This window comes from Esox lucius, chromosome 17 (assembly GCF_011004845.1).
Source record: "Esox lucius isolate fEsoLuc1 chromosome 17, fEsoLuc1.pri, whole genome shotgun sequence".
In the NCBI taxonomy this organism is placed as follows: domain Eukaryota; kingdom Metazoa; phylum Chordata; class Actinopteri; order Esociformes; family Esocidae; genus Esox; species Esox lucius.
The window spans coordinates 16,077,841-16,149,929 of NC_047585.1; the positions used below are offsets into that span (position 1 = coordinate 16,077,841).

The 72,089-nt window shown below is 42.2% G+C and overlaps 1 protein-coding gene across 1 annotated transcript; it reads left to right on the top strand.

The window, feature by feature from the left end:
* Positions 1 to 1,442: 1,442 nt before the first annotated feature.
* cntn3b (contactin 3b) lies at positions 1,443 to 44,083 on the top strand. Its single transcript, XM_013138410.3, has 23 exons — positions 1,443 to 1,775; positions 10,983 to 11,118; positions 13,958 to 14,093; positions 19,053 to 19,228; positions 21,999 to 22,097; positions 24,929 to 25,132; positions 25,988 to 26,090; positions 26,440 to 26,624; positions 27,763 to 27,899; positions 28,440 to 28,569; positions 29,172 to 29,322; positions 29,857 to 29,984; positions 30,547 to 30,722; positions 32,832 to 32,949; positions 34,935 to 35,093; positions 35,207 to 35,356; positions 35,925 to 35,995; positions 36,400 to 36,634; positions 37,018 to 37,127; positions 38,517 to 38,703; positions 38,856 to 38,968; positions 39,943 to 40,108; positions 40,663 to 44,083. The coding sequence occupies exons 2-23, from the start codon at positions 11,064 to 11,066 to the stop codon at positions 40,767 to 40,769; spliced, it is 3,096 nt and encodes a 1,031-aa protein (XP_012993864.2). The 5' UTR covers positions 1,443 to 1,775; positions 10,983 to 11,063; the 3' UTR covers positions 40,770 to 44,083.
* The last annotated feature ends 28,006 nt before the right edge of the window (positions 44,084 to 72,089 follow it).

Consider the following 72,089-nt stretch of genomic DNA (forward strand, 5'->3'; position numbering starts at 1 on the left):
TTCTATGAACCAAGATGGATTTGTATGTTATTATTTCAAAGTTTCTCATGCGACACCATTGACCCCTAGTTTGGGAAATGCTGGGGTAAGAGCTGCCAAGATAGTGCCTTGGAATTGACCACCCTGTTTTTACCAACCCGCTGCGCCCTTTCACAAACATAGCGCATCTCTTACAAAGTCTGCACTCTTGCTCTGACAGGAGGTTAAAAGATACCCCACCCGTAGGCCTTTAAAGCCCATTGAAGCTGTGTCCAACTAAATAGAACTGTACACTCATACCACAATGCTGACCTTAGTTCATCAACATTCCCTCCAGCACAATCTTCATTGTAGCATCTTTGTGAACTTCATGCTCTTACATTCAGTTCTGTTACAGTTTCTTTCAGTAAAACAGTTGTTTTTTGAAGAACATGCAAGTCTAGCAATTCTTATCCATTGGGCTGAGTAAAAATTTAGCCGTTTTACAGATAATATCATTACATTCTGCAACATTGGGTTTTAAGGGTGAGGAAAATGGTTGTCTTTCCTGCAATTCTATACAAAAAAGAACAATGTGCAGTATAAAAGCTAATCTACATCTTGTCATGGAGGTGAAAGAAAATTGTGCAACTGGTTTCTAATGTCCTACTTTCTTGCAATTTTACAAACAAGTTGAAAGTATAGCCAATGATTGATTTCATTAAATGGTGAAGCACTCAGTGACAGTTTCCTCAATTTTCCGCATTTTGGCGATTCTGTAGTTCTCTATGCTGTGATCATAGCTGAAATAAAAACAGAACATATCCAACGGTAGGGAGAGCTGTTTTGTCACAGGTAGCTTTTTCACTGACTCTAGATACCTATTGCACATGAAGTGTTGTCTTCTCATGAAGTGTTATCCTGCCCAGTTGGAGGGATGACCTGTTTATTGGTTGCATGCAGGCTGGATTAGTACAGTTTTATAAATCGTTCAGAGATGTGATTCATTTTTGTAGACTCTTGCTTATTGACCTAATTGTAATTAAATGTAAACGAATAGCCCTAGGCTACTGCCGAATGCATTAGCATATTGACCTGTTGTCATTGAATAATAAAGCAATAAAAATAATAATAATAACCTCCCTCTGAAAATATCCCACCAGTGTCAATATGCTCATAGCATTCCTTATGCAATTACACGAGGTGTTAACCTACATAAATTACCAGTCGCAAACAAATGAAACAGCTGTATCTTCCTACATTTTGATGGCTGTTAATATTCCAAATGGCCAACGCATTTCCTATGAATTTCCGTGTGCCATGTTACATAAAGTAAAATACTTCAGGTCATCAATTTGGCTGTGGAAGCGGGGAGCATGTAAAGAGAGTGTTGAGCTGCCGAATGGTGGTGCATTTCGCGCGTGTTTTCACGTGTCACAAGTGGGCGCTTCACTCACTGCCTCTGCTGCACAGCCGCTGGAACACGGGGATGCGCATAATGTAAATCTCAGCTCAGAGGTCTCTCTCGCACGCTCTCTCTCAGTCTTCTAGGCTGGCAGCATTTCTGGACTGTCTTAGTTCTTTAAAGACAATACTAAAGCACCCATGAGTGAGTAGTTTGCGGCGTATCCCGACGTCGGAGCTGGAGCTCTGTGCATGACTCCTGAGCTAATTGCGTGGGTGCTTCGGGGATTACAGCGAAGAGCATCTCCTTCAAGCCAAGAGGAGATACATAGCCTACTTGCGGGATTCTTTACCAGAAGTGTGGTGCTGCAATTCTGTGGACCGTCGTTTACTTTCGTTGGGATCTTGAATGGGTGAGACTACACTCATGCGAATATGTTTCTTCCTTAGAAATAGCATAGAGAATCGATAAATACCACCGATCATGTACGGTTCATTTGGACAGTGAAATAAATGAAATAGACTAGAAAATATAGAAAATAGACTATTTTCTATGATCATTCAATTCCATCAACAGAAAAAAACTGCATTCTGTTTAATTACTCGGTAAGTTATTCGTTTACGATGACTTGAAATATCCTACAAAATAGCTACTATGTCTCATATTGTGGTTATATCACGACGGAGTGTATCAATTTAACAATCCTACATTGCCTGTAGCATAATATGTTTAGATGAGCTTAGAAGCTTTTTTTTTTATATTGTATGTATAGAAAATTGGCAGTGTGAAATATATATATATATATATATATATATATATATATATATATATATATATATATTATAAGTGTAAATGTTATTGCAACTAGTCAACCATGCAAGCCACACGGTGCCGGTTGTCCAAAAGCACAGGGATATCTTTTGCCCATTTCACCTACATGTATGGGCTTCGAAACATTGAAACAACACACTGATTCAAGCACTTACTTAACTCTCAATCTTGAGCAGAAAAAAAGCAATTTCCCCTACTAGAAAAAAAAGAACTGTGTGAAGGGATAACCAGCAGACATTTAGGGAGATAATGGTTGTGCATGATCATCTCATGCATAATGCTGATATTGTACTCCGCCAGGAGCTTGAATGGCTGCTCCAGGCTACTGGGAGTTATCTTGCTTCTCAGGCTCTATTTCCTCATCTAGGGCACAAGTCCACATGGGGCTTCTTTGCTGTGCTTTGTGCAGTCAGGGATGGCAGGCTAGTCATATAGATCTGACTGCAGAAAGCCAAATGCCAAGGATGATGGTTGCAATAGAGCCTCTTTTTCCTCATAAATTCAGTTTAATGCACCTGGTGATGGCTTTTTTTCTCTCCAGATATTCCATTTGAATCTAAAAAAGCAGAAACATATTTCGACCCCTCCAAGTGGGATCTTTTATTTATAGGTTGATTAATTTGTCACCCAAAATGTTATCACCTTGTCTTTTATTGTCCCCTTACATCATCAGTAAATGAGGGAATTACACAAATAGGCATGTAATAAATCACACATTTAGTCAAAACACATATTTCATACTAAGAGGTGTTTGTATTTTTTTCATTTTTTTGAGAGATCTCTTTCTACTTCATCCATATCCACTTTCTATGAACATTCACTCTGAGTGAAACATTTCTGTGGTACTCAGTCTACAAATGTGCAGATTGAGCTCATTTGACACTCTTGTAGGGTCTACAGTGACCACCAGTGTGGATGACATAGTCAATTTGAATGGTAGTGCCATCAGATGTTTTTGCTCTAGATTCAGTACAACAATGGCTATTAACTCAGTTCTTAATGCATGAAAAATGAGACTCCCAAATTGGCATGATACACTGATTGGAAGGTTAATGTATGTATTGGAAATGTTGTTTTATTTTTCATTTGGTGGCTGCCACACAAAAATCTGGCGTGGCTCTATATCAAATAGTCATATTATCAGCACTCCTGTGCTAGATCTAGTGCTTTAATCACTTTCTTCATTTTTTTGTTTTGTTTTTTTACTTTTGAGTCCCCACGTCTGCCGAGTGGCACAATGCAAGTAAACATTTTCACATTTACATGATAGAGGTTTTATGAGATGCTCTCATCCAGAGTGACTTACAGTACACATTTCCTCGACTTTTCATATTGGCACCACGTGATAACCTAACCCACAACCCTGTCATTGCACACACCATGCTCTAGCAACTTAGCAGCAAGGGATCATACAATAAATACAACAAAATGTATGATTGTTCCCACATCCACATTAACATCCTGTTAAATTGTGTTTCTTTGTAGTTAACTAGTTATGACATTTAGTACATGGGGTCAGAATTGACCTCCTTTTGGTGTGTTTAGGGTTAAACTGTGATTAGTCATCCAACATAATTCAATTATACTTTTAATTATGTTGCTGGCACTGTTGTATTTTTTTCAGTTAGGCAGCCCACTTTCCTCTGAAAGTGTCAAATGATGGTCTACATCCCCAATGGTAACCTCAGAGGGACCTCTAAGATTAAAATCATCGTACCTTTGTTCTATTTCTTTTTAATCTCTGGTGGAAGTTCCTACAAAATTGGACCAATTATGGAAGACTTAAGTGCCAGCTGAATCAAAATTAATTTACTTTAGATTAATACATAGATTCACAGCACATTCGAAACACTTCTGGCTTGACCATTTTGGAGCCCTCGTAAAAGACAGAGCACATGCTCACCCAATACGCATCTTCAAAGTATGTGCTGTTCATTGGGGAATGGGATCGCTCTCTCCTCTATTCATGTTTATTTATAGATTTCTCTAGCATGCTTTGCTCCTCATTTTGTGGCTAACAAGCACAGCCAAATGAGAGGTGAAAACATTGTAAGCAGCTAGGCTGCTAAATTATTCCAGAACACCGCAATATATCCCTGACATCTCATGCTATAGAGTAAAGGCTTGTTACCCTTTTGTTTTAGCTCAATTGGTTATGACAGCCCTTTTGAGGAACACAGGAGTGTCAGTCTTGTTGCAATAAGCGCATTTCTGTTTGGTAGAATATAGGAGGTTTGAATGCCATGCTGTAAGTGGTTGCACCAATCCAAATATCTAGCTCCGGTCCAGAGAGCATCTGTCTCCATCCCACAATTCCAACCCAGTGACGTACGCGTGGCTACTAGGATGGGGTTTTGGGGATATGCCACCACGATGATGGGGTTTTGGGGATATGCCACCACGATGATGGGGTTGTGGAACGGATCAGTGCTCCCTGTCTCCCTCTCTGTTAAGTGCACTTACTCTTCTGGCCCTATGGTTTGCAGCAGCTGTGGGATTCATTGATGCATTGGCCCCTTGGTTAACATTGGAGGGGATCACTGGAGCATTCATGTTGTCTTTTCAACAGCGAGGCCTTCCAGGAATTCTCCTGTTTTTCTTTAAGAACCTTCAATATTCGGGTCATTTGTTTCCCGACCTGATAATTATTACTCAACTCACCTTTTTATTTTCTAAAGATGTTTTTGGGTTGTTAAACACAAAGTCTCACTCTGTGAAAACAATGTCTACTGATAATCTATTTTCCCCACGAACACCCGCTACTTAACAAATAACTTTGGGGCGTTGTTTGTGTTTATAAATGCAATATAATCTTTATAATTTATTTTACATTTGGAGTTTTGATCTTCCTTTCCTGTATTCCGATTACCATTTATTTGCTTTACTATACAGTAGTCTATAGAATATTACTGATTTATAGTTACTATGTTTCTCTGAGTGACAGAAGTAATAACGTTTCCCTTGTCTTTATGCTCACTCCATTCCGTGTCAGTGTGTGCTGTGAATTTCTGGTCTTAGTCAAAGCCAGTTTGTCAGTCCCAATCACATTTAATGTTATGCATGCATGTATGTCACAATGTACCAATCGAACGCCTTTATAAAATGACTCAAGGTTTTGTGTTGTGTGATGCATTTCCCTGGCAGCCACACTCGAAGCAGCCGTCAGATTCATCTCGGGAGAGGTATTCCTCTGTATGTGTAAAACCCTTTTTTCACTGGATTGAAATGTTAAAAGTTGCCAAAGTGAAAGGAATGGACTAGAAATGTTCTACGTCTGTACACTTAATTAGACCCGGACGAACAACATTCTGGTGCTCAGCTTATAGCATTGTACTTACATTGAGAAACATTTGCAAATTATTTCGTTGCAATTGTTCCATTTTCTAAGGCTTGAATACAGAACGTTGATATAATAACCTGGCGCAATGCAACATGTATTCATCCTCAGTGAAATCTACTCAGCAGCCGGATTGTTGGATACACTAAATAGTGAGGCACAGAGATGATGATGATGATGATGATGATGATGATGATATGCTCATTATTTTTCTTTGGTAAATCAAAGCTCATGGTGGACCTTAAACTCAAATCTTTTTTCTTGTCGACACTGGCCTTAAAGATTTACTAGCAGAGGCCAATAATAGATATTACAGTAATTACACTTTATATATCCTTCCTTGAATAAAGATAAATGAGGTTTTAGGTGCTGTGGTTGTGGGGAATGGATTGCCTATGATTTGTTTTTCTATCTACCTGTGTTACTCTCTTTTTGAGATCTATGGGTCTGTACTTGCTGGTCAATTTGTTTGCCATGGGTCTTGTTGTATCTGACAATAGCTCATCCTCTCGATCATGTCGTGATGGAACCTCTCTCCTTTTTCGCCCGCCCTTATTAGATTCTTTGCAATTATACATTCCCTCGGGGGAAAACGGATGCCTTTACCCACCTCTCCTATCAATTATGCGGCAAACAACAGCCCCTTTAACCAAGAAGTCATCTCGTTTACTGTGGGATACGTTTAGCCAACGACTTCCATTAGGCTTAGCTATTGTGGAGGTGAAACTGTGATGCCTCATTACATTTGGCAGAGTAATCTCGTATTCATAATTTCTCCTCACGCTAGTGGATAATGATATCCAGCCACCCTTACTATTACAGTACATGGTCAGATAGAAGACACACTGTTATTTTAATGCATAGCTATTTCCAATACAAGCTCTTCTTTTACACCCGGGGGAGATATTTTGTTTGACACGTTGACCACCTAGCTTGACTTATCTCACAAGCTAAACATCCAGAATATGGGTTTGCCAAAATAAAATCTGCATCTGGAAAAATGTACTGGAGGTATACATTCTAATTACAGTCTGTTCTCTGTGGGTTCCTGAATAAGAATGGGAAGGATAGGATGAGATGACTTGGATTGAGCAGAGCAGACTCTCAGCGCATGGCCGTTAACACTGCTGTCTATCTGAGGCATTTGGCACCCATTTTTAACCAGTACCATCTCAAAGCGTGTAATCCAATGTGACATGATTCACAGTGGCAAAATGCCCCCTAAAACTTGAAAGACACAAGAAAATCCACTCTGAGACAAACTGCCACGCAATTATGGTATATGTCATTAAGAACAATTACTGGCACCAGGATCATGGTGCTAAGGCAGTACTGGCTGGAATATTATTTAGTTTATAGTTGGCTGCAGGAGGCTAATGCTTTTGGCTCCTCGCAGCATGTGAATCATAACCATGGCTATGTAATAGCAGCTGTATTTCCCCCCCTCAAACTACACACAGACACACACACACACACACAGTTACGTAATTATAGCTATTTGACCTCACAAACAATTGCATGTCTTGGTTTGTATATAAAAAAGTAACCCTTATATGCCATTTTCATTAGGAATGCTAATGTTTGTAGCCAACCGGGATTATCCACAAATGTTTAAAGAGCTAGGAACGTGGAGATGGGTTCTGGTTCCTAATCCCTTGAGGCATGTCAGTTAGCACGAGTAACAGTTTGGGAAATAATGCTTTTACCATTGGAATAATGCTGGAAATGTATAACAATACAAACCACTTCCAGATCAGTATTTTTTTAAGGGCCATTATATTTTTTGTCAGACAATATTATGTATCATGCATTGTGAATTCAGTTCAAAGACTTTGCAAGCATGGCACAGGCTCGATGGGGGAAAAAAAACTCTCTAGGTACTTGCTGTGGAACCAGGATTTCAAAGCTTCTGAAAGGGAATTATTGAAAACCTTAGTAACCCTATGCTATAGAGACATATCGTACAGATCTAAGCTAAGAGAAATGAAAGAGTGACTTAATGTAATGACTTAAATGGATTATAAAGTACAGTGAAAAAATCAAAATCCCACCTCTGCAAAATTGTTTTATCTATAATGGGAGTGTAATCCTTTTGGCGGCATGTCAAAGGGTGTACAGAAGACCAGTCATGTTTTGAAATGAAAGCGTATTCTTTACAACTTAATTAGTTGGATGACCACCTAACATTATGGATACTTGGGCACGTCTGCCGGATGCCGGAACGCATGGTTCTACACGTACGTGTTCGGGGTGCGCGATCCCGTTAATGAAAACCAGTTTACATTGGATGACATTTCTTCTGCAAAAATTAAGCATGCATATGCACAGGCATATGTGACAAATTGTGCCTATACAACCATAGCCAGAAAACAACATATTATAATAAGATTAAACTTTGTTTTCATACTTTTAGTCATGTTTTACCTGAATCATGTAAGCAGCCAATATCAATGAGGGGTGTCTCGTGTATCTCCGGAGCACGCAGGCTCATATGGCCTTGAAGGATCGGATGGAAGCGTAGCCTCTGCCCTGCATGCTATCAGTTTAGAGGGCACAAAGCTCATTGCCAACTGGACACCCTTTTCCTTCTCATAAATATATAATGCGTTCGGAGCACTGTATGGTGCTCTTTTATCCTGTGACAGAAGACAGTATGATATTATAGCTATATGGTAGCTTAAGACAGTAGCCACCTATCTGAAATGAAAATGATCAGTTAAACCTCAGGGTGAATCGAAGGCAGTTATTGGACTGACAAAGAGTTCATTTAGACTTGAGGTATGTCAAGATTATAGACACATGTTTGATGCTTGAGAAGCACAGATTTGACATTTTGGAGAGAATCATTTATTGCAAGAGCATTTGCCTTATCAAATAGCCATATCAAATAGCCAAAGATATACATAATAAATAGATAGGTACCAATATCCATAGCCCATTATCAGTATTTTGACAACTAAACCCACTATAAGAACCGTTTGCCTAGGTATTGCATTTAAGAAATGTGATGAGTGCTGTATAACAAACAGCCTTTATAATGAAGCATTTGAGGTCTGACACTCAAATACACTTCCTACAGGGTGAGTACCCAAAAACAGAGGACACAAGCTTTGCTATCACTAGTCACTTGAGTTAGTTTACCTCATGATTGTTTGGAAAGCGGACCGTTGTGAACAGACCATTTGTATGCCTGCTGAATAATTCCAACATGGGCGTGTGAGTAGCCTAACTAAATCTCTAAACAAGACTGTGTGCCTGTTATAACTGAACACAGTAAGAAATGGTTTCAGAACCATGGACAGCTACACAAACCGTCACGGAGAAGCACGCACCTCACCTTGATCCGGGCTTGCGAGCTGAGGTTTGCCTTGTTTAGAATTTTTAAATGAATAGAAAATAGTGGATGACTTAGAAGCATTGCTCCATCTGGAGAGAATAGAGAGACCCAAATTAAACTAAACTGACGGTCATAGAGCCAAACGTGTCCGATATCAAACTCCTGCACCTGAATAGATGAGGGCCTAAATCATCAGACTGCCAACAAAACAGTGCTGAGAGCTCCATGCAGAATCGTTACTCATTAATATTACTTTTTGCAAGCCTGCAAAAAACACCCAAATCCCAATGAATAACGTAAATGAACTGCACGTTGGCAGCTTAATAAACCGTTGGTCTTACCTCATGCTACTGGGGTGGTCATAAAACTCCACCAAAGGTGTCCATGTGACACAGATGAAGGCCTTAGTTGGGGTGTTTGTGTGGGTCTGATGAGTCCAGAAGGTCACGGTGAACATCCATAAGGGTCTAAGTGTTCTTAGTGCTGCACATCATCCGTAGGCAGCCAAGGGTGGATGATGTCATCTCTGAAGTTTCTTGGGCTGTTTTTTGTGGGTAAAGTTGGGCCTGAGTTGAAGCAATATCTGGAACAGTGCTGCAGGAGGTATGTGTCTGTAATGTACCTTTGCCAATTCTATCCTACTGGGAAAAAATCTGAAAGCATTAGTAATGGATTGTTTGTTATTGAAATACACTTTCTGCAACTTTACTATTTGTGTGGATACAAAGACCATTTAAAACTGCCCATGCTATTAATTCAGAAACAGAAGACAGTGACAACAGATATTATATCTAACCTACATTACTTATTCATGTTTAAACAAACTTAAGAAACACAAACTCACGAGCTGATACTATAAGAATATGGGTTATTTGTTTAAATTTGTCGATCTAAGGACTAACAGTCCATAAATGGAATGGATGTCTGGTTATGAGTAAAATTGTTGTGGTAAGTTTATATTACCAGGCATTCAGCAGTGGAAGTGAAGTGGCTACATAGCGTTAACTGAACCAGCTAGCTACCCCTGTTCAATTTCCAATTTTGCTGTTATTTTAACGAAATGTGCTTGTGGTCGAACCTTCTGTATGTCTGCCTCTAAAGCAATGGAAGGCTAAACAGCCCAATTGAGAGGAGCGAAAGTTCCAATTACCACGTTTTTTGCCCTATTCCCACATGGCAATTCACCGAAAATGTTGCGTCCCCACTTGATTTAGCCAGAGAGGAAGCAAGCAGTTTTGCTCACTTGCATGGTTGATCACATGGTTGTATCATCCATGTTGCTTTACATTCTGTAGAGTATGTGCAGAAACGCACGTTTAAAGGAAGTTCCATGCCATTAACAACATCCAAAAAATATTCCTATATTTTTTTGTATATAACTTTGACAGCTCTAGTTTCCACCAATGAAAACAGGTTTCCACGGCTCTGGGCCGAGCATCGGCAAAAATATATAATCCAATGTATTTTCCCAGGTTTACACTGTATAAAAAGATGAATCCTTTACAGTACAGAAGGCAATATATAGGTACAGTATTCTGATAACTGAATTTAGGTTGTCTGCCAGATCCTATTAATAGAAGGGGAAAGTAGATTTTAAGGTCAATAGCTTCAAACCCCCTCTGTTCTCTAATGTACCAGATTTGTGCCTGTTGCTTAGTTTGACCTAAAAATTATAAAATAAAAAACAAAAAATGGTTTAGTAATTACATTAAAAAAAGCTCACTTAATTCACTGTGTCACTTTCCAACTTATTGTCTAAATTCTTTGTATGTTCAATTTCCAAGTTCTTACACTCAATGTGTCAACATTTGAATTGTCCTTTACAGTTAGTCATTATGGAGTCATCAAAGGGCACATAGTGTTTTTGATAAAGTGATTAATCAACCATTGCTTAATGGCTTAAATTATGTGGATTTGTTGTCATTAGTTGGTGGATTGAATTTACATTTTCACTGTTTTTGAAAAAGTAGTTTGTCTTCTAAATTTGCTGAAGAATTAAGTACATGAATTGTGCAAAGCTTGCAATTCTATAATTACATTTTGATGTTAAATGTTTGTCAAATTTGGCTCTAAATATGTTACTTTAATTATTTCTCTAATTACTTTCCCCTCAGATTAAGATTCTCCTATTCAAGAGAGACCATTCCATTCACAAGCAATTGGATGAGCGTCTTATTTGCCCTTGGCAACTGAAGATGATGTTACTATGGAAACAACTTGTGCTGCTATCAATCATTGGTTGCCTTGCAGGTGAGATGTTTTACTACACCTTTTATTCAGGAAAAGGTATTTACTAGGATAATTCCTCACTTTTCAATATGATAGAGGGGTGATTGTTGTTAAAATGTACATTTTTCCTACTACTAACAATGTTGCTCGCGCAGTTTTAGTTGGCCTAATTTCTCTCTTTGTTACGAACCCAAACTGTTCTACCTTTTTTGGCAAGGATACTGGAAACCTCTCAATGGAGTAGTAATAGTTAGAAGTTGACTGTCTGACACTATGTTGTCTCTTTGGTCTTACATGGAGAGATCTGATGCTGTTGCCTACAAGTGCTTTGTGCATTCTCTGTGCTGTGAACTGAAATGAACCATACTGTGCACTGACTACACAATTCAACAGAATCAGTATTGCATTACATTGCATGGCAGGCAGATTCCATGCCTAGATATAATCTTCTCTTTTGCTGTTGATAAGAAACTAATAGAGACACCCACATTGTATTTCCAACTGGCCATATTATATTTCATACTGACAAGGTTATGTTGATTAAAATGTTTTTTTTTCATATGTTACTTCCATTGTTGCTCTGCTGCCATCCCTTAAAGTTGCGTTTCCTGCCTGTAAGTTCAATGTAGTACCAGATATTCTTGTTTAGATTGTACCTTCCAAGACTGACTTAGGTTGCTTACTACATTGGTGTGTTAAGTACAGTATAACTACACCAGTTACATGTTGAGAGATTCCATTTTGTGTGATTTCATTATTATTTTGACACAGGCATGACCAAATAGGCGATTCTTCTTTCTCGGTTTTCCTTTCAGCAAGCTAGGTAGCTAAATGGATAATATATAAATTGCAGCCACAAGTCAGCCATAGTAAAATATAATCTGAATTGGATGGATGGATTAAAGAAGTTGGCGAGTTCCTTTTTTTGTGTCCAGGCCTGTTAAGACCATTAGAATGCTTGACAATGAGGGAACCGTGGTTGGCTGGGGCAACACAGGAATGCTAAATGATTCTGCCTATGATGTTAGTGGTCTCTACCATTCATTTTGAAGCAAGGGCAAAGCAGGGTTGTAAAATTCAACCGTATCATGCAATTTCCCCGTTTATAAAATGGTCGTTGTTTTCACACTTATTGACCAGTTTGAAATGAAGTACTTGACAAATTATCCAATAGATTATGATTATTTGTTGGTAGAAAAGTGTTAATGAAACTCCCTGTTTCATTTAGCTTCATGGCAGTGCAGTCGAGTGTAACATACTGTGAAAGCTGTCTGTCTATCACAACTTGGAACGGAGGAAGGCCAGGTGTTAATAAACATTGACAGGCTGTTGGGCGGTGACAGAGATTCGAAATTAAACCCATCCCTTAAATGAAACGTGGGCTATAAAGAACATGGACGTCATCTCATAGGAAAAGACGGCAATTTTACAGAATCCTCAGGAGTGGGACAATCAGATTTGCCACCTCAAGGCCAAATATATCATACTTTAAGTAAAGCGGCGAGCTATTGACGTAAATTGTACAACATTGTGGGTGAGCTTCGGACATCGTCTTTCAGGTTGAAAAAGTGCATTTCTACTGGTGTGGGGTTTTAAGTAGCCAACTGCATCATCTCCAGGGACATATTCCATTCCCATTCCAGTGTCAGTGATCATTATCAGGATCCTTGGGATGGAACTGCTTCTTCATTTTAGTACAAGCCTCTCGCCCCACTGGTTCGTTATGCCCTTGTGGTCACCTAAGATTGGGACAGAAATCCATACACACACTTGATTTCTCTCTTTCTCTCCATTTATCCCATTCTTTTGCGCTCTTTCTTTACTGAAAGACATTCACAGCGAAGAGGATCGTCATCAGCGAATGATATGGCTAATTCCAACCGATGATATTCAGATTGTTTCCGAGCAGCTCATTGTGTAATTCACACCTATTTCTCAAGGGGACTCTGTAAAATAGTTTCTGGGAAACGCAGTCAGACTGCATGTAGAAAGTTCCCAGTGATATTTAAATACTTCAACCTTTGTGCTGTCGGTGTTACATGTCAAAATCATGCTGAAAGCCTTTGTTCTGTTTGAAGATGGAAAAGTAAAGGAATGTATTTAGATAGATTGATGCAGCAGGGCTTGAAGGCGTCACACTCGGGCGGACAAAAACTCGAAACAAATGTTATGTTATTGGCTACTTTTGATGGTCAGCTCTTTGTCGCCTGATTCAGCATCCCAGAAACATAATGACATATGACACATAACACGTACGCTGTTCATCTTTGTTTTCATCTTCATGAGGCTAAACAGTCAACACAAAAGTGTCAAAAACAAAATGGCTTAGGCGAGGTCTACCAGTTATATAAACCGTATTTCGAGGTTGGTACAATGGTAATACTCAGAAACATGGGAGAGATTAGAATCGTTTTTGGATTCACGTGGGAGGATTCAAGTATGCCACTGAGGTTTCACCGTCACCATGCTTTTTGGAGGGTTTAGATTGGTGCCAGCATTGAATAGTTATGCCAACACTGACATTCTTTTTTGTGGATAAGCTATTATGATTATTTGGGTTAGTAGGACATGTTTTCATCGTATAATGAGTTTCTTATCTCTATTCCAAATCCAACATTTGAATTGCTGTACGTATCTCTCTCATACTGTATTTACCATGCTGCAATAAAAAAAAAAAAAGAAGTGTCATTACTTTTTCCCACCCCATTTGGCAGTCCCTGACGTGTCAGGATTGACACCTGCTCACCCCCTACCTATTGTTTTACAGACTAATTTGTCAATTCCTTGTTAGATGAACTAATATGCCACACGTTGTTGAAGGCCTGAGAAACACATGCTGTGTTCCTTATATAACCTCCAGCATATGCACAAGATGTCCTATTCCAAGGGCCAAGATGGAGGACAGAGCCCAGTGACCTCATTCTTCCCATCAACTCCCCTGACCAGGAAGCCACCATTCGATGTGAGGCGGAGGGGAACCCCGCCCCACGGTACAGGTAATGGATCCCATATACCTATGTTATCATTACACGATTGAATGTGGGACTAACTTTAGCTGCCATTTAGCAAGGTTTAACCAGATCTCCAGTCTATCTCTCTCAAGGCAATCAAACTGGATACTGATAGCATTGGTTCGTATTGATTTGGCTGCGAGAGATAAGCATTGGGCCGGCCATAATTGCAGGAGATACTGTAACAACCAAGAAACAAGATTAACCAGACAGTTAACCAGACAAAGAAACATATTCACAGGGGCTGCTCATTCCAACACCCCCCCCGGATGCTGTAAAATATAATGTACGCTTTGAGCTGTGATAAAGTCAGCCAACCATTAGCTTATAAATACTTCAGCAATGTTAGTCAAGTTATCTTTATTACAGATTTGATTTAGGTTGCTCTGGGATTGAGTAAAATGCTTTACAATGTGGCGCACAGTTTCAGAACTCATTAGTAATGCAGGGAGATTTCAGTGACTAATTCTACTCCAGATTCTCCGATGTCCCTTCCGATTGTTCCCCGGCGGTGTGCCTGAAAATGGCAGCCCGCGTTGGTTTTTGCGGTAGATTGTGTTTCGTAGCTTGGTCAGCATCATGTAAATGGCCAGCAAGCAGCGGAGAGAGGCAATAACCTTGTGAGTGACATTCTGTTAAATGCTTACATTTCCTCTAATGCATCTGTGCTGAAAACATGGTCTTGGAGCAGCAGCAGGCGGTATCATTACAGTATACTTGTTGTGCAAGCTGAGCAATCCAAGGATGAGCTGAACCATTACAACTTGCACTACTTGAAAAATAAGTTGAGTGGATGCGTCCTCACCATCAAACTAAACAATGTGGACTTTTAGTACTGCTCCGACTGTTCGGGCTTAAGTGTTTTTTGCACAGGGACCAGCGTGGATCGTGCTTCATGAATATGTTGATAAAACGCGGCGTAGTCAACTGTGCCACAAAGTGGAACAACCCTCGTGTGCAGTTAGTAGGAGCCTCTTTCGATTTTAAAGTGCATCTCAAAAAGTTTGCTGTGTTAGGAAAGTAACAAGGATATGTTTTCCCTGGATTAATATTGGATGTATTGGAACGGATGAAACATTAGTCATCATAAGAAATTCATAATGCTGTGATGGTTTTTATTTGGGCCAGTAGCTTCCTGCGGTTGAGTGTGTCTAATTAGTTATTTCACACAGTTAATGTAATTGGTTAAGTCCAATCCAAGACAAATTAAAGACAATGCAGCATTCATTGTCAACATGGATAGAATCCAAAACTATCAATTACAAACCTGGACCTCAGGCAGCCACTTTACCTGAGGTCCTTGTATTTAGCCACATTATTACAGAGCAGAGATCTGAATACAATAGTAGACAATCCTTTGACTGAAACCAAGTCCCATGGCAGGGGGTTGACGCTTACAGCAGTACTTTTAAACACATCGTTTAGTCCTTGGACTCGCTGCAAGTGAACAGATCATTTGTGGCTTTATTTGACTCTGACTGTTCATGACTTGTTACCCCTTCGGCAAGGAGAGGACTTTGGTCTTGATGATTACATAAATGTTTAGCAATACATTTCCCTAACAAAAAAAACCCTCCCGACCTCAAATGCCCTCAATGAGCTGGACTAGTTTAGCTGTCCGTCAGAACCACGAATGGACGAGCATTGACCTTCCACAACTCAGCTGAAACACAACAGCTAACACGACCTCCAGGAAATGATCTTGCACAACTCCACACGTCACGTTCAAGTTATTAGTACTTTATGTTTTTTCAGTATATTGGGTATTTGTTCTCAATATGGTTGTCACAATAGAATTTAGTCCATGATAAACAGTGCTTTGGGCAATTTGTACCAAACTTGTAATGTTCTATGGAAACAAGAGCATAGTGGTCGACAGACAACAATCTTTTTTTTATATTCCCCATCGCTTAAAGTGACACTAGGGAGATGTTGTCACTGTCTCTTACTTTAAGACTTAAATAGCGCTCCGAGAACACATTAGGCAATTTGAGTTTCTCATTTAGTCTGAAAGTGATCACAGCGTGAAGCCTGAGGAGAGAACTTTGCATGCATCTGCTGCCCTGACAAAGTCTCAGACTGTTGAAATATTCATTCTTCCATTTAAAATACAACCATGTCCGTTGATGATATCCAGTAATATCTAATGAGCTGTTAGTCTTATTCTCAGACAACCCCTCTGTCTTGAGACTAAGTGCCCCTTGTCTTCTGGTCACCAGTGCTCTTTCTGGGGCAGGATTATCTGTGTGCAATTCTGTGCACGCGCATGTGTGTTCATGCAGGGGAAAACAGGTGAGTTGCGTGGATGGAGATAGCATTAAGCACAGCACAAGCCGCAGCCTCTATCTGATAAAGAGTTGCCTCATGCAACATTGATGTGAACCTCAAGGTCAGCCAGAGTTCATCCAGACTATGACAGGAGCAGCCCACGGCACGCTGAAACAGCCCAGGACAGACAGCAAATAAAGAAACCATTAGTCTTTGTTGTTTTTTAGTCCCTACCGTCTAGTGTTAAAGACACACTATAAGTCTCCAGCTAAGGTCCCTGAGAAATTATTTTTTGCCTTTTTGTGAAGCACTTCTCTCTGAGTACTCGTCTGTGGAAGAGTTAAGACTTGAGGGGCCAATGAAGAGATGAGACAACCGCTGTTTGAAATGCAGAAAGATTCCCCTGGTGTTGGAGTTGTGTTCATTTAACATCCTCATTAGTCCTTCGCAGGCAACAGGTTCGAGGGCAGAAACTGCTATGCAGGTCAGCAGATCATGTTTGCAACAATCGCATATAATTGCAGCCAGTTGACTGATTTCATGTTTTCCCCAGCACCTTTGAGGTTTTACTCACAAATTCACAGCTGGTTTAGAAAATAATTTACCCAGCTTTCGGAGAGACACACCTCACTGCAGATGATGATGATGAATGTGCCGTCGTGGATAATGGCGGTCGGGATTTTGGACAGTAAAGAACACTAATATCCGCGAGGACTTGAATTAGTGACGATAACGTGTCAGTCTGCCGGCTGCTGTGACTGTATTAGTTATGAGGACGGTGTGGGATGTCAGTCACATCGGTTGAGGTTGAACAACGGCACGGCTGCTGTGACTGTATTAGTTATGAGGACGGTGTGGGATGTCAGTCACATCGGTTGAGGTTGAACAACGGCACGGCTGCTGTGACTGTATTAGTTATGAGGACGGTGTGGGATGTCAGTCACATCGGTTGAGGTTGAACAACGGCACGGCTGCTGTGACTGTATTAGTTATGAGGACGGTGTGGGATGTCAGTCCCATCGGTTGAGGTTGAACAACGGCACGGCTGCTGTGACTGTATTAGTTATGAGGACGGTGTGGGATGTCAGTCACATCGGTTGAGGTTGAACAACGGCACGGCTGCTTACGTTACGGTGAAGTGACACCGGCTCTGTGGTCTGTCCTCGTAGTTCAGTCCCGTGGAATGACTGCGGCGCTTTTGACAGTAGTCCTTCTCTGTCACCAGCCCCGAGGGCTTTTCATAACAGGCCTTTTCTGGTGGCTTCTTAGCGGTGGCAGGTGAGGGGTGTCTTTGACAGCTTGTCTCACTGCTCAGATGGACCAGAGGCTTGCCTTTCGAGGTGTTGCCGCTGCTTCGTTTCGCTAGATGGGCTGGCTGGCTGCGTGGCGTATAGACACCCTCACACCTAGCCGAGACAGAGCCCAGCCATCTGCTCCAGGGGTGTGGGATCAGCTCAGCCTGGCCACCGTCCTCTCCCATTAACTTGAGAAATGTGGGGGGTGGGGGGGGGAGCTGTGAAACCAGCCACCCAACCCCCTCACTCCCTCTGCCCTTTATTGCACAAAATCCTCCTGCTTGGCTGTGTAGGTAGAGTAGCACGAGATGAGCTCGCATGAACATGCATAAACAAGCTGTTCATTTGTACACAATCAAGATGGAATACGGACATCAAACTCCCTTGTTTAAAATGTTTTGCATTTGTGAGTCCGGGATACAGGCTTTATCACATAACTTCAAACATTTTAAAAATAATTCTGGTATCTGGATGGGTGACAAAATAAGTGTGATTATGTGAAAGCCTTTCTGTGATAGATGAATAATACAGGCAGCTACATGAAAGACTGCTATGTCTTTTGTAGTCTGTCAGAAGGGAGTCTGGGGAGAGTCATGGCTGGTTTTAAGGCTGTGTGAAGCACCATTTTCTCTGCTCGTTAGTTTGCTGAAAAGGGGAAACAAATATTGATTTTTTTTCTCATCATTGGAATTGTCATTTCACGGTCCCCGAATGGCATTGCTCGAGCTTTCTGGCTCAAAGTCTCATCCTAATCATGCGCCATTTCTTGCATTCTTAAGTAGAAAATAATCCATACTTATCATGCCTCTCAGCTTTGTTAATTTGTCTTTATAACTTTGGAAAAATAAAAATCATTTTCCCATTTGGTAAATAGTTTACTGCGGAAATTCTCTCGAGCTGTAAATAGTCCAAAACGTTTTAGGCCCTGCGTTCTTGACCTTTGAGTGTGTCTGGTCATTTAACTTGTGCTGATTGATGATTTTTAGAGTAGTAGAAAAGATTTATTAAAATCCTATTTACAAGCAAGGTATATTAGATCAGTAATGAGGTAGACATTCAATTAATAACCTTTTCATAATAACAGCATGACCAAATATGCAACATCATTGAACTGACAATGCATCTTACTGACCCTCTATCAAACGTCTAGTGCATAAAATACAAACTGTCACAGTGTGATGACATCCGGTATCTGAATTTGATTAAATTGTCTTCATCGTGAGTGGATCGTAAAGATTCCCACTAATGTTTTGTTATTTCCTGTCTTGTGGTGTTATCTGAATACTACCCAGCGACACCCATCAAATCGATCCATGTGATAAATGTTTGCGAGCGTGCCTCTCCAGAGGCCCGCCTGCTGATTGTGTTTGCGTATTTCCAGATGGTCGCTAAATGGAACACTCATTGATCTGGGGGGTGACTACCGGCGTCACATGTCTGGGGGCAACCTGATCATTAACCGTCTGGACAGGGACCAAGACACAGGGATATACCAGTGCACAGCCTTCAACACATGGGGGAGCGTCCTCAGTCGAAGAGGCTCACTGCAATTTGCATGTAAGTGATCGGGCCATCGCTAACACGACGTGGGGGAGGGGTGTGTGTGTGTGTCTTTGTGTGTACACTGTGTTTTGTTGTGCCCTCTGTGTCTTTAGCGTTTCCATTTCTTGTTGGATATGCTTCAGATGGATTTTTTTAAAGGGAAATGGTAATCGAATGAAATGTCAGATGCAACAACCACAGTGGGTGAGGCAGATTCGGACTGCCTCTGAACTCCATTGATTCTCATTAGTCGCTGTGCTTCCAGCTTTGACAGCGTCTGTGCACACTCTCTATTGACTGAGACTTTGCCAATCCATGCCAGCCTCTGCGATTCAGATTTGAAAGGAAACCAACACAAATAAAGCTTAAAACTTTGCAAACCAGACACTATTTTTTCTTTTCAGTTATTGTTCGCCATTTGGAGACACATCGGACATGGCCTAAAAACCTTTCTGGTAGTCTAAATAGGGGATGGAGATATGTCGCTTTGGTGAGGGTCTCTACCCTATAGAGAGCAGGCAAACAGACAGACAGACAGACAGACATGCAGACAGGCAGACAGACAGGCAGACAGACATGCAGACAGACAGACAGACATGCAGGCAGACAGACAGACAGGCAGACAGACAGACAGACAGACAGACAGGCAGACAGACAGGCAGACAGACAGGCAGTGACCAGTAGACGCCTCTCCTCTCACTGATCCTGCCATCTCCGTATTGATCATGTCTCGAGGATAGAGAGCTATGCCTTCCCCTTAAGAGATGGACTGCCATTACCCTTATGGGCTAGATAATGAATCTCACTTTTGTGGCCTGGGTGAAGAGGGAGCTGCTTGACATTTACTTTCTATGTTGAATGTGCAGAGGAAGTCTTGGATACCAGACGATTGCAACACATGCTCCGGGCTTTTCCTTATAATGATGACCGCCATAGGCAAACGGCTTGCCTCAACCATTTCCGGTCTCCACACTTCATTTTGACGATGTGTTTATGTTTCATTGATACGCTACGGCTGTCGACTTCGTCCTACTTTGTTTCGAAATTAATGTGACACAAATGTACAAACACTGACATTAAACACGCCAGTGAGGGTAAATGAAAGAATTCCAAAAGGACATTTTATCGTCTCAACTAGCTTTTCCTCTGCAGTAGTAATGGAATGAACCTGAAGACTTGGAAGGTGTTAGATAGAATGTCTGTTATTCCGGGCTTTTCTCCCGACACCTTCTTATTGGCTCTCAGAGATGAAGTCTGCATAAAGGAGACATATTGCCCTACAGAAAGCCGTTACTCAGCTACAGGCAGGGTAAAGCCAGTCAGCAGAGCTCTGCATTTTAGCGGCAGTCCCTGCTGGGTCCCTCCTATTCTCGCCCGTTTGTGGGAGGAAAAGAGCAGGGCCTTCCCTACCTTCTACTTCTTCTACCTTTATCAGAATGATCCTTTGCAGCATAAAGGGTCGTATTGCCTGAGTCCTTTCAGTCTGTACTCTACGTCAGGAATCCGCCTCCAGCCTTCATGCCTCCTAGCCAAGCTCCTCCGGCGCTCCAGATCGAGCGGCGCCGTGTCTGTGAGCGCCCCGGATCTCCGCCTCTCCCGGAAGATGTCGACTCAGTGCCCGTGTGGCGTCTTCCCGTGACTCCGCTGTGTCGGATTTCACCACGGTCATCAGAGGCCGGCTCATTAATCTCGACTTTGCTTTCCCCCCCCCCCCCACCGCCCTCTATAATCCTTCTCGGTCCTTATTGACATTGACCTTCTGCTGTTTGTGTTTGTGGGGGGGCCTGACCGTTGGGCCTCCCGCCCGAGGGTGAAGAGTCAGTGGGATTGGGTACGCAGTATGACCATCACTCACTAAAACGTTTCCAATATCCCAGGTACATAACTCAGACCGGCAGCTTCTCCTCTTTCGTTTGCAAGGATGAATTGCACTCTGACTATCGATAGGGAAGCTAATGCTTTTAAGTGCAAGATTACATTGCATTTAATAATGATGTTGGTTATTGCTCTTGGCGCTAAATCCTGTTATTCGTCATGTGCTCCGTGTTTGTTTTCGGTCCTTCGTATTTCCACCAATCTTTTATCCCTTTTCAATTTAATCTTCTGCCACTATCGTGGCGACTCTGTGTTGTGAGGGATCCATCACACGCTGAAGTCCATCAATAATATTCAGTGTTACAGTTGCCTTTCATTGTATTAGATAGCATTGGGTGGGTTCTGAAGCAATCCATTAATGTACTTGTAAATGGTTTCTTATCAACACATGGATTTAAAGAAACCAATATAACTGATGGATGCGTTAAAGAAACTCTAATCAAACTGGTAAACACATTAGCTGCTACAGTAATGCAACTAAGGTTAGGGCTCGATGTCCATTATGCTTCATTTCAATTAATATTGAAGTGTGGTATGCCTTCTGGTGCCTCATGACTGCTTTAACATCACCCATGTTTGCACTGCATTTGGATAGTAGTGAATCGTTACTACATAAAAATGGCAGGTACCGACCTTTGACTTCCTCTGCCTGAGTCCTACTGTGGAGTCGCAGAAGAGCCACCGTGATGACACCGCATTGCCAGCCGCCTTCCAGTTTTCCACCTGGTGCCCCTGACTTCACACAAGCCATGACCTCCATCTAGTCCTGATGAATAATTTCAGGTTGCTTTTCAGCACTTAGAGACTTCTTCATGTGACGAACAGTGCTCCAAATGTTACCTGTGTTATTATAATATTCGCCCAATCATCTGCAAAAATACCAAAGCTGTGGTTTTCTTTTGTTAATTAGACCTAGATAACTTCAAAGCCCAAACGACACGGAGTGCTGTCAATGTTCGAGAGGGCCAAGGAGTGGTTTTGTTATGTGGACCACCCATGCATTCTGGAGGTATGTGTTTTTTTTTTTTACCTTATTAAAGATATCTATGAACAAGTGAGACAGTACCTCTCCTCTGTAACATATTTATATCTTTGAAGTAGTTTTTGAATGTATATACAGGTGTTGTTTGGTGTGCTCACATTCCTAACTCAATCCTTTTTTTCAAAACACTTTTATTTGTTAGCCTTCAAAGCAATCACTTCTAGCAAGCAGCCTCAAAAGAAAAATTTCACACAGATGTTAGTAGAATAAAGCTGTGCATCGCCTGGCCTCTGCTTATTTTTCATTCTGAACTATTTCCTTCAATTAGAGTCAAATCTTTTGGCAAATGAAAAGATGTTTCCCAAGTAGAAGTCTTAACCTGATTGTTAGGCGATACGTTCCGGGTAAAGTGCTTTTAAATCCTGGATTAGATTATATATTTTTTTTTCCCCAACTCAGACTGAATCAAGAATTCAAAGAGGGTTTTCAAGCATATTAAGGCTATAAAACAAACCAAAACTTTCTGGGATATCAGGAATTTTTCTTTTGAATCTAACTGTACAACTCCATTTAACTTTGCATTGTGTAGAATAATGGATAATGCGTATTTAGGACCACCCACTCTATAAAATCTATAGTTTTTTGTTTTAAGTATGAATAAAATAAAATTCTTGTTTTCAGCAGAGACCTGGAACCAATTATGGTTAACTGTCTTACTAGGGAACCTGACGACACGTTTTTCACTTTGTTGGCTCAGGGATTCGACCCTGCATTTTTTCAGTTACTGGTGAAACGCTTTAAACACTAGGCCACTATGGCACCTCAAAAGTGATGCTTTAAAGTGGCTGGTTCTTCTCTTTTGTATATTGTGTGTGCGAGTGTGTGTGTGTGTGTGTGTACAGCTGGAGAAAGTGATAATGGCTTGGGTTAGCCAGTGTGAAACACAATACGACAGCCTTTCACTCAGAGATGAGCGTATGCCAGGCGTGTTGCTGTCACCACAGCCATAGCGTGTTTGGCTTAGTTTTCCTATTTACTGAACAGGTGAATGAGAATCACTGAATGTGGCGCTCCTTTGTTTACTAGTGGCGTAACTAGATCATGACAGAAACATGAGCAAAAACATTGTGGGTATATTTAGCGTTCCTCAATGACAGGCAAACTAATAATAATTAGAATATTCATGCATTCATAGCGGATATCACCATTTTTTACTACGTTGTGCTAGCACAAAGTCAATGTGACTGTCATAATGGACATTGTTTAAAGCTCACTTTTGGGAGTATCAGCCACAAATGAAAGCTCTACCAAGTCCCCTATGTTCAAACAAATGTGAACTCGAGGCCTAGTCGAAGACAAAAAACATTTCATATGGAGAACCTCTATTGAGCTTCCATTTTCGTCGACGACTTTTATCTGGGTCTGGAAACCAGCCTGAATGTGCCTGACAAGAAAAAATGAATACACTGACTCATTTAATAGGCATCTTACATGCGTTGTGTTGTAAAAAATCATTGACAATGACCTTCAGAGCCAAGCTCCCGGCCCTGATGTTTTATAAAAGCCAATTTCCTGTCATCGATAAACTCAACTATTTTAGTGACTGTTGTGTAGTAGAAAATGACTGGGATGTGTTGTCATGCTAATCACTTCAAGGCCCATACCAAGGTGAACTTCTTTGGCCATCAACAGCGCATTTTGAATGCTTTCTGTAATGTTGAAAGGGGCTGTTCAGCAGGTACTAAGGGGGCATGCACGCGCAACGCACGAACTGCCCGGTGGCATTGCCCCTACTTATTGCGTTGTAAAGCATAAATGTCAGACAAAACCTTGAACCCGTTCCTCAGCGGCTTCGGGTGTTGGATGTTCCCTCAAACGGAACACTAAATATCTCACGTTACATAGGCTTGGCATCAAATCAAATATTGTTCCTAGCTCAAGTGATTGCGACTCTGCTAGGCTAGAAACATTTTGTTTATTCCTCTGGGCTCGGTTGTGGGTTTCTTTCTCTTCGGTCTCCACGCCACATTTGGAACGGGGTGCTTGTTATGGAAACAGCCCCCCCCCCCTCTCCCCCAGAAAGAGAATAGGCTGTTGAACTATATTTTCATTTTCCTCCTTGACTTGTATTTGCTTGACAAAACGCCATCACTGTTCATTACGGTCACGTAGCTCCGAGTCAGGGATCCCCTTCCCCGCGTTGCTTCATCAGAATGAATTGGTTTCGGCTTCAGTGAGCCCACCGCCGAGACGTGATCCCAGGAGCCAAGGTTGCGAGGCGTTCTTCTCCCGGGGGGGACAGGAGATGAGTGACAGTACATTACGGACACACCTTGTAGCTCCCCGCACGCTCTCGCCTCTGCGCCACGGTGAACGGGCTACCGCCACTGTACCTCGCATCCTCTGAATCAGTGCTCTGGCTTTTCTTCAACATGACCCAGTAATGTGGGGAGGCAGCGCTCAGGAGAAGCGCGGCGTGCATGAGTCGAGCCTGAAAGAAAGCCCTGTCCCCAGTCACTCAGGGTAGAGGACAAGGCATGTGTCACCAGAGTGTCAGCGAGGCGCTGTAATCCGTTTTGCTTCGCTCTCTTTCCCGCGGACGCTCTTCCTTGTGCAATAGTTGTTCTTACGTGTGTCGGTGTCTTTTTGGAAAGAAGCTGAAATAATGAGTTGGGCGTCGGGCAAATTGCTGACCGTATCTGCTTACTGTGTATTCTTTCTTTTGTTTTCTTGTGCAGTATTTCAGCTGAGAGAAATTCTTTGCTAAGTAGATGGAAATTATGTTTTTGAGAGGCCGTTTTGCAATACAGACGAATGCGTTGCTGTGCTGTAACATTATTTCATATTTCTCCCCCTAGAGCTGATATTTGCATGGATCTTCAATGAGTATCCCCACTTTGTCCAGCAAGACAGTCGTCGATTTATCTCCCAGGAGACAGGAAGTCTGTACATTGCTAAAGTGGAGCCTTCTGATGTGGGCAACTACACTTGTGTGGTCAACAACAGCATCACTAAGGGGAAAGTCCTAAGCTCCCCTACGCCCCTCGTCCTAAGGAATGATGGTGAGATGGCATCCACTCTATAAAATCACAATGATCTGCAAGCTGACCCAATTATAAATAAAAAGGCCCATGTAGAAGCTACAGCAGGGTACAACTTAACATAACTTGCTTATTCAAGCATCGGCAGACTATATTATGTTTCTGTATTTACTCTTTATGTAAAACAATGATAACTGTAGTAACAAAATAGTAGTCACTGATGTACATGGCAAAGTGATTGTTACAGAATCAATTATATAAATTATTAATTGATTATATTTATAATGGTTATATCCCAGTCCTGGCCAATTTCAACAAATAGACAATATGGTTTTAACACGTATTACCGGAGATGAGATCAGCCCCATGTTATTCCATAATAATAAAACAACTCTTAGCCGTGGTACGTCGGCAAACCCTGACACGGCTCATTGCTAACCATTTACCAACACAATTACTACTCTTAAACGTTTGGCAATGTCAATATACCGCGGCTAAGGGCTGTGGCGCTGCCCGGTTATCAGTGCTAATAGGAAGACTCTCCTTACCCCGTCGGAGGATGAAGCCTAAGGGGGACATGTGTGGTCATCCTGCAGCTGGAATAATAGATTCAGTCTGAACAAGAAGTTACATCTCTCCAAGATATGAATGCCTTCCCTTGTGGGTTTTTCTTTGAATCTTTCATACACCTTTTCCATTTCTCTCCCTCTTACCAACCTTCCAGTGATCACTTCTGTTCAACACACACACACACACACAGACCTTTGTGTTTCTGGGCCCATGTTATTGTTGTACCTTGTCTTCTAGGGCGTAAAGCATGTGTGTCATTAATCATTGATGCCGAAATGCTGTTTGTGTATTGTCTCCCTTTCACAGGCGCGATGGGCGAATACGAACCCAAAATAGAAGTTCATTTCCCCGAAACTGTTCCAGCTGCGAAGGGATCCACGGTGAAACTGGAATGTTTCGCGCTGGGAAAGTAAGTCGGCATCTTTGCGCACGTTTGCCTGTGCCGTATGTGTGGAGCAATTTTGTAATTACGGGGTTGCTGTTTAAAGGAGTCTGGAATATTAGCGATGTCATCTGTAGCCTGGAAGTCAAGTACAACAGATTCAAATGGGGGTTACATCAATGTGGCATTCACTGAGGATGTGGAAATCAGAAAGGCAAAGCTGTTGAAATTGAAGACAGTGAGTACTGACATAAGCCAGACGTACTGTATATGGCTACAGTAATTCGAAAAGCTTTGGCAGCTCTCCACCAGGGAGAAAATGCTCACCTCAGACAGTAGTCATCATTAGGCCTTTTTTTTCCTACTAATGTTTCAGCCCGGTCCCAGAAATAAGTTGGAGGAGAACCAGTGGGGTCCCATTTCCCAGTAAGGTGAAGATGAAGAACTCCAACGCTGTTCTTGAAATTTCAAATTTCCAGCAGGAAGACACAGGGACGTACGAGTGTATGGCAGAAAATAGCAGAGGCAAAAATGCTGCACGAGGTCGTATCTCCTTCCATGGTAAGCGATCGATTGTACTACCATTGAACGGAATCCGTAGAGACTTATGAGGCAATGTTCTTTGGTAATAGATCTACACATTTGTAAATGGAGGCTGTGGCTTTAGTTGACTGTTAGAAAACCTTGCTGTTCAGAATGCTCAGAGATAATAGCATAATAAATGTGTGAAATTAGGAATATTAATTTATGCTGTTTAAGTTCAGTGCTGATATTATTTCCATGATAATACATTTTCAGATTTCCAGTTTTGTGAGCAAAAATGTTTAAAATTTCAAGAATTCTTTGCATGTTCTGGTGTGAATTTACAATGAATACCCACTATAATTACAGTAGCCAATATGCTATTGTGGCTTTTTGAGCATTTATAGATTCATCAGTGTCCAATAAACAAAATCAATGGGGCAAATCCCAGTAACATTTGTGTGGTGTACAATGCAGGCCTACATTTAATGAAAATGTAAGTATTTTTACATTAGTGCTTAAAATTAATCATATTTTCTTTTGTTTGCCTAAGTGGTGACTGTAAATGACTTAACACAAATTTGAATGAATTAATGTTACAATACAAAGAATGACTCAATGTAGGCCACATTCTCTGCCCATTGGTTTTATTTGCATTTACATCCTGTGTAAAAAAACAAAACATCCCCTTTAAATCATGAACAAGATTTTTTAAGACTCACTTTTTAAAGACGACTTATTTTTTGCTCTAGTAGTAACCCCCCACCATTACTGTCTGAAATGTACCTATCACTGGCCTAATAAATCGCTGGCTTGGAAAGGATATTACCAAATGAGCACTCACATGGCAATGCAAGCACGTTGCACATCCACCAGCATGTTGGAAAGACCGCTCAGGCCGCATTGTCAACACAATTCTCCCATGCTCTCTGGCTCAGCGTACCACCAAATCACAGACTCAATCTTACAACGGTCTGTTATTTTCTTTGGCATGTTGCCTTGGAAAGAGGCTGACGTTGTGTTGACTTTTCGATATGACGCAAACTAACTGCGGGAACTCACTGGAGTTCAGAGCTTACAGCCCACATCGGCCTTGACTCGGCTCTGCTTTTATCATCATCGTAATGTCTTTGAAGTCCATGCCTCTGACATGTGCATATTCTTTACTTTCCTCCAGCTAAACCCCACTGGCTCCAGACGATGATCGATGGGGCCCTGTCCATTGAAGAGAACCTGTTCTGGGAGTGTAAGGCCAATGGGAAGCCCAAGCCCTCCTACAGCTGGCTGAAGAACGGGAACAACTTAATTACGGAGGTGTGTACTGTGTATGGTGCATGTTAAATCCCCCGGCCCGACGTGCGCAGAACATTCTGCGCTGTGATGGACCCGATCTGAGGGACCTCTCCCACAAACACATCACATCAGCGTCTCCAACTCGGTGCTCCGCGGTTCAGCCTGTCTGAACAGCTGATGGGGTTAAAACTCAGTCTGAGTAAGACATCAGCAAAAAAAGAAACCAGACCTGTCTTAGTGGCTTTTCCAACTGGATGGCCATGGGAAATAAACTGCTTATTAGTGGTCTACTGGTATTGTCAACTTCGCTTTTTTTTTTTTTTCTCTTTTCACTGAAGTTGCAGGTCAGCATCTCCCCCCCGTTGACGCCCCCTCACCCTATCCTAGTCCCAATCTGAGCGTACATACCGCAATGGAGGGCTGTAAAGTGTCTTTTTATTTTTACTCTCCCTTGCTCGTCTCTTGATAGTGTAAAAGTAATTGCATTTGCGCCTGTGGACATAATAGGCTGGCCCGGCAATACATACTATATGCAGATCTGTCTTGCTTTCTCATCCACAGGGCCGGGTACAAATCGAAAACGGGGCTCTTTCCATAGCGGCATTAAACCTGTCAGACGCCGGGATGTATCAGTGTGTGGCTGAAAACAAACATGGCATTATTTATTCCAGCGCCGAGCTAATGGTGTTAGGTAAGATTTCTTTCCTATCTGCTTTTTATGTATGTCTATCTTGCTGTTTGTTTGATCATATTCTTAAAGATAAAACCAGAAACCTGCCATTGCCCTTTTCAACAATCACTCTGCGGCCTCGCTTCGGCTCCTGAGAAGAAAATATGAATTTGATGGAGTGTCTCATTTTACTTTTCAATCGTTTCATCATATTGATTTTGATACTACAAATGCGTCGCACAGTGGCATCAGAGGGCTTTCTCATGTAGATGACATATCGACTTATTTAGAGAGCTTTGATGAGTTCTAGCTGACTGACTGGACGAGAAATCCGATTCGGTCTTGATATTTAATGACACCGGGGTCTCAGATGATGGCGGACAAAACGTGATGATGACAGAACGACGACCAAAGGCCATACTGTTTAGTAAGGATGGTCTCTACGGTGGAGAGATATGGCTTCATCGCTGAGGCCTGGGAGCGATTCCTATGGAGATCAGTGCATTGGAGCCGAAGGGTAGGGTGGTGAGGCAGGAACTAAGTCAGTCTGAACTCAGGGCACTTGATCTGGGAGTCGGTTGAAGTTGTGTTCTTCGCGTTATTCATTCCCGTGTCATCCCTAGCATCGCCCCCCAGTTTCTCGAAGAATCCACTGAAGGCCCTGCTGAAAGCTCGCTCAGGCACTGAAGTGGCTCTGGAGTGCAAGCCACAAGCCTCGCCTCGGGCAATTAGTTTATGGAAGAAAGGCAACGATATCCTGCAGAGGAACGAGAGGTAGTGTGAAACCCAGCATGATTTCTGGCCTATTCTTATTCACAAAATGCGGTGTGTGTGTGTGATTAGAATGTTTGCAGATGTGTGCGGATGAATAGGAGAGAAGGCTAATGGATGAATAAAAGAAAAGGCTAATGAAAAGAAAATGAGATGGAAAATGACCCTGGAAAAAATGCATATATAGATTGGAAATGTAGTAGGCAGCATTTTTGCATATTTAATGCTGAGTATATGCAAGTACCTATACATTCAGGCTTTAGGTAAGGTTTAGTATTATGTTCAAATAGAAAAATCCAGATTAACAATCTAATGGATTACAAGACTTGATTGGGGTAAGGACAAAAATTTCATAGCAAATTGCAAAACGACAGTTACCCTAAAAAATGACAGTTACCCTCAGCTGGAATACAAGAAAACATTTCAGTGATGTTGAAGTGAAGGTAATAGTGAAACCTAGCGCTTGGACTGGATTCAGACCTGACTCTTCTATTCTCTACCCAAGCAAAAGCTGAGTGTCTGTTACTCATCCCACAGGATTTCGCTATATCCCAATGGGACGCTGAAGATTGCCAACGTTACCAGGAGAGATGCGGGGAGCTACACGTGCATTGCTAAAAATCAGTTTGGGACTGCCAGCACCACGGGAAAGCTTCTCATTACAGGTGTGGTAGTTATTACAAGGTATTTTCTATTTTCCATGTAATTTTACCAAAGTTCTTAACACAGTCCGCTCCTTTTTATGCCATTTAGAGACGTATCATTCGAGAGAGTGGCTAAATGTAATATGCTATTGTGGCAGAATTAAATAGAGGTCATTATTTATGGACATAAGGGGGTGGATGCAGTTATCTATGCATTGTTAACTTCTTCCTTGTATTTGTGGCTTAATCTAATGGAATGTAATTATCCTGACCTTTCTCTTACAAGGCTCCCTTACTCCACTGAATCCAATTCTCCACACTCACCACTGGGGAATGCTTTCTGCTGGCACGATCCTCCTTACTACTTTTCCCTGAAAATGTACAATATAAGTAAATGCAAAGTGTTGGCTAGAAATGTTAGCGAGGCCCGAAAATATTTCGGAGGTGAAACGCCAGAAGCAAGCAACACTTAGCACGGATGATCCTTGTCCGTTACTGATACCAGGAGTACTAGTCGACAATGGTTTGAGGGGCATGTTTCTCACCCATGGTGACGAGTACTGTGCCGTCGTTGTCCGCGCAGAGCCCACCAGAATCACCCAGAGGCCCACTAACATGGAGATCATTGTCGGGGAGAGCATCGTGCTGCCCTGCCAGATAACCAGCGATCCAGCCCTGGATGTGTCCTTCTCCTGGGCCTTCAACGGGCAGCTTATAGACTTCCACGGGGACATTGACCACTTCGACAGAGTAGGAGGGGTGAGTCATCACCACAGACAACCGCTGTGAGGCTCTTCTCAGATGAATTGTTCCACACGGCGGTGGACTATGTGGAGTAACACCGCTCTGTACATTGTCCGTGCATTTGATCACAGTGCCTCCTAAAAACTATCACAGCCCTATACAGTCACGCGTTAGGTCGACTTTGATTCGAAAGGCTGTATTTAAATTCCATTGTTTCAACATGTGTTTGTGCTTTTGAGGACTGTCGTTTATCTTCCGGCTCCCTTTCTATTGGACAGCATGTATGAATTGCAGTGTTTTCCGGAAGACAATATAAAGGTGAAAAGACACAGTATTTCATGAACTCTTTCAATGGTGAAAGCAGACTGATTAAATAAAGGTCTTTTTACTTTTCATCCTTCCAACTTCTAATTTCTCCACCTCAAGGGAGAACATTTTGCTATAATCTCTCTTTGCTGTAATTGAATTTGCATACCTATTTCTGAATCTTGTGCCCCGAAATAATTTCATAATGAGTTTGACAGCATTAACCAAGGGCAAGCCTTGGCACCAATAACATTTTCATTTGAATTCCTAATTTCTTGAAATAATGATAAGACACTACTCTTTTTACCAAAATATGTATTATTTTTGATCGATGAGCACAGTCATTTTGTTCAGCTTTTGTTTTAGTGAATATATCTTAATTTCGCTTTTTTATGGATTCATTCTTCACCCAATGTTCTCTACTGAAATAGCTGACAAAGTTGAGGTTGGTATCAGAGATGAACTCCTCCCATGTCGTGGTCATGCTAAGTTCATTCCTGCATGGATAGACAAATTGCAATTACAAATGACATTGACATGTGGACACTCATAATGAGATACAGTTTTCACAGATTCCAGATCCCCGCACCCAGGGAGATTACCAGTTCCTCTCAACAGCTTCTGATGAATTAATTAACATAATTAAACCAGATCTGCCTCATAATGTCCTGCCTGCCAAGGCATGGGATTTAACCCATCGCGCTCCAGTCAGACATCTGCTGGCTGGCGTGTCGGAGGCAGAAACGGCAGAGCACGTTAGCCTGTCAGAGGCGAGGAGCGCCATGCCGTCCCTCAGCCGTGAATAAGTGCCGCTCTGGTACACTCGTCTTTGCCTCCGAGAGGTGAGGATCCTCGGGGCGTTCATGCCCAATTGCAGCCAAGCCGTGGTCACTACCCAGCGAGTTGATGAAATCTGGCGTGACTTGAGTGTGTCTAACCTGGCTAGCCCTCCGGTGAATCATCTCCAGACAAGCGCACTCTATTTTAAAAAGAGTCCTAAAGGATGACATGCTGTGCATGTGTGACAGACCACTTCCCCAAATGAACACTGGCTCTGGATTTTTACAGTCCTCAGATACACTGATGTCTAGCCTTGTTATGTGCTTAATACTTAACTGGCGATGAAGATGATCCCATATCGCTCACTTTGAGATATTAAAACATTTACATGTTATTCCACATGAACTTATGTAACTGTTCTTAAGCCTTCATGGCAGATGGGAAAATAAACTGAAGCCATTATCACGTCTCGCTCATCTTTAGGTTTCTCCAGCACTCTATTCGCTTTACATTCCCCACGGCATCAAAAGAGCACACTGTTTTATTTAGAACAATATTAGCTTTTAGCCTGCGAGTCGTGCTAATTTCTCATCCATCCCGGCTTATGTAATTATGGAATAATTAGGATCATCTTGCCAATTAGCCGGCGTGTGTTTGCGTTGTGGGTCCTGTGCGAGGCTGAGTCGAGGAGCACGCGGTGCCTGAAGGGTAGCCGACAGGGTTGTTTGTTTTGAACACAGCTGACGTTCTGGCTGGTTTTCACTGTGTCACACAACTCGGTGGCCTGAGGGGATCACAGGCAGCTCCGCGCACAGAGCTTCCTTAATGTTAAAGATACAGTCGCACTTGGTAAGAAAAGGAAGATAACCGCGCTCCCTGTTGCTCTGCTGTAATACCTGTGCATTAGTCAACCTAAAGTTTGGATCACACGGCCAATTCTTCCGAAAAAATTGACGAGACACTTCAGGGACTATATTTTCCTTTGGATTTCTCGGTCTTACACCTGATATACACACGTGTTGTCTCTTTCCTTTGTAGAGCGTTACTGGAGATCTGATGATTCGTAACATCCAGCTAAATCACGGTGGCAAGTATGTCTGCGTTATCAACACCGACGTGGAGACCTTGTCTGCTTCGGCCATCTTGGTCGTTAAAGGTAAGGGAACCAACTGTTAAGGTTGTGACGGTGCCCTGTGGAATTCAGGTGCAGTTCTCTATGGCAGTGACATTCACATTTGTACAAGGGCTAATTCGTGATCTGTAATGACATTTTAGCTTCTTTAGAAATGGTTGACAGTCAGAATACACACAGTGTAGTGCCATATGTGATTGTTTGACCTTGGAGCTTTCAATGAAAAATCTGGTGAGCACTGACAGAATTAAAAGGATGCAATAAATTGGAGGTGAAATTGGAATCTAGATGGCGTGCTTCATTTTATGGGCCTTTAAAAAATATTGTATAATTAAACTGGCTGCCAAGCTACCTACCTGAACCTACCTGAACCATTATCCCAAATAGGATGTACTAACTGGATGTCGTTCTGGATAAGTCTGCTAGATGACTAAATGGCAAATGTATTCATTGTTTGGTGAGACCCATGTAGAGAAATATACATGTGTATCATATACATAATACACTTTATACAATGTTCTGCATGGCATGGAGACAACTTTTTTTACAACTGTAAGACAATATCTGGGATGCAGTGTTCCCCTACTTCTTTCCCAAACATTGGTGGGGGGTTGCAGGCCCACACGCCGGCATCAACGACACAAAAGTCTTGATGCATGAAATGCTAAAACCTCCTCCATCTACACCAGTCTCTCTTGCTTGTCAACTTAATTTTCTTAAGATTATTTGACAATACTGTCTTAACATCATTCCCTAATAATAAACCTGATAATAAGTACTCCTCCTCAAATAACCATTCTCTAAAACTGTTCATGAATAGCCTCCCAGACTCCTAATAAACGCCACTAGCTACTTACTAATGAGGCAATATGAATTCCATGTACAGTATAGTGTGTTGCTAGTATTTCTTACAATGCATTCATTGCGGCACTCAATAGTATATACACACCGAATGCTTTTATTTTGAAGGCAAAATATGAAAATTGGAGGTCTCATTGTTGCTGCCAAATCTCTAATGTTGCCTTCATGACGCTAATCCAATGTACTGATTGTAGCTATCAAGTTTTGACAGTTAATTAGCTAGCTTCTTACCTTTTGGTTGTCGCTCAGACGATGGCTACCTTCTTTATATCAATGTGACAGCCACTTACTAGCAGTTCAACACAAACAGGCTTGTCCACAAACACAGGCAGTTATGTTTCTCTGACCTCACTTGCTAGCTTGATACTCCGAACGTTTTTTCAGCTTGGAAAAAAACATATTTCATCAAAATATTCAATTTAGCAGCGGCATAGTGCCACTGTTAGTACAAAAAGAGGGAAACCCTGGCCATGGGTGAATTAATAAATGACGACCTAGTGACAGCGGTTCATTTGTGACGGGAGCTCCTAGAGCGCCAGTTGATAAGTAGCTGGTATGGTGCATTGTGCTGTACATCGTCATTGTAGGTTCTAGTGAATTACATTGGTGTTCATGTCATCCTCTGTAATAGCTGTCCCAGGTGTTTTGGAAAGCCATTGTTTATTACAGAGAAGGGCTTTAATTGGCTCATTTACACATCGGCAACAACAACACACACACACCAAAAAAAACTAACATTGAAGCCTCAGAATAATGAAACGGTGGAGCGGACAACAAGACTGCGGCACACGACCACCGTTGCAATGTACACCCTGGACACAGTCTCCTCTGTGCTCAGCCTCTATCTCACCCTCTCCCTTTTCACTCACACTGTCCATCGTTCGAACACAAATGCTTCAAAAATCGCCCCCTCTAATGTCCCTGTCCCGTGTTTGTGATCCTGTTTTAATCACTCCTCAGCCTCGTATATCACACGTCTTAATTAAAGATCCTTGTGAAGCCAGACCAAGGACTCAGCCCCTTAATTAGACGGAGTGGGATGGCCTTGATATGTAGCAGGGAAGGCAGGAGGATGATGAGTGGGGAACTGGGAGGGGGGGGGGGGTTGGGCGCGATGGCTCACCTTGCTGTTCGTCTGATTGAGTCAGGTCCCCCCGGGCCACCGGACGCCGTAGCGGTGGAGGAGATCACAGACAGCACGGCCCAGCTCTCCTGGAGCCCAGGCAGGGACAACGGCAGCCCCATCACGGGCTACATCATCCAGGCCCGGACACCCTTCACCGTTGGATGGCAGGCTGTGGACACAGGTAGCTAAGCCCCCCCCCCCCAACAGACAGAGGGGAAGAGGACACAACTTAAGCCACGCTTACCGGCATCCGCGCCTTGACCGTTGTCAAACTCTCTGCTTTCCCCGCCCCAGTTCCCGAGGTGATCAACGGCAACACGCTGACGGCCACCGTGGTGGGCCTGAACGCCTGGGTGGAGTATGAGTTCCGGGTGGTGGCCCGAAACGGCGTGGGCGTGGGCGAGCCCAGTCCGGCCTCCGCCAAAACCAGGACCGAGGACGCCAGTGAGTGTTGCCCCAGCGCGCCCTCCCTAAAACAGGCCGCGCTGATGAGAACGCGCCCACGCCGCATACACGCGCACAGGCCGCGCTGATGAGAACGCGCACACGCTGCATACACACATACACACGCGCAAACGTGCACACATGCAAAGGCAGACCTCTGGCATCTGACATTAACCACTGCTTGAAAGAGTTACTGATGTGACAGATTAAACGCGACAGACCATTTACTTCAGGATGGCACATGCACGCCGGGACGCGCGCGAGCGGGCCACAAATTCCTCGTTCTGCTCGCGCGTCAGCCCTGGCGCCGCGCAACAGAATAGTTCAACCCTAAAAGCGAAATAAAACTGAAAGTTGTTTATTTGTCGGGACACTTGGCATTTGAGTGGGACGATACACTGAAAACACGTCAGGTTGCTAGTATCGGGGGAGAGGTTTGTGGAGTGTGAAATAGAAAACAATATTGTGAATGCGTTTCAAGGCCGGGTCATGAGGCCAGACATATAGACCTGTAGTTCAGCTCTGTTAACTGTCTTATAATTGCTCTCTTCTGGGCTTTGCCTCACAGTGCCTGATACGGCTCCCACTGATGTCGGAGGCGGAGGCGGCACAAAATCTGAATTAGTGATAACATGGGAGGTAAGTCATCTGTCAGGTTTTTACTGTTCTCTCCATAGCCGTGTAATGGTTTTGCTTAATTGTGCAGAATTGAATGGAGCAATTTTATGATCTGCGCCAGTGCCAGACCCTCCCTCCTGGGCTGGCCTTGGAGAGCCATTTTTCCCATCCAACATGATTCAACTCAGGGACAGATATTATTTCTTGGAAGCCCACTTCATCCGTAATTACGCGCAAATGAACAGAGAAAGGGATCTGTGGGTTCGGGTGGGGGTTCGGGTGGGGGGTAGAGAAATCTCAAATCTAATCATTTGCAGCCAGTTCTGAAGATCTCTTTGGCGAGTGTTTGAGGACAAAGATAGGGGCGCCAGTGTCTTTGCCTGTATGCGTTTTAATATCACTATAGTTTTGTGTTTCGCTCCCAGCCCGTGCCTGAGGAACTGCAGAACGGCGAGGGCTTCGGTTACATCATTGCCTTCCGGCCGCTGGGCGCCGTCACCTGGACGCGAGCTGTCATCTCCACACCGGGGGTGGCCCAGTACATCTTCCGCAATGACACCATCCCCCCCTTCTCTCCGTTCCATGTGAAGGTCGGGGCCTACAACAACCGTGGGGAGGGGCCCTTCAGTTCTATAGCCACTGTGTTCTCAGCAGAGGAAGGTAATGGCAGCCAGTGGGATCAAACTTTTTTTTATTGCGGAGGTGCGACCTTGAATAGTAATGATGAAATAAGTTGGTTCGGATGCCCCCCCCCCCCAAGCCGGCTACATCAACGCAATTGTAGTTATTGCTGAGGTAGATTACAGGAAATCCTGGCAGACACTTACCACACTGTGCTGTCAGTGAGGTACTGTGTTAATTGAGTTAGCCGTGTAGATAGTCTTCCCTCATGTCAGTCACAGATCCCATTAAAACCAAGCCGAGGCAAAAACCTCTCTCCAGTGAAACTACGGGTCTATTCTCTGCCTTCCTCGGCTTCCTATTAATGTGTTTGATGGCGTTGAATGAGTCTGTTGGGGTTCTCACCAGCTCTGTTTCCTTAGTCCCCAGTGAGGCTCCTAAGAGCGTTTGGGGCAGGAGTGTGTCTGCAGCACAAATTGAAGTGATCTGGGCGGCCTTCCCTGCCACCCCCGAAAGAGTGCTTGGTTATGAGGTAAGATTTTCTCCCTGTTCTCCCTCCACCTAAAAAAAAATAAAATACAAGCAAAAAAAACCACATTGATGCCATTCACGGTGTTTATATGTAAATCGGTAGCTTTTCATTAAACTATTTTCTGACAGTTATGCTCCCTGGAGGGCTGTGTACTGTACCGTTTTAGTGAATATGATATCACATTATGTAGCGTCAAATGTGTTGACTTCTCTTGCTGTTACCTGCGTATATGTAACATTGTTGCTTAGACACAGCTGCTCTAAAGACCACCACCGGCTGCATGAGAAACCTGATGAGAAAAGCTATTATCCTCCCATTTAAGAATACAAGGAGAGTGTCACATTTTTTTTCACTGTGCTCTTTCTATCCTTCTCACCCTTGCCCCTCGGCACAAAACCCTTGGTTGCCATGGCACTGGCTATATTGTGTGGATACAATAGTGCTATCATGTCACCAGCAAAGGATTTGAGAGAGAGGAGCTTTTAAGGGGGAAAGCTGTTGGTATGCATCTTAAGCCTTAGAGGTTGTAGGCACATTGGAGGTCATATGAATCCGAAAGTGATAAGCATTTGTAGCCAAACAGGCATGATATGTCCAAGATGTTAGGCACATTGTAATTTTTCATTAATCATCTTCATTATGGAGAGTATTTCTACACATTTGTATCCAAAAATGAATATTATATATTACTGCTTAATTTTCTTAACATTTGTGGAATGAGCATAACAGCTCATACCACACATGTATGGGTGCATTTTTAATTATTTATAGACTCAACTTATGTCAGTTGAAGCCAGAGACATTAATATTGTGCATGACCCTTAACTAGCATTGGATTATTTCATTTGCATTATCAAATAGCTCTTCACCTGCACCGCTAATTAAAAGTTAATACCCTTAAGGAAAGTAATTAAACAAATTGTCTAGTGTTAAATAGACCACTATTCTTCAGTCCTGTAGCCAGACGCGTCTATGTCCAAGTACAGAAACCGTCTGTTAATCATTGAAATTACACATTTGTTTTGGATTGTAATTTGTATTGCACTGAACAAAAACTAGGGATAGGAAACATATTGTGAGACAAAAACCTATACGTGCCCTGATTTGACCTTTTTGTGGTTATTTTGCATGCCTTTGTAGAACGACCCTGGGGATAAAAAAGATGGCTTATCAGCACTTGAGGACCCGGATATTGAAAAATGTATTATTCATTGGGTAGCAGGTCCCCTAGTACACTGCAAATGGCATTACCATTTGAAAGATGAGGAACATGTTCTAATAACGTGATGAAGGGAATCCCTTGTGAGAGTGTATATAAGTCCCCTTGGCTAGGATTTAATTGCTCCTGTCCAATATCTCAATACATTTATTTATGCCATTGGTAAACAGGTGGTGTATTGGGAAGATGACACCAAGCCTGACACAGTCGGCAAAGTGAGAATCTCTGGGAACTATTCGGCGGTCAATGTGACCGGACTGAAAGCTAACACACAGTATTACCTGGCTGTGTGTGCCTTTAACACTGCGGGGACAGGACCACAGTCTACACCTATCAACGCCACCACCAAAAAGCCACGTAAGTCTCAATCTCGTCAGGGGTTTGAGGGGGGGGGGGATTAGATTCAGCTTATTTTCAAAATGCAGAGGGAACGTAAACAAATAAAATAAAGCATGTTAGATGAAAGTCTTTATTTTCCTCTGTATTTCCTCATCACTACTCCCTCTCAGCACCAAGCCAGCCTCCTCTGAACGTAGAGTGGACCCTGATTGGCTCTCTGCTCACTCTGCACTGGGATCCTGTCGCAGCCATGGAGACAGAGGCAGAGGTCATTGGTTATCTCGTAAGTCTCATGTCACTATGGCTTGGTTTCTATCCAAATGGGGTCACCAAAGAAATTAATAAACAAAAAATGGCGCTTTGTTCATAGAACCAGGATTAGATGAACTTCCAGTAGCCTGCACATTTTTAATATATTATTATTTCTGCTTACAGATGTGGCTCTTTGTTTCCTAACTTTAATCAGGGAAAACTGATTGAGAAGCCATTTTCTGAGGAAACAATTCAAACAAAAACGTAGTGAAACATTTCAACAAGCAATCACACAACTTCATGTCAAAAGCCGACATTTTTCATTTCCACTTCTTCTGGGTACTAATAATTGTATTGATAGCCTTCCTATGACATATCCACTACTGCCCAATCTTTCGTTCTCTTGTAGTACTTTGTCGTAACATTGATAATTGAAATGAGATATGCTAGAATTTCTGCACGAGTGCTTTATAAATCAACAGAAGAGAATGCTGCTCTCTTCATACATACAAACCCAACTTTCATATGAGATACAATGATGCATCCTGGATATAGATCAATGGGTTGAGTGGTATAGCATCCATTGGTTTTAGAGTAAGGGTGATTGATTAGACACTCAAAAACGTGTGAGTTTCTTCGTTTTATTTCAGAATCCGTAAGAACAGAGTGGACCAGGCTGTAAATCAGACTGGGGTAGAAAGAATATCATCTTTGATAATGTTCATTTGAACACAGAAGATCATAAAAAAATGAAACCTTAGTTGTATAGTAGATAACTTTTTTACTTGGTGGGGTTGCAAACATTTAGATATAATGTGATAATCAGGTCATAGGCCAAAAGGGTTTTGGAACCCTCATTTTCCAAATGTACTCAAAAGTAGTATGATGAATAAACTTGTTTAACTTGTTCATCACTCATCCCTGCTCATTTTGATGACTATTTCATATGAAGGTCATGTGTTTCATAAATTCACTGTAGTCCTGTTTGGCATGACCTGTTTCTAGGTACTGTTAAGAAGACACCGGTATAATGACATAAACAATATTGTGACCAACAAAACCACTATGGAGCTGACCCTGTCTCCCGACGACAACTACTTGATCCAGATCAAGGCCCTGAGTGAGGGTGGTGAAGGTGTAGGCAGCGAACCCATCCACATCCAGAAATTAAGTACGCTTGCCATTCCTTCTCAGCTCTTTTCTGTGTCCACTGATAAAGCTTTCGTGACGATTCAATCAGCCAAATAGAAAAAGATATTGGCCTTGTTTCGCCCCTCTCCAACCATGTGTAATAGACTTCTTTCGGGTGAAAGAAATGCAACCTTTTTAGAAATTCATGTGCGTTGCAATCCATCTCTGCCATCAGGTTATAATTCCTTATTGACTGTATGTACAGCTCTGCAGCATAGAAAATAGTACAATCCCTAGGCTGTGCAAAATTGAAACGCGGTTCAGTTTTCTCTAAAGAGATCTGCTCTAGGATGTGATATAAACCTTATCATCTTGGTATATTTTAATGGCCTATCCTGTTGAAAGCCATTAATAACAGAGATAGGGAGAGCACTATGTAACTCACGGTTACCCTTTGATTTACGATGACTTGTCAGAAAATTACAGATAACAGATAGAGACAAAAAAAAAAAGTGCCCCGCTTTTTTGCTCTTTTTGAAAAGTGGTATTTAAAATTCCTGCAGAGCTTCTCTGACTGCTGGTTTTCGGTTTCAGGCATGGGCGCTCGCGGTTCGGGAGCGTCTCGTTTCAGTCCGTGGTCGCTGACTCATTTCCCTGCGGTCCTCATCGGCGCTCTGGTCGTCCTCAGCCCCTCCTGGTGATGTCTGGTCACAGACCTCCTACCGGCTCTCCTCCTCCAGCAGCCTGCTCCTGCATTCGGCCTCATTTGGAGGCAGGGGCGGGTGCCACCCTCATCGGAAGTGCTGGACAGAACAGGAATACAGAAGGGGGCCGTGTGTTGAGGATTTACGTGACGGTCTGATAGAAAACGTGAATTTGTGTGCATGATATTTTACAGTATTTCTTCTCATGTCATAAGTGCTGTCATGCAGTGAAAACCTTTCGGAAGTGTTTTTTTTACCAACGGAATACACTCCATTTGGGAGTAGCGGTGGATATGTAGTTGACAAGGATCCTTGAAGAATACTAACGCCTTAAAATCATTTGCATACCAAAGTAGTTGACAAAAAATATTTAGTTGTCTTTAGTTTAATTCATTTCTTGAGTTTCCGGTTTTAGAAATGGTTTTACCAAATGGAGGTATGTTCTTAGAATTGTAGGATCAGCTGCTTAATGGATAAATTGGTTTTGGTTTAATTGGATTGGATGTCCTTTGACAACGCTAACTGTAAATGGCATATTGGATTATTATTCTAAAACGTTCAAGAAGAAGAACAATTTTTAAGTTATGTAACTGACAACATTCCCAGACTTATTGTAACATCAGATAAAAACAGTTTTACGTAATTAACCGTTTGGATCGTAAAATTCAAGCAATTTTTTGACTGCAGTTAGACCCTTACCTTGCATGCTTTGTGTTTGAGCTGTGTTTATTCATAAGGACCAAGGCTGGATACAAGATTGGTCACCTGTGCCTCTAACCCACTCCTCTCTGAATAGTGAAATAGTATTAGGCCTATTACAGAGCTATTGGCTCTTGTGCTTTAGACCACCTCTCTACAACAAGCTGATGGTACTTGGCATTTTGTTCTTCTGTATTTCATGCTCCTCTAAATAATTGATTCACATCACACTGCGCCCAGTGAAATGCTGAGATCCCTGAGAAATCATGTGGTGTTACTGTGTCAAGCAAATTGGACTAGAAATGTTCTTACTCAAACTACCTCCAAATTCAAATAGGTATACGCTAAACACGTCTGTCATTTATGACCTTACTGATTATCTAGAACTCCGATCAACAGTCTGCAAAATCTATATGAAGCATATATGATTACATAGTAAATCAGTGCCTTCACTGCACATGCATACAGCAGCTTTCATATTTCAAAGTGTGGGACAAATCAATTTCTTCTGTATCTGTTGTTGGGAATATGTTAGCAAGAGTGAGAAAGGTGACAGACTGGCAAAATGTAAACCCCATTAATAGAAATGGATTGATGACGAAAGTTCTACAGATACATTCTTAGACCATATAAAAAAAAAACAAGGGGAATACAGGAGGAATGGATCTGTAGTGTGGACATTTGATCTACTAATTTTTGGTCATGAGAGATCCCGTGCATATTCAGTGTTTGATTGGATCTGCAGCATAATTTAGCAGATTTTAAAGCATCAAAGTACAAACGATGCTCTTTTAAAGGAGCTTGACCGGGAATTAAGGGAAAGGTGGGCTGCTGTCTTAATGTCCCTCTCCGCACACTATGAAGTCAATCCTAAGCTGCTAGACTAGGGAACTATAACTGTAAGACTTCAATCAGAAACTGGTTCCAGGTCATGTAATTGTCCGATGGGTCCTCCATCGTGAGCCATCATTCTGGGGGGTACTGCTGTAAGTTTAGAAACTGGAGTAAACAGTCGATTACTGCTATAAAGAACTGTGCCTTTACTGAACTTGGGTCTCATTAGGGATGGCTGAGCTACAATTAGGCTGTTGTGAGACGGTCCCCGATGCCTGCGTTTACATTTCCCAAAGTCAAACGAAAGCACAAGGAAATGATCCAAGGTGACCGTGTCCCTGCTCAGCCACCAGAACCGGTGTGAAGGCCCAAGAGGCCCGTAAAGCCCGAATATCGGACGCAATCAGCCTGTCCTATCTGCTCGTTCAGTGGTTTCATAAAGGCCTGTGCTCGTTGATTAGACCGCTGCAGCCCAGTCAATGGGATATTGATTTTCCTGCCCCATTATTGCAGCTGTCACAATTCAGCCGCCTGATTGACTGATGCCAGGGCTTCCTGTTGCGCATGTTTTTTCGTTGGGTACAGTCTGAGATGTCCTCTCTCCCTTTGTCCGTCTGTTGGTCTGTTTTCTGAGTAATCCAGGGGAGACGGGTCAAAATCATGAGAACACAATGTAAAATAGAGTTTGTGGGGTGGGGGGGTTTATGTGTAAAAGCTACTTTGTACCCAACTTGTGTTTTTCGTACCCCCCCACCACCCATCAGTTTCAAGTACATTTCTGAAAGCTCCACATTTATACATTCCATTACTGATATATGAACTGAATAGCCTTTTATTCATTGTAAAAGGTCATGACGTGGTGGGGAGGGATTTGCTCATGTTCCTTTGTTGTAATGTCTTTTTGAATCTTAAGCTCGTTTTTCAAAGGACTCCTCTCATCCAACGCCGAAGAAATACATTGATACAGCAGTGATTGCCTTTTCTTTTTGTCTAACTGATGAGCAATGGCTTTTTAGATGTCAAAATGTCTGGGGACTAAGCCTGTGTAATAATACTACTGTAAAAAGGAAAAAAAGTACAGTGCAATGTCAAAAACTGTTGAGGATAAAACATTATAACAGTTTATAATCCAAATAGTGTAACTTATAGACCTTATCCTTTTCCCCATACTCATCTCTGGGTCATTATTTCTGTGCACTTCTAGGTTTAATACCAGTACACATCACTCAGTCATAGAGTATGTGGATTTGCACATTAGTCCATCATCAAACTCAGTCAGATGATCCGGTCATTTATCCATCTATAGTTCAGTTAAGTACTTGTTCCTTGTGATGTACACCCTGCTGGCTGTAAAATAGAGGGAAAATGCTGTAACTTTCTTGTGATTATCCCTAAATGCAATCTGAGAAAACGACGGGAACCATCAGATCTACTGAGTTTGATTTTAGATGATACAACTTGTCATGATAAACACTGATTTTGTTACTCAAAGATAGCGCTTTTCTCCTGACAGGTGTGCTCGGTCTAATGTAAATAGCTTGCGTATATTTTTAAAGCCGGCCTACAAAGACAGCCTACTGATATTTTATATGACTTGTGACCCTTGATTTTAATACTGATGTATTAATCCATGATCTCCATGAGATATCTGACCTGTAGAACTGTGTTTTCATATTGAAAAGTAACTGTTTTGTCTGGTATACTAAAAATGTGCATGTGAATTATTGTTTTGTGGGTTTGTGTTGATTTTTCTAAAACTGTAACTTAATAAAACGTTTACTGCAGCAAGTTGTTTGCTTTCAATATTCCCTTATTTTCTGAGACTCTGTATGTGACTGACAGTATGGTCTTTTAAACTTTCTCAAAAGACAGTTAAAGGTTTTCCAGCATTATTTGACCTTTTAATATTTGTCATAGTATGAATAACATAGCACCTAGTGTGAAAAAACACCAGGCGTGCTTGGATTTCGCACCCATTTGATCATCTTCAGAAATCTGACCCAATCTGAGAGTATTGTTAACACAGCCATTTTAAATCAATTTGAAGACTTGGCATAATTTCAAACAGGGGTGATAGAATTACCGATATGTACTATAAGTGCTGTATTATCCAATGTTTTTTTTAACATGGATGGGTAACACATAGCAATGCCTAATTTGGTTGAAGGCGGTTCCCTCATGTAATCTAATTCAGGGATTGCAAAATTCAATAAGTCTTAGGGAAGCTGTGGTCCAGGGATTCACATGTCAACGATAAGCAAGGCTTTTTAGTCAGTGGGATCCAAATAGGATTACTTTTTGTACCATAGCAGTTTGTAGAACAAAGTAGTGCTTCTGTATGGAATCACTTTCCAGCATCAGAAAGGGACTACAGCATTCAAGAGCTTTCACTGCTGCCCTTATTAACTAGCTCAGTGCACGCACACACACACTTTGAATACTTTATTTGAAATCACTTATCGCATTACAGTCAAAAATATTCAAACAATTCAAAGGTCGTGGATATCTAAACGCTTACGGTATAAGAAGCACCTCGTCTATATGGCCATGCTGCCCATGACCACTGACACTGTGCAACACTTCACTAGTTGGTTTTATACAGGCCTGCCGTCTGAAGGCCAAGCAGTGTGATCCTGTGAGCGTGGCTGTATATCACAAACCATCGCAACCACAAGTCTGTACTGGTACCTGCGGATTTGGGGTCAGATGTGACACCGGGGGCTGGTATTTTAGGACCTTGTCAGCAAATGTTTGTCCCATGTAGCGTTCAAAAGGTGCAGCCTAATTCGAAGATGTGCACTTCTCTCTCTGATCCTGACGCACAACAGCGTCGAGTGTACGTGAAATCAGGCAAACCCAAGGATCCTTTCACGACAGAGTTTGTTACATTTGACTCAACGTGTTAGATACATAGTGGGTCATGAGAGTCTATTTCGTTTGTATAACTGTAACCTTGCCTGAGCAGAAAAGGTGAGAATGCCCTCGCCAGAAGCAGCATTCTGATACATGGAGTGGGTGACAGAGTGGTCAGCACAGTCCAGGGCAGCGTGCTTGATGCCGGTCCTGTACTGCCGCAGGCTCAACTCATAACGCTCAACCCTTCGTTACATTAAGTTATTAATATAATCCAGGGCAGGCAATCCATCACACACTACGCTCGGTCATAGTTTTTAGATGATGCCATTGGTGCACACGTGGATTATGCATACACAGTTGGTATGTAAGGGCGTCGTTACATTTAATCTCTTCACATAATTACAGATTGTAGCCGTACAGATAGCTGTTCTCTATACAATCCATGAAACAACAACAGCAAACACTCAACAGGTGAACTCTGTACACTCATTTAAGGTTGTTGAATTGTTTTTACTCTGACATTTGGAGGACTTTGGGAGCTTCCAGATGATTTTGAACTGGGCTCGAGACCAGGCCATTAATATTGGCAGTCTGCACTTCCTGTGAATACTGCGTAATTAGAGGTTGAACAGCGCTGAGCATTTTCCTAATTAAGTAAAAATGCCAAGCTCGTCAGACAGTGGCCAACACATTGTCTGAATGCCAACAACTGCTTCTATTTGTAAACACTGTGTCAGTCAAGTGGGCCTTTTCTTATTCAGTATTTTTGCATAAGCAATTTATTTAGAATGTTTTTGTTTTAATTTAATGTTGTACGATTCGGTTAATTAAAAGCACAACATTTGGAAAGGAATAAAAACAAATTTAGCTTTCATTTACTCAACATTGCAATGTTTATGCCATGCTAAAACTGTGGGAGTAGGGTATTAAAGTTGGTTTTATAGTCAGACATTCAAACAACACTGCACAGGCATTTACCATTAACAACTTTTTATGATAATATAAAAAGTAGGTCAGGCCTTTTCAGAATAATTTGTAAAACATTAAAACATTAACTGCAGATATCTTCTGGTCATTTATGGTAGTAGTGCGGTCAAACTCTTATGTTTGGTCCCTTCAATGGTTCCGCTTTTTTAGAGCAACAAACCTTACCTAATACACCCTGGAGAGAAAAGAAATTAGGGCCTGATTGAGGTAGAAAAGGGGCAATCATATTTGCAGTAACCTGTCAACAAATGCATTGTTTGTGTGCAATGGACATTCAGTGGGTATAGAAATTCACCACCACATTCAAAATGTTCAGCTTTTGTTGCCTTACAACCCAAAGCAAAAACTCATGAAATCGAAACAACAATTATGACAGCAAAATACCCTATTTAGATTATTGAACTCCTTAAAAAGGGCCAAATCTTAGAGAGGAACCAGGCTCGGAGGAGTGTCCAGTCCTCTTCTCGCTGTGCCAGGAGGACATTTTAAGAATACAAGTTGTGGTAATAAATAAATGCATGTGGGCTGTACATGCAGAGTAGGGCTGCACGATTTTGAGAAAGAAAAATCATTATCATCATCATTTTCTTCCGCTTATCCGGGGCCGGGTCGCGGGGGCAGCAGTCTAAGCAGAGATGCCCAGACTTCCCTCTCCCTAGACACTTCCTCCAGCTCTTCCGGGGGGACACCGAGGCGTTCCCAGGCCAGCCGGGAGACATAGTCCCTCCAGCGTGTGCCTAGGTCTTCCCCGGGGTCTGCTCCCGGTGGGACGGGCCCGGAACACCTTCCCGGGAAGGCGTTCCGGAGGCATCCGAAACAGATGCCCAAGCCACCTCAGCTGACCCCTCTCGATGTGGAGGAGCAGCGGCTCTACTCTGAGCTCCTCCCGAGTGACCGAGCTTTTCATCTCTAAGGGATCGCCCAGCCACCCTGCGGAGAAGGCTCATTTCGGCCGCCTGTATCCGGGATCTTGTCCTTTCGGTCATTACCCAAAGCTCATGACCATAGGTGAGAGTAGGAACGTAGGTTGACCGGTAAATCGAGAGCTTCGCCTTGCGGCTCAGGTCTTTCTTCACCACGACCGACCAATACATCGACTGCATTACTGCAGAAGCTGCACCGATCCGTCTGTCAATCTCCCGTTCCATCCTTCCCTCACTCGTGAACAAGACCCATAGATACTTAAACTCCTCCACTTGAGGCAGGCACTCTCCACCAACCTGAAGTGGGCAAGCCACCCTTTTCCGACTGAGGACCATGGCCTCGGATTTGGAGGTACTGATTCTCATCCCCACCGTTTCACACTCAGCTGCAAACCGTCCCAGTGCATGCTGAAGTTCCTGGTTTGAAGGGGCCAACACAACAACATAATCCGCAAAGAGCAGAGACGAAATCGTGTGGTCCCCAAACCTGACACCCTCTGGCCCCTGGCTGCGCCTAGAAATTCTGTCCATAAAAATTATGAACAGAACCAGTGACAAAGGGCAGCCCTGCCGGAGTCCAACATGCACTGAGAACAAGTCTGACTTACTGCCGGCAATACGGACCAAGCTCCTGCTTCGGTTATACAGGGACCTGACAGCCCTTAGCAAAGCACCCAGGACCCCATATTCCCGAAGCATTCTCCACAGGATGCCGCGAGGAACACAGTCGAATGCCTTCTCCAAATCCACAAAACACATGTGGACTGGTTGGGCAAACTCCCATGAACCCTCCAGCACCCCGTAGAGGGTATAGAGCTGATCCAGTGTTCCACGGCCCGGGCGAAAACCACACTGTTGCCGTATTCTCCTCTCCAGTACCCTGGCGTAGACTTTCCTGTGGAGGCTGAGAAGTGTGATCCCCCTATAGTTGGAACACACCCTCCGGTCCCCCTTCTTAAAAAGAGGGACCACCACCCCGGTCTGCCATCCCAGGGGCACTGTCCCCGACCACCACGCGATGTTGCACAGGCGTGTCAACCAAGACAGCCCCACAACATCCAGAAACTTGAGGTACTCAGGGCGGATCTCATCCACCCCCGGTGCCTTGCCACTGAGAAGTTTCTTGAGTACCTCTGTGACTTCAGACCGGGTGAAGGACGAGTCCACCTCTGAGCCCTCATCCTCTGCTTCCTCAATGGAAGACGTGACGGCGGGATTGAGGAGATCCTCGAAGTACTCCTTCCACCGCCCGACGACATCCCCAGTTGAGGTCTACTGTAAACAGCATTGGTAGGGCACTGTTTCCCTCTCCTGAGGCGCCGGACGGTTTGCCAGAATCTCTTCAAGGCCAGTTGATAGTCCTTCTCCATGGCCTCACCGAACTCCTCCCAGGCCCGAGTTTTGCCTCCACAACCACCCGGGCAGCAGTCCGCTTGGCCTGCCGGTACCCGTCAGCTGCCTCAGGAGTCCCACATGCCAACCAGGCCTGATAGGACTCCTTCTTCAGCTTGACGGCATCCCTTACTTCCGGTGTCCACCACCGGGTTTGGGGAACACAGCTCAGGTTCAGATCAGGGGGGCCGTTCCTCCCAATCACACCCCTCCAGGTGTCACTGTCGTTGCCCAAGTGGGCGTTGAAGTCCCCCAGTCGAACGATGGAGTCCCCAGTCGGAGCACTTTCCAGCACCCCTCCCAGAGACTCCAAGAAGGTCGGGTACTCTGCACTGCCGTTCGGCCCGTAGGCACAAACAACAGTGAGAGACCTATCCCCGACCCATAGGCGCAGGGAAACGACCCTCTCGTTCACCTGGGTAAACTCCAACACATGGCAGCAGAGCTGGGGAGCTATAAGCAAACCCACACCAGCCTGCCAGAGCCCAAGCGGTGCGTAGAGGTGATCCCGACTACGTCTAGTCGGAACCTCCCAACCTCACGCACGATCTCAGGCTCCTTCCCCGCCAGCGAGGTGACGTTCCACGTCTAGTTTCTAGTTGCTAGTTTCCGTGTCCAGGGATCGGGTTGTCCAGGCCTAGACCTCAAGATTTTTCTCATCATTAAAGGGTTTTGAACCGCTCTTAGTCTGACCCGTCGCCTAGGACCTGTTTGCCTTGGGAGACCCTACCAGGGGCATATAGCCCCAGACAACATATCTCCTAGGGTCACTCGGGCACTCAAACCCCTCCACCACGTTAACCATCCATGGTCGACGTCCGCGATATCGCGGACAGTGCTCATTTGCATAAATATTTCGAAAAATAGATTTGCCATAATCGTCCGATTCCAATGGTATATTATTTGTAGCCACTTTCCTGAAGCGTTCCGTGTATAATTGGGGTTTTCCGTGTATAATATGGGTTGTATAGTTGTATAGTTTGGGTTGCTATGAGAACTTTTCACCAGGCAACGACATTGCCTATTCATCTTAGAAAGGCTCATTTGTACATCAGAATAAATATTACAAGCGTGTACATCACTATATATGATGTTTTGAACCATAAAACATTGTTTGTATTATATATAAGATATAAAAATAAATATTTAGTCAAAATAGTATGGGGATGTTCTTGAGTTTTTGGGAAGAAGTTGGTAATTTTTCTGAGTTTATAAAATATATAAGTCCAAACGTAACTAGCGATCTAGTGCTGCCATCTGCTGGCCGTTTTGAGTCACCTAAAAACCGTTATATAGGTTTTGGATCTTTCATTTTATAGTGTTTCATTTCTAGGTTGAAGAACCAAATTTTTTGGGGGTGCCTATATTTTTTACCTTCTATTATATAATTATTTCATTATTTTCAACCCAATTACATTGTAATTTGATAGTTTAGGCATGAAAGTATGAGGAAATACCATTGACACAAAATCTCATAATGCTTAAAAAAAAAAATCTTGATGCTGAATGGCAGAAATGTTTCCGAAAAACATTTTTTGCCTTTCAAACAGATGAGTTTTATAAATAGTGACCCAGAAGTCTGTTTTTATGTGTTTTTATTGTAGCCAGAGGGGTTGCTATTACCAGGATACATCATAATAGGTTGTATCTGTTACAGAAATGAATCTAGGACCCAAAATGTCCCAGTAGTGAAATCCGGCTGAAAGACCCATAGACTACCAAGGTTAAGGTGGCAGTTCATGGAGGGGGAGAAAAAAAATTAAAAATAATAAATATTGCAGCCTTGGTTTGTAATGATCATACATGGCTTGTCCAATCTGACTGTAATCTGTGTTAACTTTGGAACAATGTTTTTTATATATATTTACATAATTAACCTTTTGCACTTTTTGCACGAGAAAAGAAAATGTCTATGACAAATATTATGTTGCAAAACCAAAACCTGTATACAGTTAAACCCAAAAGTATTCATACACATGCCACATTTTTGCAATAGTGAATTTTTATTTGACCAATAGGTTCACTAAATAACATAACTATTTCTGTTTTTAGCCATAACTTGCAGTTGACTAGAGAACTTCAACTGTTCTCAATTAATAGATGTTTAGAATGCTCTCTCATTGTGGAAATAAAAAAATTGCAACAATTTCAAGGGGTATGAATAATGTTGGACATGGCATTTTCTTTAAAAAAAAATTTTTTAACAGAAATAGTTACAGAATAATAGTTAATGCATTGAAATTGCTATGAAATATCTTTAAAATAGAAAATATTATTTTTACAGCTTTTGCAAGCTCATCAACCAAAAGTGAAACATAATGACAATCCGAATAAAAGTTGGTTTCATAGTAAACATTTGGTGCCTATTTGGTTTGTCTTGTCGCTAATGTAAAAATTATTATCCTAGGACATTTTAAATATACAGACATCATCAATTATCCAAAAAGCTGTTCTCTCCATACACAGGCATTATTCATCATTTACAGTGGGGAGAACAAGTATTTGATACACTGCCAATTTTGCTGGTTTTCCCACTTACAAAGCATGTAGAAGTCTGTAATTTTTATCATAGGTACTCTTCAACTGTGACGGAATCTAAAACAAAACTTTGTTTGCAGTTACAGAGATCATACATTTCCTGTAGTTCTTGACCAGGTATGCACACACTGCAGCAGGGATTTTGGCCCACTCCTCCATACAGACCTTCTCTAGTTCCTTCAAGTTTCAGGGCTGTCGCTGGGCAATATGGACTTTCAGCTCCCTCCAAAGATTTTCTATTGGGTTCAGGTCTGGAGACTGGCTAGGCCACTCCAGGACCTTGAGATGCTTCTTACGGAGCACCTCCTTAATTGCCCTGGCTGTGTGTTTCGGGTCATTGTCATGCTGGAAGACCCAGCCAAGAACCACATTCAATGCTTTTACTGAGGGAAGGAGGTTGTTGGCCAAGATCTCACGATGCATAGCCCCATCCATCCTCCCCTCAATACGGTGCAGTCGTCCTGTCCCCTTGGCTGAAAAGCATCCCCAAAGAATGATGTTTCCACCTCCATGCTTCACGGTGGGGATGGTGTTCTTGGGGTTGTACTCATCCTTCTTCATCCTCCAAACACGGCGAGTGGAGTTTAGACCAAAAAGCTGACCCCATGACCTTCTCCCATTCCTCCTCTGGATCTTCCAGATGGTCATTGGCAAACTTCAGACGGGCATGGACATGCGCTTGCTTGAGCAGGGGGACCTTGAGTGTGCTGCAGAATTTCAATACATGACGGTATAATGTGTTACTAATGGTTTCCTTTGAGACTGTGGTCCCAGCTCTCTTCAGGTCATTGACCATGTCCTGCCATGTAGTTCTGGGCTGATCCCTCACCTTCCTCATGATCATTGATGCCCCATGAGGTGAGATCTTGCATGGAGCCCCAGACCGAGGGAGATTGACCGTCATCTTGAACTTCATCCATTTTCGAATAATTGCGCCAACAGTTATTGCCTTCTCACCAAGCTGCTTGCCTAATGTCCTGTAGCCCATACCAGCCTTGTACAGGTCTACAATTTTATCCCTGATGTCCTTAAACAGCTCTCTGATCTTGGCCATTGTGGAGAGGTTGAAGTCTGTTTGATTGAGTGTGTGGACAGCAGTCTTTTATACAGGTAACGAGTTCAAACAGGTGCAGTTAATACAGGTATTGAGTGGAGAACAGGAGGGAAAGAAAAACAAACAGGTCTGTGAGAGCCGCAATTATTACTGGTTGGTAGGTGATCAAGTACTTATGTCATCCCATACGGAAAATAAATGTATTTTAAATATATTTCCGAACACATTTGGAAAATATATTCCTGAATACATTTGGTAAATATATGTCAAAATGTTTGAAATTGGCCACTTAAATATATTTGTAAAAAAAAAGGTATTTAATGGATGTCTAAATATATCAGACAATCAGCAAGGTGGTGTTTCAAACTTGTGACCATATGTTCTCCAGGCAGGAGCGCTAACCACTAGTCTAAACAGGATTAGATTGTTAGGGGGAGCAAGTTTTGATATTACCAAGTCTACCTTAGTACGTTAGACCATATTTGTGACTAAGATTAAATGTATTTTGGTGTACACAGATGTACACATCTATAAAATGTGTTTCAACACCTAAATGTGATATAATCATTACGTTGGTAATTACATTTCATCTTTTTACTTTCACAGGATCTGACATTTTTTAATATGGGCTTCAAAATACATTTTTTAATGTATTTTCTATAATACATTTCAATTGTAATGAGAGCACTGTTGACGGTGAAGTACATTTGGACAAAACTAAAATGTATTTATACATTTTCAAATACATTTCAGAGTAATAGCTGAAATGTATTTTGAATAAAGTTAAATGTATTTATACATTTTGAATAAAGTTAAATGTATTTATACACCCTTTCATGAACTGCCACCTTAACGTGGTGGAGGGGTTTGAGTACCCGAGTGACCCTAGGAGCTATGTTGTCTGGGACTATATGCCCCTGGTAGGGTCTCCCAAGGCAAACAGGTCCTAGGCGACGGGTCAGACTAAGAGTGGTTCAAAACCCTTTAATGATGAGTTATATTTCGAGCACTGTGACGTCGCCCGGTATGGCGCAGCCGGGGCCCCACCCTGGAGCCAGGCCCGGGGTTTGGGATTGTATGCGAGCACCTGGTGGCCGGGCCTTTCCCCATGGGGCCTGGCCGGGCTCAGCCCGAAGGAGCGACGTGGGGCCGCCTTCCCGTGGGCTCACCAGCTACAGGAGGGACCATAAGGGGTCGGTGCAGAGAGGATCGGGCAGCAGTCGAAGGCGGGGGCCTCGACAACCCGATCCCTGGACACGGAAACTAGCTCTAGGGATGTGGAATGTCACCTCGCTGGCGGGGAAGGAGCCTGAGATCGTGCGTGGGGTTGAGAGGTTCCGACTAGAGATAGTCGGGATCACCTCTACGCACGGCTTTGGCTCTGGAACCACAATCCTTGAGAGAGGATGGACTCTTCACCACTCTGGAGTTGCCCATGGTGAGAGGCGACGGGCTGGTGTGGGTTTGCTTATAGCTCCCCAGCTCTGCTGCCATGTGTTGGAGTTTACCCCGGTGAACGAGGGGGTAGTTTCCCTGCGCCTACGGGTCGGGGATAGGTCTCTCACTGTTGTTTTTGCCTACGGGCCGAACGGCAGAGCAGAGTACCCAACCTTCTTGGAGTCTCTGGGAGGGGTGCTGGAAAGTGCTCCGACTGGTGACTCTATCGTTCTACTGGGGGACTTCAACGCCCACGTGGGCAACGACAGTGACACCTGGAGGGGCGTGATTGGGAGGAACGGCCCCCCTGATCTGAACCCGAGCGGTGTTCAGTTATTGGACTTCTGTGCTAGTCACAGTTTGTCCATAACGAACACCATGTTCAAGAATAAGGGTGTCCATCAGTGCACGTGGCACCAGGACACCCTAGGCCGTAGGTCGATGATAGACTTTGTTGTCGTTTCATCTGACCTGCGGCCGTATGTCTTGGACACTCAGGTGAAGAGAGGGGCGGAGCTGTCAACTGATCACCACCTGGTGGTGAGTTGGATCCGATGGCGGGGGAGGAAGCTAGACAGACTCGGCAGACCCAAGCATACTGTAAGGGTCTGCTGGGAACGTCTGGCCGAGTCTCCTGTCAGAGCGATCTTTAACTCCCACCTCTGGGAGAGCTTCGACTGGATCCCGAGGGAGGTTGGAGATATTGAGTCCGAGTGGACCATGTTCTCCACCGCCATTGTCGAAGCGGCTGCTTGGAGCTGTGGTCGTAAGGTCTCCGGTGCCTGTCGAGGCGGCAATCCCAGAACCCGGTGGTGGACACCGGAAGAAAGGGATGCCGTCAAGCTGAAGAAGGAGTCCTATCAGGCCTGGTTGGCTTGTGGGACTCCTGAGGCAGCCGACAGGTACCGGCAGGCCAAGCAGACTGCAGCGGGTGGTTGTGGAGGCAAAAACTCGGGTCTGGGAGGAGTTCGGTGAGGCCATGGAGAAGGACTATCGGCTGGCCTCGAAGAGATTCTGGCAAACCGTCTGGCGCCTCAGGAGAGGGAAACAGTGCCCTACCAACGCTGTTTACAGTAGAGGTGGGCAGCTGTTGACCTCAACTGGGGATGTCGTCAGGCGGTGGAAGGAGTACTTCGAGGATCTCCTCAATCCCGCCGTCACATCTTCCATTGAGGAAGCAGAGGATGAGGGCTCAGAGGTGGACTCGTCCATCACCCGGGCTGAAGTCACAGAGGTACTCAAGAAACTCCTCGGTGGCAAGGCACCGGTGGTGGATGAGATCCGCCCTGAGTACCTCAAGTCTCTGGATGTTGTGGGGCTGTCTTGGTTGACACGCCTGTGCAACTTCGCGTGGTGTTCGGGGACAGTGCCTCTGGGATAGCAGACCAGGGTGGTGGTCCCTCTTTTTAAGAAGGGGGACCGGAGGGTGTGTTCCAACTACAGGGGGATCACACTTCTCTGCCTCCCCTGGAAAGTCTAGGCCAGGGTACTGGAGAGGAGAATACAGCCAATAGTAGAACCTCGGATTCAGGAGGAACAGTGTGGTTCCTGGGAGTTTGCCCAACCAGTCCACATGTGTTTTGTGGATTTGGAGAAGGCATTCGACTATGTCCCTCACGGCATCCTGCTTCGGGAATATGGGGTCCTGGGTCCTTTGCTAAGGGCTGTCAGGTCCCTGTACGACCGAAGCAGGAGCTTGGTCCGTATTGCCGGCAGTAAGTCAGACTTGTTCCCAGTGCATGTTGGACTCCGGCAGGGCTGCCCTTTGTTGCCAGTTCTGTTCGAAATTTTTATGGACAGAATTTCTAGGCTCAGCCAGGGGCCAGAGGGTGTCAGGTTTGGGGACCGCATAATTTCGTCTCTGCTCTTTGCGGATGATTTTGTCGTGTTGGCCCCTTCAAACCAGGACCCTCAGCATGCACTGGGACGGTTTGCAGCCGAGTGTGAAGCGTTGGGGATGAGAATCAGTACCTCCAAATCTGAGGCCATGGTCCTCAGTTGGAAAAGGGTGGCTTGCCCACTTCAGGTTGGTGGAGAGTGCCTGACTCAAGTGGAGTTGTTTTAGTATCTATGGTTGTTCACGAGTGTGGGAAGGATGGAACGGGAGATTGACAGACGGATCGGTACAGCTTCTGCAGTAATGCGGTCGATGTATCGGTCTGTCGTGGTGAAGAAAGACCTGAGCCGCAAGGCGAAGCTCTCGATTTACCGGTCAATCTATGTTCCTACTCTCACCTATGGTCATGAGCTTTGGGTCATGACCGAAAGGACAAGATCCCGGATACAGGCGGCCGAAATTAGCTTTCTCCCATTTGTTGAGAACACGGCTGCTCAGTTACTGGGATTTTCACGCACAACCATTTCTAGGGTTTGCAAAGAATGGTGTGAAAAGGGAAAAACATCCAGTATGCGGCAGTCCTGTGGGCAAAAATGCCTTGTTGATGCTAGAGGTCAGAGGAGAATGGGCAGAGTGATTCAAGCTGATAGAAGAGCAACTTTGACTGACGCACAACCATTTCTAGGGTTTGCAAAGAATGGTGTAAAAAGGGAAAAACATCCAGTATGCGGCAGTCCTGTGGGCAAAAATGCCTTGTTGATGCTAGAGGTCAGAGGAGAATGGGCAGAGTGATTCAAGCTGATAGAAGTGCAACTTTGACTGAAATAACCACTCGTTACAACCGAGGTATGCAGCAAAGCATTTGTGAAGCCACAACACGCACAACCTTGAGGCGGATGGGCTACAACAGCAGAAGACCCCACCGGGTACCACTCATCTCCACTACAAATAGGGAAAACAGGCTACAATTTGCACGAGCTCACCAAAATTGGACAGTTGAAGACTGGAAGAATGTTGCCTGATCTGATGAGTCTCGATTTCTGTTGAGACATTCAGATGGTAGAGTCAGAATTTGGCGTAAACAGAATGAGAACATGGATCCATCATGCCTTGTTACCACTGTGCAGGGTGCTGGTGGTGGTATAATGGTGTGGGGGATGTTTTCTTGGCACACTTTAGGCCCCTTAGTGCCAATTGGGCATCGTTTAAATGCCACAGCCTACCTGAGCATTGTTTCTGACCATGTCCATCCCTTTATGACCACCATGTACCCATCCTCTGATGGTTACTTCCAGCAGGATAATGCACCATGTCACAAAGCTCGAATCATTTCAAATTGGTTTCTTGAACATGACAATGAGTTCACTGTACTGAAATTGCCCCCACAGTCACCAGATCTCAACCCAATAGAGCATCTTTGGGATGTGGTGGAACGGGAGCTTCGTGCCCTGGATGTGCATCCCACAAATCTCCATCAACTGCAAGATGCTATCCTATCAATATGGGCCAACATTTCTAAAGAATGCTTTCAGCACCTTGTTGAATCAATGCCACGTAGAATTAAGGCAGTTCTGAAGGCGAAAGGGGGTCAAACACAGTATTAGTATGGTGTTCCTAATAATCCTTTAGGTGAGTGTATATTGTAGAGGCTACATACATACATACATACATACAGGTACCAATCAACACTTCTCTTATTAACCTCATTGTAATGATTTGCCTTATGTTCTTGATTTAGGTGTAGTGAATGTGAAGAAGATTCCCCAGGTTGTAATAGAAGAGACACCTGTGCCATTGGAAATTTTATTTCCAGAAAGTACAATGGCTGATAGTTGGTTGAATGTCTTGGCTTGAAAGTTACATAAGATGTATGTCTCATCGTTTTTTGCACATTTGATATTACTGTGAATAAATGCTTTTAAGACTTTTAAAACGTGATGCAATGTTTCATGTTGTTCCATGTCTGTTTCAACAGTTCAACTGTTTTAGGCCTAATTAATGCAACTGTAAGCAAATGTATATCCTACAGCTCCGGAAAAAATGAAGAGACCACTGCACCTTTTTCTTTCTTTTCCAATAAAGTCAAAAAGGAAAGTTTTGTGTGAGGAACAGAAGGGTTAAAATTTAGAGACCACTGCAAATTGAACGCTTCTGTTTCTCTCTCAAAAGGGTCCTTTTCAACATTTTTGGTAAGGAAAGAAAAAGGTGCAGTGGTCTCTTCATTTTTTCCGGAGTTTTTTTTTTTGTAGTACATAAATTGGGATGACAAACTATAAATTGGGATAGCTAAACAAGTGAAACCATGATTGAAGATCCTTGAGGGTTTATGAATGCTGATTATGCAAATATATACACATTTAGATTGTCCTAGTCAATACACTTTTAAGCTTAACTATTGTGGATTGTCCAAACATGAGACAAATATTTTTTTAATTTAAGTTTTTTATCTGTAGCCTGAGCAATATTTGTATTTTTTAATCTGTAGCCTGAACAGTTGAATATGTATTGTTTCTGCGTTTGTTAAGTTATATATGAAAAAAATTAATAATTATATGGTTATGAATAACAAAATGTGTAGAATTTAAAATTGGGATGGAATCAACATGAAACAATGTGTGTAGGTTGAAGAAAGGTGGGTCTGCAGCTGGATGCTACTTGGGGAAGTAGGGGTGCTGCAGTCTTCCCGATGCACCCCTCAGCACCCCCAAACAAAATTCTGTCTACCACCAATGTATGGGCAGTCCTTCATTTTCAATTACAACTAAGCAAACATATGTAATTGTTTCAAGATAGTCATACCATGGATCATTTAGCAATATGACTTTGAGTTTTAGGGTTTATAGATTTATATTTCTATAAATGGAATTAACTCTTCCATATTTTCTTTAAGACAATAAAACTAAAATATAGAAAATATGTCTTTTAAGGAACACTTTCCTCAGAACAAACACTACACAAAATGTTTACATGGATCGTGTTTGACTTGTATTGGATGATTTGCAAGAATCGTAAATTTTTTCAACACAAAAACTCACAAAGATGTTTATAAGAGAATGTAATGATTTCAATGATTTTTCTGTAATCCATTTTCATCTCACTCATGTAGCCTACGCTAGGCTAGACAATCCGTACTGCATTTCCAAGTTGTTGGCTAAACCACAGATGTCAAGACCAGAGTGGGCACATTTGCTTTTTAATTCACATTTTGGATAGTAGAGCTGAAAATGCGATGGAAACACATCAATCTTTTGACTTTTATTGGGCACATGAAAACCTCTATGAAAAATACATTTTATGCACACTACTTCATCTCTATCTCTGTAACTAAATTTAGTCTTACATTATGTGGGATAAACATGCTATTCTCGTCTATGGAAGACACTGTTATAGAACGAATGTCTGTTTTCTTGAATGCCAATCATCAATAACAGATAACTATGTTAATATATGGCAGTAACAAGGAGATATCCTTCCAACAGAAATCACTGCCAGGTTTAGATGTGCAGTAGTAATCATTGCTGTAATACCAGGTCTGTTTGTTAATACATAATTGCGTAGGCAACACTATGTCATGCCTACGCAATTACTCTATGCAACCCCTCAATCATCCATGAAAACCTGTGTATTTATTTTGTGCCTCTGGATAAAAATACAAAACATTTTCGCCTAGTGAATAGACTACGAAAAGGAGTTCATTCAAACACTAGTCTATAGGTCCAGACTCGTAGGTTAAGCTAACGCATTGTTTGGCCATGAATAACCTATGGAAAAACCTATGGAGTTTTTGGAAAAATACAACTTCAGTTTTGCCTAGTAAATACGATATTATCATATGTGTATTATTAACATGATATCAATATTTCCTTTTTTTTATTTCACGGTTATCGTCAATACTGGTATATCGTGACACTCCTAGTAGGGAGTTCAACCACTTGTCTGTAGTGATTATAACCATCTGTCTGTAATGAGTATAACCACCTGTCTCTAATGAGTATTACCACCTGTCTCTAATGAGTACACCCACCTGTCTGAAATGATTATAACCACCTGTCTGTAGTGGATAAACCACCTGTCTGTAATGACTATAAACACCTGTCTGTAGTGAGTATAACCACCTGTGTGTAGGGAGTATAACCACCTGTCTGTTTGGAGTATAACCACCTGTGTGTAGGGAGTATAACCACCTGTCTGCAGTAGGTATTACCACCTATGTGTATGGAGTATAACCACCTGTCTATAGGGAGTTCAACCACTTGTCTGTAGTGAGTATAACCACCTGTCTGAAATGAGTATAACCACCTGTCTGAAATGAGTATAACCACCTGTCTGAAATGAGTATAACCACCTGTCTGTAGTGAGTATAACCACCTGTCTGTAGTGAGATAAACCACTTGTCTGTAATGACTATAAACACCTGTCTGTAGTGTGTATAACCACCTGTGTGTAATGAGTATAACCACCTGTCTGCAGTGAGTATAACCACCTGTCTGTAGGGAGTATAACCACCTGTGTGTAGGGAGTATAACCACCTTTCTGTAGGGAGTATAACCACCTGTCTGTAGGGAGTGTAACCACTTGTCTGTAGTGAGAATAACCACCTGTCTGTAATGAGATAAACCACCTGTCTGTAATGACTATAAACACCTGTATGTAGTGAGTATAACCAACTGTGTGTAATGAGTATAACCACCTGTCTTTAGTGAGTATTACCACCTGTCTGCAGTAAGTATAACCACCTGTCTGTAGTGAGTATAACCACCTGTCTGTAGGGAGTATAACCACCTGTGTGTAGTGAGTATAACCACCTGTCTGCAGTGAGTATAACCACCTGTGTGTAGGGAGTATAACCACCTGTCTGTAGGGAGTATAACCACCTGTGTGTAGGGAGTATAACCACCTGTCTGCAGTGAGTATAACCACCTGTCTGCAGTGAGTATAACCACCTGTGTAGGGAGTATAACCACCTGTCTGTAGGGAGTATAACCACCTGTGTGTAGGGAGAATAACCACCTGCCTGCAGTGAGTATAACCACCTGTGTGTAGGGAGTATAACCACCTGTGTGTAGGGAGTATAACAGCGAGATGACCCCCAAAACGGGAATGGTTTTGCTGGTGATGGCCACAGACAATTGCTCTCTCCTTATCCTTCCTGACTAATACTTCTTATTAGTCTGGAGATGCTGTGGTGAACGGTATGCTGACTGCAACATCATCCAGCATTACCGGTTTGGTGGTGGGTCATTGATGGTCTGGGGAGTCATATCCTTGGAGGGTCCACGTGCTAGCTAATGGTACCCTGACTGCTGTTAGGTACTGGGATGAAATCCTCAGACCCATCATCAGACCTTACACTGGTGCAGTGGGCCCTGGGTTCTCCTTGGTGCAGGACAATGCCAGCCTCATGTGGCCAGATTGTGTAGGCAGTTCCTGGATGACGGAGGCATTGATGCCATTGACTGGCCCTCACGTTCCCCAGACCTGAATCCAACTGAGAACCTCTGGGACATTATGTATCGGTGCATCCAACACCGCCAATTAGCACCACAGACTGTCCAGGAGCTCACTGATGCCCTGATCCAGGTCTGGGAGGAGATCCCCCAGGACAACATCCACCGTCTCATCAGGAGCATGACCAGACATTGTTTAGAATGCATACAGAGAACGTGGGGGCCATATATACTACTGAGTCACATTATGAGTTGCTGTGATGAAATTCATGCAAGATGGAACAACCTGTGATTTCAATTGTTTACTTTGATGTTCGGTGTGAGTTTGAATCCAGCCCTCAATCGGTTGGTGATTTTTGGTTTCCATTGACCATTGTTACATCATTTTGTTCTCAATGAATTACACAATGTACAGTAAAGATTTTCATCTTTCATATATTTAATTCATCAAGAACAGATATGTGATTTATTTGTTACCTGCATTTTTATGAGCGGTGCATTTTCAACAGGAAATGTATGTATTAGTTTTTGGATTTTTATCAGACATACACAAAATACCAAAACAAAAGATAGTGGTGTATTTGGTTCCCTTTGAATGAAGGTGCTGTTCTCTAGGCTTAAATTAAACATTGAAATCATAAAGGCTATTAAGTATTATTGACAATGTTTTGTCAAGGGATAATGGCTGTAGCCTAGGTCAGAACAATCTGTCGTTCTCGGTGCCGCTAAACATGAAGAGCCGTCCCTTATCAGTCAGTCCTCCTAGTTGTTTTAGGCATGAGTGGAACAGTTAATCAGGTTGGTTATCTAGGCCCCTTTTAGGTCAGAGTCTACCATAAAGATCCCTTGAGCATTACGTTAGAGAGTGCTAGGTAGAACAACAATCTGCTTTACAGAATATGACCATCTGTTCTACTGTATATCTATTTCTGGTAACCACTGATATATCACAGGGATGACCATAAGGTTACGGTACTGACAACACTGCCAGTGACCCTGATTTATTGCGCATCACAAACCACATCAGTGTTTTCAGTGTGTCCCCGGTGTAGAATGGCATCAAACTTACAGTTAAATAAGTCTTCACTACATGGTCAGGGACTATGAGGAGGCAGCTCTCAACATGGCATGCTAAATTAAAATGCTTACATGTCACAAGTCAATGTAAAAAGATGAAATCATTTGAATAACAGCGGTTATTCTTACACCTCTTTGTGCCACTATTCTTACACCTCTTTATTGTCCTTTTAATTTTAAATTGGATATCTTGGAAGAGTGGAACCGCAACATCTTCCAAGAAAAGTAAATGTCCATCAAGCAGCCCCTGTGGCAAGCTTAAAGCTCCGGCGCACTCACTTGGCTTCCAATTGTAGCAACAATAATGACTTGTTACACAGGTAAACAGTAAGTAGGCTAATTATCTTTCCTGTAGCAAAAGTAAGCAATGGATTAATCTTTAGCTCTGGTAAGCTTTCTGTAATTAATAATATCATTAATTAATTACATATTTTAGAAATTGTTCTGAAGGTGTCTGTTGCATATAGTGTGTATAAAACCAAAGATGGGAATTTTTGTTGTGTCTGACGTCAAAGTAAGCCTTATTATGGATCAGTTCTGAAATGTCCTGCCTTTGAAAACATTAATGGTGGTAATTTGTGTAGTAGCAAATTGCTGTACAGAAACACCAAATGTTTTTATCAGTCAGTAATACTGTAACATCAAGATATACAGTATTTCTAGTAAGACAAATGAACCTATCTTGGACTACAAAAGGGAAGCACGGGAACAAACGTACACAGAGGGTTGAAGTGTGGCGACAAAACATAGTTTGTTATCACATAGTCTGGAAAGGGTCCATCATAGTTTGACGGGGCAACTGCCCCTCCCTTAGTCACAAGGCTCTTCTGAAGGTGGTGGGAATGGGGGTAAAGACGGGCCAATAGTAAATGATCCCAGCTACCCAAGAACCAAACTATTCTCCATACCAGTTGCTCTCAAACATCTCACTTTCATTTTAGTTGAACTGATTGAACCAGTTAAGGGCTGGATAATTAGTCAACAAGTTGATTCAGGTGTGCTTGTTCTGGAATACACTGAATATATGGAACGGTTGGGGTCCCCAGGAGAGGGTTCAGAACCACTGCTCCATACTACCATATGTCAGTCTTGGCATGTGTCACAGGTCAGTCACAGACACTGACCCTCCACAATTTCTACCCACATAAAACCGTTGAACAAGACTGTGAAATCATCATGCATTGGTTACCTGGCAATCCCCCCCTTTTTGCTTTTTTTTGGCATTAAGACAGGGGCTTGCTTGGAATGAACTACCAGATATTATGTTGCTATTCAAGCCAAATAGTTAAGCGAGCTACTCATAAATGGGTTGTTTAAGAACACTGCTGCCAGCCCTACTTATACAGTACCTCTCAAATGTACTCACTTGTACACATTCTCTTGTGTTACAGCATGAAATAAAGATGTATTTAATCAGGTTTTTTTGTCACTGATCTACACAAAAAAAGTCAAAAATATCAAATAGTCTACAAATTGTTCTAAATTAATTCCAAATATAAAACATAGAACAGTTGATTGAAGTATTCACACCCTTTGTTTTGACCTAAGCTGAATGAAACCTGATGAAGCCCACTGTCTTGACTGATCATGTAATTACCTGAATGGAGAACATCTGTGTGCATTTTAGGTGGTTCATATGATTTCAGGTTAAACACACCTTTCTCTGGGAGGTCCCACAGTTGGTTAATACAATTCCAAACAAAAACTGCATCATGAACACCAATGAACTTTCAAAGAAAATCTGGAATAAGGTTTTTCAGAAGTACCAGAGGTAGGACATAATACACATATACAACACATTGATTATCTGGCAGGGAACAGTAAAGATAACAATAGCCAGGGTACTTCACAAAAAGGGCCTTCATGGGAGAGTGGCAAAAAGAAAACCATCTTGAAAAAAACTCACATTAAATCTCAGCTAGAGGTTACCAGAAACCATGTGGTCGACTCTGAGACCAAGTGGAAGATGATTCTATGGTCTGATGAGACCAAAATAGAGCTGTTTGGTTGCAACCTTAAAGGGATAGTTTGACCTAGATTCATATGTGGATGAAATTCCAAACAAGACCCAGGTGTTCTTGAAGGCCCATGGATTCATTTTTCACAATAAACCATTATTAACCTCTGTCCTGCCTGAAATTAGAATTATTATCATCGTCCAAATGTATGAATGGAAACTGTGTCCCCCAAGCCACAACAGTTGCATTGCAAGCGGAAAATCTAAAAATCTACCTGAATTCAAATGTTTTTTGAGGTTGTACCAAAAACGTACAGTACCGTGACTGTCAAACTGCAATACGTCACCATGCATTAGGCATACGGTTGCAAACCAAATGTTAATATATTTTATTTACAACCCTGTTTCTGCAAAAAAAAAACAGTAAATGCAAAGAAATAAATAATACATAACTAGCCAGATGGTTCCACCCCTCTTTAGTCTGAATGCAGCGTCCATGATTCCTAAAAATTTGTCAGACCACAGGACAGTTTCCCCTTTGCCTCAGTCCATCTTAAATTAGCTTGGGCCCAGAGAAGGTGGCAGCGTGTGTCTGGATTTTGTTTATGTATGGTTTCTTCTTTGCATGGTTGAGTTATGACCTGCATTTGTGGATGCAGCGACGTACTGTGTTCACAGACAATGGTTTTTGTTTTTATGCAGTGCCGTCTAAGAGCGCGAAGATCAAGGCCATCCAATATTGGATTTTGGCCTTGTCTCTTGCGTACCGAGATTTATCCTGATTTTCTCAATCTTTTAATGATATTATGTTCCGTAGATGATCAGACCCCCAAACTCTTGCGATTTTATGTTGAGATACGTTATTCTTAAATTGTTGCACTATTTGCCCACGCAGTCTTTCACTGATCCCCTTACCATCTGTACTTCTGAAAGACTCATCTTATCTGGTATGCTTTTTTAAATATCCAATTATGTTACTGACCTGTTGCCAATTAACCTAATTAGCTGTGAGATGTTCTAACAAGTTTTTTTTTGTTTAGCATTACACAACCTTTCCAGTCTTGTTACCCCTGTCCCAGCTTTTGTGAAACATGTTGCCGGCATCAAATTCAAAGGGGGCATATATTTTTCAAGAATCAGTTTCAACATTTGATATGTTGTCTTGTACTATTTTCTATTGAATATAGATTTTAAATGATTTGCACATTGCATTCAGTTTTTCTTTACATTTTACACAGTCCCAGCTTTTTTGCAAACAGGGTGGTACTTAATCTTCATTTTCAGTAAGCATTTCCCATTTAATCAAAACATGTTGTTAAAGAAGCGTTTGTGGCGAAATGTGATTGAATTTTGATTGAAACATTGAATAATTTAAAGGCCGCTTGAGATAGTAATTGTCATTGTTGTAGCTTGTTACAATCAGGCATTTGACAAATGTTTAACTGATTGAGTAGTTATACATCCAACTTTTTAAGCTTGTTGACTAAGCTATCGTTTTTAGTATAAAGTATGTTCTATTTTCTAATAAATAATGTTTGCAACATCTTAGATAAGCAAATATACTGGGGTTTTATAGTTTCATAAGAACACAGACAAGTGCTCTCTCCTTATCCTTCCTGACTAAATCTTCTCTAGTTTTACATTTTCCTAGTGTCCTTGTAACTACTGGTAGCATGAGGTGGTACCTGCAGCCCATTCAGTTTGCAAAGGTAGTCCAGCTCCTCCGGGATGACACAACAGTGTGTGCCGTTGCAAGAAGGTTTGCTGTATCTCCCAGTACAGTCTCAAGAGCATGGAGGGGATACCAGGAGATGGGCTGTTACACTAGGAGAGCTAGACAGAGCCGATGAAGGGCATCAACCCAGCAGTAGGACCGGTTTCTCCTCCTTTGTGCGAGTAGGAACATGAGGAGCACTGCCAGAGCCCTACAAAATGACCTCCAGCGGGCTACTGGTGTGCATGTTTCTGACTAAACTGTCAGTAACAGAATCCATGTGCTCACAGCCCAGCACCGTGCAGGTCGATTGGCATTCACCAGAGAACATCAGAATTGGCAGTTCCAACATTGGTGCCCTGTTCTCTTCATAGATGAGAGCAGGTTCACACTGAGCACATGTGACAGATGTGAACGATTCTGGAGATGCTGTGGTGAACATTTTGCTGCCTGCAACATCTTTCAGCATGACTGGTTTGGCGGTGGGTCATTGATGGTCAGGGGAGGCATATCCTTGGAGGGTCACATTGACCTCCACGTGCTAGCATACGGTACCGTGACTGCTCTTAGGTTTTGATTTTGATCTTTATTATATTCCGTTCATCAAGACTCGTGTGATTTCAGGGTTCCCTTGATTGTTTGTGAGCAGTGTAGTTTTGGTATACATAGAAAATTATATTCATATGAGGGGATTTTATCTACTTCTACCCCATGCCTTTTATAAATATTTTTTAAGTTTACAAACCTTTATGAAATTCATGAAGTATAAGTGTATGCATCCAGTGAGAGAAATCCTATTTTACATACTGTACACTTGTTTGGTTGTTAAAACATATAAGACAGTTGTTTCATGCATGATTGAGAATGTAGTCACAGTGGAAGATGAAGTATATGGTTATCAGTGTGACTTCTGAGTTTACTGCATTTTTAACTCATGGAATATCCCTTTGCTGACACAAAAGCAGAATATGAATCCTTGGTTTTGACCCTGGGAGGACGGACACTCCATCAGGCTTTTCTAATTAGAAAAGCACCTTTTCAACACATGACAAGGAAGGAAAACTGGAGGAAGGTTCTGCAATTAATCACTCAGTTTTATTAATAGGGTATCTGCTCCATATTGCCAGACAACAATATGAGACGTGAACTATCGGAGGCCAGCTCCATCAATCACTGGTTTAACCGTAGCTGAGCTTAGATTTTGGATACCATCTTTATTTGTGGTAACTAAAAAACAGGTTGGGTATTATATTGTGAAATCCTTAATTAAGCATTATATGCCATAGTTATGTCTAAGACAGAAACAGGTTTGAAGGACTTGAGACAAAAACAGTAACATGGCACAATGAACAGGTACTGCAAGCCAGACAAATAAGAGGTGGATGTAACAGTGGATGTATGTCAGCCTCATTGGAAAAAACCTATTCAAACAACTTAAGATTATTTTTTGTTGAAAAGGCGTTTGGGCCACACAGAAAACTTGATATACTTTAGCGTTATTAATACTGTTAATGTTATTGGTCCTTTTATAAAAACCCGACTTGAATCAAACAATGGAAATTTCAATGAAATAATTTCCCAATTTGCTCCCATCTCGGGTAATTTAGCTGAATGAGAGCAACACCAATTCACATTTAAACCAACTCTCCCCTTTCACTTTGTTGGTTGACCAACTTACAATAGCATATTTCTTTTTTTTTCTGAATGAATCCCTGCACAATTTAATGTTTCCTTTCTCAATTAAACAAAAAAATTATATTATATTATATATATATATATATTTTGTATATATAATATACAAAAATGATATTTAGCAACCAAGAATTTAGATAATTTAATGTTTGCAATTGTTCATTTGAGGAGAGTATCAGGTGTTTAATTGACATCAATAGAAGAAAAGGAGGATGTTGCTTTTCCATTTGAACAATATATTTTCAGCATTTTAGGATGTGCTTTTGTATGCACTCAAAATAATTGCTAGTGTTGTGTAACACTATGATTCCACTATAACTGCAGATTTCCGATACTACAATGTAAAAATTCAGCGAAAATGCACCTTTAATGCAAACACACTAAATACAATCTTACTCAGGTGCCAGCTGTCCAACCAACATTACTGAACATTAGAACTGTCAGTTAACTGTTGCTATTATATCTTAGTTATTACGTACCACATGAATGACTGTGGTGGAGACCAGCTTCAAGGGAGAATTACTTGAATTATAGCTAGGCACATTGAAAGAACAGGTAAGACTGATGAATACACAGATACTCATTAGCTTCAGCACTATACACAATCAACATTCAACAATGTTTGGTGATTTTAACAACATTGTTGAATCTTGATTGTGTATAGTGCTGAAGCTAATGAGTGTAGGTCTGTGTATTCATCAAACTAAGTCTTGCAATTGGGCAGCTTAATGCTGACAGATAGAAACTAATGTCTACGCTCAAACATTTACATCTGCATTGTGTTTGGTTCAGATTCAGACATACTGTAATTCTTTCAACTTCTGTGTCACCACGAAGGGTGTGCAATTAACTCAAGGTTAGTCACCAGGCAGGTAGTATAAGGAGTGAGAGCATCAAAGCAAGTCCCTAGTATCTTGAATGTATGTAGCTTAATTGGAAAAATTGATCTGATGCGTATCTGGTCAAGTACTACCGATTGCTAACATGATAGTTTTATTGTGGCTCAGCAAATCATATAGATAAGGATAGATACATAAATGTACATATAATGTATATAGAAAACATTAACCCACGAGAGGTGGGGGTAAAGTAATATGCAGGTATATAAAATGTAGGTATCATGTACATTTGTTACTCTCCAAGTCGGTTAGTAAACTATTTAAATTATTGAATTATAATTTTTTCTTTGGTGGGTTGTTACAGGCCTCCCTCAGCATCCAGTGATACTCTCCCCTCTTTAATTAGTCATATATCTTCTATCAATTAAAAAGAAACTGTCCTTATTGGTGATTTTAATTGGAACTGGTTATAACCAGTGTCCAACTATTTTAAAAGACACCGATTTTTTAAAGATTTCCTTCAAGTGGCCCTACTAGATCCAATCTAAAATATTCTGATAAATGTTCACTAATTGATTTAATTCTCACAAATGCTCCACATAAATACTCCTTAGCTTGTGTCTTTGCAAATGACATCAGTGACCACTGTGCAGTTGTGAATGTTGGACAGGCTGAATTAGAGAAAACAAAGACTTGTATTATAATCAAATGAAATATTAAGCAATTTGTAGGTTTTGTGCATGATTTATCTGTTTGATTGGGAGAAGATATACCTTATTCCAGATAGAAAGTACTCAAGACATTTTCTATGATGGTTTTATGGAAATTATTAATAGACATGCCCGCCTAGAAAATACAGGGATGAAGTTTGTGACAGTGCCTGGTTTTCCACTGAGCTGTCATGTCTTCTTTACGTGACATTGCGTGGGCGAAAGCCAGGCACTCTGACCTTGAGTCAGACTGGCTGTCTTTTAAGGCAATTTAGGAATACATGCACTGTTTCTACACTGAACAAAATTAGAAACGCAATACTTTTGTTTTTGCCCCCATTTATCATGAGCTGAACTCAAAAATCTAAGACTTTCTCTATGTACACAAAAGCCCTATTTCTCTCAAATATTGTTCACAAATCTGTCTAAATCTGTATTAGTGAGCACTTCTCCTTTGCCGAAATAATCCATCCACCTCACATGTGTGGCATATCAAGATGCTGATTAGACAGCATGATTATTGCACATGTGACTTAGGCTGGCCACAATAAAAGGCCACTCTTAAATGTGCAGTTTCACTGTATTGGGGGGGGGTCTGGGTGGGTCTGAAAACCAGTCAGTATCTGGTGTGACCACCATTTGCCTCACGCAGTGCAACAATCTCCTTCGCATATAGTTGATCAGGTTGTTGATTGTGGCCTGTAGAATGTTTTTCCACTCCTCTTCAATGGCTGTGCGAAGTTGCTGGATATTGGTAGGACCTGGAACTGTCGTATACAACGATCCAGAGCATCCCAAACATGCTCAATGGGTGACATGTCCGGTGAGTATGCTGGCCATGCAAGAACTGGGATGTTTTCAGCTTCCAGGAATTGTGTACAGATCCTTGCAACATGGGGCCATGCATTATTATGCTGCAACATGAGGTGATGGTCGTGGATGAAAGGCACTACAATGGGCCTCAGGATCTCGTCACGGTATCTCTGTGGATTCAAAATGCCATCATTAAAATGCACCTGTGTTCGTTGTCCATAACACACCAATGTGAGCATTTGCCCACTCAAGTCAGTCCTGGGCTGGTGTGGTTACACGTGGTCTGCGGTTGTGAGGCCGGTTGGATGTACTGCCAAATTCTCTGAAAAGCCTTTGGAGACTGCTCCAAAGGTGTTGATAAATGGGGGCAAAAACAAAAGTGGTGCATTTATAATTTTGTTCAGTTCATGAAAAATACCAAAGCATTGCACTTTTTAAGTGAAACTGCAAACAATCTAAATGATCCAAGGAACATTTGAAAAACCATCACATTTTTAGATGGTCATAAAAATGCTTCAGACCTTTCTCCATGCATTGTCAAAAAGACAATTAAGATCTCTGATAAAGTTAATGCTTGATTGCATTAATGAGCCTTTTGTTACATCTGTGTTTTTTTTATTTCCGTCTCTGAACCATACATGTCCAGTTTAATTTGGGGCTCCCTCTCCCCTTTCGGTCGGGGGCTCCATAGCAGTGGGAGGGCCCATAGTAGTGACCTTCAATATTGCTTATGCCTGGAGCCGGCCCTGTCTCCAACACTTGAAAATGCTGTTACTAATGGTCATCAAATCAACATCAATCAGTTATTTGGTTTTTAACAGATTAGTAACTCAGAGGTACAAAATGCCATCAAATCTTTGAATACAAATAAATCAGCTGGTCCCAATAATTTAGTTATATTTTTTTTAAAGCTAACTGCTAATTTTATTGCAACAACTTTTTTATCTTTCATTAAGATCAAACAAAATGTAATTAATTTGAAAATCGGCCTTTGTGCGTCCTATGTTTAAAGGATATCCCACATTGTTAAATAATTATAGAGCTGTTTCCAAACTCTCTGTTTCAGTAAAAATCTTAGAATCACTTATGAGTAAGCAACTGAAAGACTTTTTGCAAATGAGATCTAATCAGTTTATCAATCTGGTTTTAGACAAAAACACAGCACAATTACAATAGATCTTAAAGTAATACATTCTTTTATTGTCTCTCTAGACAAGGGGCACCATCATGCAGCCCTCTTCATTGACCTACCAAAGGATTTTTATAGGGTGGATCATTAAATGATGATCCACAAAACAAGTTCTGAATGCTACTGCTTACAATCACAGGATCTCTACAGTGTATACTGGCAGTTCCCAGTGTCCAGACAGAGATGGGCAGAAAAGCTTTTAGGATTGCTGCGCCTACTGCATGGAATGGTCTTCAATCTGACCTAACAATGCAGCAGCTTGTAGCACTGGGTGTGAATAGAGCAAAAAAATATTGAAGGAGGGCCTATCTAGTTTTCAGTGCTTTTAAAATTGTGCATGTTTTCATGATTGTAGCTGTGATCATTTGGTTATTTATTGACGCTGGATGGTATGGTCGCTGCATTTTGATTTCCCTATGTTGCGTTGTGTGTTTTAGATTAGTTTTGGTTTGTTGATGCTGGTCTTGGCCAGGACACTCCAGCAAAATATATTTAATCATAGTGAGTCCTTTTCCTGGTTAAATGAAGGTAAATAAAAATATACAAATCTGCCTGAGGAATCACTACACACAGGTATATGATCCAGACACTCCCCAGGAGGAAGACAGATACAGGCCGCACAGGAGGAATGGTCCGCTTGGTGTGAATGAGAACCAGGCGTGGGAGAGTGAGCATAACATTTGCCCTCTGATATACAACCGCATTTCCAAAAAGGTTGGGGAGCTGTGTAATATGTAAAGAAAAACAGAATACAATGATGTGCAAATCATTTTAACCCAGTATTCAATAGAAAACAATACAAAGACATCATATCAAATGTTGAAATAGAAACATTTTACTCTGTTTTTATTTTCATTTTATGCAGCATCCCAATATTTTTGGAAAGAGGGTTGTACAATATACATATTTATATACACCTTTAGTGTATAATATATACAACATATAATATTGTGTGATATAATTCCAATAAAGGATTAAATATGAATGTAACGCTAGGTCTATGTATTTAGACCATTCACTTCAGAAAAAAAATTCTGTACATTGCAAGATCTATTGTCTCTTCAAATCGGTTTATGATTAGGGAAGAACGGATTAGAAGAAATTGCTGAATAATTGTATGAATTTGTATAGCTATTCATTACTTAGGTTCAAAGTTCCACAATCTTATCCGTAACAGTGATGTAATTGGACAATATGTATTATACTGTGATAATACTTACTGTCTAAGTGAAATATAATAAACTTTTAGGGCCAGTTTCACAGACACAGATTAAGCCTAGTCTAGGACAAAAAAACTAAGTTCAACAGAAAACACCACTGAC

What these genes read in the sequence shown, in the direction of transcription:
- cntn3b (XM_013138410.3), top strand. Translation starts at nt 11,064, where the DNA reads ATGATGTTACTATGGAAACAACTTGTGCTGCTATCAATCATTGGTTGC. An exon ending in AACCCCGCCCCACGGTACAG is followed by an intron (nt 14,094 to 19,052) that starts GTAATGGATCCC and finishes GCGTATTTCCAG; the next exon opens with ATGGTCGCTAAATGGAACAC. An exon ending in ACCACCCATGCATTCTGGAG is followed by an intron (nt 22,098 to 24,928) that starts GTATGTGTTTTT and finishes TTCTCCCCCTAG; the next exon opens with AGCTGATATTTGCATGGATC.